General features: G+C 43.2%; 5 protein-coding genes and 1 pseudogene across 10 annotated transcripts; 3 read left to right on the top strand and 3 right to left on the bottom strand.

Annotated features, from left to right (window-relative positions):
• Positions 1-3,036: 3,036 nt before the first annotated feature.
• On the top strand, positions 3,037-12,583 carry LOC120639540 (fatty acid amide hydrolase-like). The gene is made up of 19 exons (XM_039915395.1): positions 3,037-3,504; positions 3,611-3,671; positions 4,400-4,590; positions 4,678-4,807; positions 4,948-5,025; positions 5,112-5,259; positions 7,712-7,824; positions 7,910-7,985; positions 8,281-8,352; positions 8,541-8,592; positions 8,917-8,997; positions 9,064-9,147; positions 9,468-9,571; positions 9,735-9,827; positions 10,015-10,083; positions 10,853-10,917; positions 11,428-11,489; positions 11,738-11,833; positions 12,193-12,583. The coding sequence occupies exons 1-19, from the start codon at positions 3,277-3,279 to the stop codon at positions 12,250-12,252; spliced, it is 1,863 nt and encodes a 620-aa protein (XP_039771329.1). The 5' UTR covers positions 3,037-3,276; the 3' UTR covers positions 12,253-12,583.
• Positions 12,584-15,605: 3,022 nt separating this feature from the next.
• Positions 15,606-20,192, top strand: LOC120639538. Of its 3 annotated transcripts, XM_039915394.1 has the most exons (6): positions 15,606-15,928; positions 16,558-16,736; positions 16,997-18,768; positions 18,884-18,924; positions 19,257-19,767; positions 19,850-20,192. In XM_039915394.1, exons 3-4 carry the CDS (start codon positions 16,999-17,001, stop codon positions 18,908-18,910), a joined length of 1,797 nt encoding a protein of 598 aa, XP_039771328.1. In that variant the 5' UTR covers positions 15,606-15,928; positions 16,558-16,736; positions 16,997-16,998; the 3' UTR covers positions 18,911-18,924; positions 19,257-19,767; positions 19,850-20,192. The 3 variants fall into 3 exon arrangements, with proteins under 3 accessions (XP_039771328.1, XP_039771326.1, XP_039771327.1); XM_039915392.1 differs by lacking the exon at positions 18,884-18,924; XM_039915393.1 differs by lacking the exons at positions 18,884-18,924; positions 19,850-20,192 and having other exon boundaries at positions 16,997-18,883; positions 19,257-19,547.
• A 4,878-nt stretch (positions 20,193-25,070) lies between these two features.
• Positions 25,071-28,985, top strand: LOC120639537. The gene is made up of 5 exons (XM_039915391.1): positions 25,071-25,424; positions 25,897-26,072; positions 28,082-28,265; positions 28,472-28,578; positions 28,678-28,985. The coding sequence occupies exons 1-5, from the start codon at positions 25,353-25,355 to the stop codon at positions 28,757-28,759; spliced, it is 621 nt and encodes a 206-aa protein (XP_039771325.1). The 5' UTR covers positions 25,071-25,352; the 3' UTR covers positions 28,760-28,985.
• Positions 28,986-29,058: 73 nt separating this feature from the next.
• Positions 29,059-36,899, bottom strand: LOC120639536 (annotated as a pseudogene).
• A 188-nt stretch (positions 36,900-37,087) lies between these two features.
• On the bottom strand, positions 37,088-41,253 carry LOC120639535 (phosphoglycerate mutase-like protein 1). 2 transcript variants are annotated; one of them, XM_039915389.1, is made up of 10 exons: positions 40,882-41,084; positions 40,452-40,523; positions 40,242-40,349; positions 39,644-39,723; positions 38,714-38,876; positions 38,446-38,520; positions 38,266-38,354; positions 37,850-37,969; positions 37,498-37,542; positions 37,088-37,402 (listed from the first exon to the last, which is right to left on the bottom strand). In XM_039915389.1, exons 2-10 carry the CDS (start codon positions 40,509-40,511, stop codon positions 37,273-37,275), a joined length of 870 nt encoding a protein of 289 aa, XP_039771323.1. In that variant the 5' UTR covers positions 40,512-40,523; positions 40,882-41,084; the 3' UTR covers positions 37,088-37,272. The 2 variants fall into 2 exon arrangements, with proteins under 2 accessions (XP_039771323.1, XP_039771324.1); XM_039915390.1 differs by lacking the exon at positions 40,452-40,523 and having other exon boundaries at positions 40,882-41,253.
• A 2,053-nt stretch (positions 41,254-43,306) lies between these two features.
• LOC120639534 (phosphoglycerate mutase-like protein 1) lies at positions 43,307-48,201 on the bottom strand. Of its 3 annotated transcripts, XM_039915385.1 has the most exons (10): positions 47,989-48,201; positions 47,565-47,626; positions 47,351-47,458; positions 46,464-46,543; positions 45,435-45,597; positions 45,162-45,236; positions 44,969-45,057; positions 44,283-44,402; positions 43,958-44,002; positions 43,307-43,843 (listed from the first exon to the last, which is right to left on the bottom strand). In XM_039915385.1, the coding sequence occupies exons 1-10, from the start codon at positions 48,182-48,184 to the stop codon at positions 43,729-43,731; spliced, it is 1,053 nt and encodes a 350-aa protein (XP_039771319.1). In that variant the 5' UTR covers positions 48,185-48,201; the 3' UTR covers positions 43,307-43,728. The 3 variants fall into 3 exon arrangements, with proteins under 3 accessions (XP_039771319.1, XP_039771321.1, XP_039771322.1); XM_039915387.1 differs by lacking the exons at positions 47,565-47,626; positions 47,989-48,201 and adding an exon at positions 46,642-46,869 and having other exon boundaries at positions 47,351-47,454; XM_039915388.1 differs by lacking the exons at positions 47,565-47,626; positions 47,989-48,201 and adding an exon at positions 46,651-46,869 and having other exon boundaries at positions 47,351-47,454.
• Positions 48,202-69,711: the final 21,510 nt, after the last annotated feature.

The following is a 69,711-nucleotide window of genomic DNA, read 5'->3' as shown; positions in this document are numbered from 1 at the left end:
AAGCCGAACACAGGGCATGTCGGCGGGTCGGGAACTATCGGGAGGATAGGGAGAGAAATTTGTGATTTTGCCATTCTCAGAAACGGGTTTCGCCAAAATGCCATTAAATTTTTGGGTTTGGCCACAATGCCATTATAATACGATGTCAAAACGTTGAAATGCCTTTTCCACACTTATCACATCATTTTTTTATTTTTCCACATTTTCTTTGGCTGAACCTACCCAAAATGCCCTTGCAGCATCGGTTACAACCCGGACAGATCGAACAGGATGAAAACGCTCGTTCTTTCTCTCCCTTTCCTCTTCATATTCTTCAGCAACGAGGCCCCTGCAAACTCGCCGGCGGAGGTCGGGTTCCCGGCGCGGCTCCTCCAAGGGAAGGTGTTGCCGCGCTGCTCCTGGCGGCGGGCCTCGCAGTGCTGTCCGCGGGCGGTGGGGCTAGCAGGGCAGGGCTCGCTGCGCGCGCCGAGCCAAAGGACCTCGAGAAGCTGCAGGTCATCACCGGGATCCTGCCGGCCATTGGGCCTCCTACCTGCTTGTGCTCCCGCCTTGATGCCGTCTCCCGCATTCGTGGCCGCGCCGCCGAACGCCGAACACCGCCGCCGCCGCGCCGCAGCTTCCTGGCGGCATTGTGGCCTCGCGTACGTCGACGTGGTGGCGCCGCCGTGCCTACGCCATGTCTGCACCCGAGGCCGGCAATGGTGAGCTCGGCCTGCCAAGAAATGCACAGTGGGCATGGTGGGAGACACGGGAGACTGAGGGGATAAGGCTGGCCGTATCAAGGGCAAAATGGTCCGTTTATGTGGTGAGAGAAGCGAGAAATTATGAAATGAATTGAAAAGGAGGGAAAAGGCATTGTAGCAGGAAGACACACTTTCATAATGGCATTATAGCGAAACCCAAAAGTTTGATGGCATTTTAGCGAAACCCATTTTTGATGATGGTAAAATCGCAAATTTCTCTGTTTAGCCAGTCCAGTCCCATCTTGAGTTTCTTCACTCCGCCTTTATCGCCAAAGGGCTTGAAAGAGCCGCCTCTAGAAAGCTGCACTATTGGGCAAACCTAGTTTGACACCTGATTCTTGAGCATAGGCTACCATGTCGTCATACAGCGCTAGATACTTCTGAGGATGGCTTTTGTATGGCTTTTGTGCTTTGTCATCTTTGTTGATGGAAAATTATATCATTCCTGGTTAGCCAAATCCCCCAATAAACTCCCGCATAGATGCAATTTCGAATCTCATATTTGCCCCCCACAGGGCCATTTTGAAAGTTGTATCCTCAAACGACTTAATATAGATGCAGAGATGACAATTCACATGATCCCAAATATTTCTGGCAGCTATACAATCAAAGAACAAATGGGGGATCGACTCATTTTCATTACAGAATTGGCAGTGCAGAGGTTTAAAGATATTTCTTTTGATCAGGTTGTAGTAGTCATCATATTATTATGAGAATAACAACTGAAGAAAGCCTTGGACCCAAGGAGGGATTTGGATTTTCCAAACCGAAGGAACAAACACAGGGCGTACCCAATAGAAATTAATCACCGCATATATGGATTGAGTAGTATAGATACCCTTACTGCCGTATTGCCAAACCAAAGCATCCCCTTCCGTCATTGTATTGGACACCTATCACTATTTCTTTGAGCTCATACCATCTTTCCATCATAGTTTCAGAAAGATTCTCTTAAACATTAGTCTAACCTCATCGCCATCCCAAACACTTGTCAGATTGACACCAATCTGATTGCAGATGCTATACATGTCTGCGAACTGGACTGCTAGGGGAGAGTTACCAAACTAGGTATCTTCCCAAACTCTGATTTTAGTTCCATCTCCCACCTTCCATCTATACCTAAATTTAAGAGCTTTAGCAGCCCAGAGGATCCAGTAATTAGAAAGCTAAGAATGGGGAAGACAAAAAAATGTTATGTGTGTTCCTCACATATTTCCTCTAAGATCCCAACACGACAAGGTTAAGGTTTTTGAGGTCAGGAACACCCAGACCACCATCTCCCTTTTTCATGCTCACTAAGTTCCAGTTGGCCAAATGTAATTTGTGATGCCCCTTGAAATTATTCCGAAGGCAATGGGCCATATGAGAGTTAATCCGATCAAGTGCCCACCTTGGGAACTTGAAAAAAGATGTGATGTAGATGGTAATACTAGCTAGACAGGTTTTAGTCAGAGCCAACCTACCTGCATAAGAGAGGAGTTTGCCCCTCCAACTAGCAATTCTTTTAATTATCTTGTCAAAATTTTTGGCCAAATTTTTAATAGACATAATTCTTTTAATAGACATAGTTGCAGACTAAAACTAAACAAAACAATAGTTTAAGTCCAAATTTTTGGCCATATATAGTTGATGGGGGTAACCGTTGACATGCCAAAAAATAGCTTAAGGGGTCATGCCACAACATACGCCAACTGGTCCAACTTACTTAAAACTTTCTCTGCCTCAGAACTCTAATGTAGAAAGTCTCATGCCAAGAAAACACCGGCACAGAGATAAAACTCGAATATACTAGAGAGAAATCAATAGATAGTACAAAAATAGCGTATTGTACTGACTTTAAAACTATATGATTGTCTATACTTATTACTAAAGTGAGTAAGATTTCCACATAAAATTTGGTTTGGTTTGTCTTATGTCATTGACATGTGGATCTTAGTCCATCTCATATGCGAGTTGGACTAGTTTTTTGTCAATCTGAATTCTAATTGAAACATGAATAAATTAATCAGAATTATAATCAAAATTCGAATAAATCGATCGGAATTCCGATCGGATTCTAGACAGCCAATATGTTGCAGGATCACAACATGGCCGGCATACATAGAAAGAGCACAAAGTCAACAATGCGTGGTTGGATTTAAAAATGTTGATTTCACAGGGTTTGAATCAGTTTCTGATCGCAGCGGTGGCCATCAATCTTGTGCAATTTTCTTATACAAATCTGGTGCGACTGAGTACGCCTCTCCTTCTAGAAGATGATGAAAGAAAAGCACGGGGAAGCGCGGTCTCACCGGCTCAACTGGTGCTCTTGTTCTGTCCAGCCTGACTGAATTTAATGAGGCTGTGCGGCTGTGCCCGCCATTGTCGTCGTCGTCTTCCTCCTCCTTCCTGCTTTGTCGACTCCGCCCACCAACGCATAAACCCGACCTGCCCACCCCTTCCTTCATTCTTCCTTCTGCTACTCTGCTCTTCTGACGGTCCGACCCCCGTCGTTCGAGGAAAATCCGGGGAGGGGAGGATTGGGTGATTGCACATGGGCGGATCGAGTTCCACGGGGCGGGGGAAGACGAAGGGCTCCTCCCCGCTCGCCATGACGCCGGTGGAGGAGGTGGACATCTCCGCCGTCCGGTACAAGCCGCCCACGCTGCAGGCGCCGCACCTCACCGGCTTCTCGCTCAGGGCCTTCGTCTGGCTCATGGAGTCGCCCCTCCTGGGCCCACTCATCACCTCCTTCCTCAAGTCGCAGAACAACATGCCGCAGGTCAACTTCTTCCTCCTTATCAGTTATCACCACCCCTCTTGGATGCTCCCTGCCTGGCTCCCATTCACCATTATTGCTAATCCTTCCTCTTTATGGGTTCCCGCAGACGCTGCAGCAGACGGTGATCCCCGAGCGCCCCATGTACTACCCGGAGTACCCACCGCAGGGTAGGATACCACCCTTCCCAATTCCATTCATTCATTCTTTGACAACGGCGTCAGTTCAGTGGTTGACTTAACCATCTTTTGTCCCACTGACATTGGCAATCTGCACTTTCTGAACATCTAAAACAGTACAGCATTTTAACTGACATAAACAGTCTGCTCGTCTACTTCTCTTTGCTTGACTTGAGAGGCTTAAAAGTTTAGAATGGCATCTTGAACATTCACTTAATCTCCTCAACTCACCTACCTGATGATTGATGTTGCACTATACATTTAGCTTTTTCTTCAAACAAAGCAAAGTTACAGATTTACACAAAGGAGAATATTACCCCAAATGGGAAATGTACCAGGCGGATTCCATCCTACTGGAATATATGGATATAGTACTAAACAAAGTTTACAGATTTACACAAAGGAAAACATTACCCAAAAAAAAGAACAATGTGACAGTGCATTAGCAGAATGAGAGATGTTATTAGCTTTTTTTTTTTGCTCTATGGAGAACCATGGCAAAAATCTGACATGGAAGTTCTACTCCAGGCTCTAAAAAAGGCTTTACTCCACTGAATTGTTTGTTCCAAGTAATCCAGATGATAACCCAAGTTCCCAGGTCTATTATTTGGATAAAAAAAGCTTTTACCACAATTCTGGGTTTCTATTCCTTCCTTCCTGGAATTGTCATATTACTTGTGTGTTGTTCATTTCTTGTGTACCCACTCCAAATTGTTCAGACACGGAGCCAGGAGTTGTGCTTGTGGGGGAAGATAGGCACCCAGTGGAAAGAGTCCACGAAGCACTGCAGTACCTCCCGTCGTATGATCCATCAGTGCGTTGGGCGACCGAGGAGAAGCTCCCTTTCCTTTACTGGAAGATCCGTGACTTCGCACATGCATACAGCTCAGGGATCACTACTCCATCAGTTGTAAGTAGTACACTGGCCAGAGTGTCTGCGTGCTTCTCTGGTTGTGCTCCTGCATCTCTGCTGTTTTGACTCTGATTGGTGACATAGGTTGCTGAGCATGTCATTGCGGGGGTGGAAGAGTGGAACAACAAGAAGCCTCCAATGCCAATGTTAATCTATTTTAATGCAGATGATCTCAGAAGGCAAGCTGAGGCATCCACAAAAAGATTTGAGCAAGGTTTGCCCCAACTTGACTATATTGATCCTCTTTATTAGTAGTGGGTCAATTCATGATAATACAGATGAATGTCTTCAATCAGAAATTCCATTGAAAATTCTCATCTACCTGGTTTTTGTGACATTGCTGCTCATGTCCAGGAAACCCGATGTCCATTTTGGATGGGATCTTTGTTGCCATTAAGGATGACATTGACTGTTTCCCTTATCCAACGAAGGGTTAGTTTAATTGACTGAAGCTACCATTTTTTGCTGTTTCACTGTTCAAGTGTGATAAAACACATTATGTTTTCTTTTGATTGCAGGCGCTACAACATTTTTTGACCAAATCCACACTGTGGAGAAAGATGCAGTCTGCGTTGCTCGGTTGCGAAAATGTGGAGTCATCTTTATCGGGAAAGCAAACATGCACGAGCTTGGTCTTGGTGTAACAGGAAACAATCCAAATTATGGGTATGATCAATAGTTGCACAACTACTGATTCTGTTAAAGTGTCCACACTTTTTGTAGTTGTTTTTCTATTTGAGTCAAAGGATATATAGTTTTTTTTGTCAACTCATACATGGATAAAATGAAACACCCTTGCCTTTCTAGACATTCAGAACACAAGAGAATTGTCAGATATCATTTACGTGATTTTCTTGCTTTTCCTAAACAACAACAACAACAACATAGCCTTTTTTTCCAAGCAAGTTGGGGTAGGCTAGAGATGAAACCCGAAAGAAATAAGTTCAAGATTCAGCCATATTGATAGCTAGTCTCCAAGCGCTCCTATCCAAAGCTATCTAAAAAAGGGCGTACCCAGTGTCGTAGGCTTCCCGCACTGTGCGGGGTCTGGGGAAGGGAAATATTCCAATCATTAAGGTCTCTCTTAACCGACTCATCCCACGTCAGTTTAGGTCTACCTCTACCCCTCTTTACATTATCAACCCGCTCAAGAACCCCATTATGCACCGGCGCCTCAGGAGGCCTTCATTGGACATGTCCAAACCATCTCAGCCGATGCTGGGTAAGTTTCTCCTCAATTGGTGCCACCCCGACCCTATCCCGAATAACTTCGTTCCGGACTCTATCCCTCCTTGTGTGCCCGCAAAACCACCGCAACATCCGCATCTCTGCTACACTCAGTTGCTGGACATGTCGCCTTTTTGTAGGCCAACATTCAGCACCGTATAACATCGCCGGACGAATTGCTGTCCTATAGAATTTGCCTTTTAACTTTTGTGGCACCCTCTTGTCACAAAGGATGCCAGAAGCTTGCCGCCATTTCAACCAGCCAGCTGAAATTCTATACCTAACATCTTCATCAATGTCGCCATCCTTTTGTAGCACCGATCCTAAATACCGAAAATTATCCTTCTGGACCACCACTTGCCCATCTAGACTAACGTCTCCTCCCTCATGCCTAGTCGCGCTGAAATCACACATCATGTACTCGGTCTTGGTCCTACTAAGTCTGAACTCTTTCGACTCTAACGTGCGTCTCCACAGCTCTAACTTCCTATTAACCCCTGCCCTACTCTCGTCAACTAGCACCACATCATCAGCAAAAAGCATACACCAAGGGATCTCACCTTGTATATCCCTTGTGACCTCATCCATCACTAAAGCAAATAAATAAGGGCTCAATGCGGACCCCTGGTGTAGGCCTATGTTAATAGGAAAGTCAGTGATGTTGCCATCACATGTCCGAACAAACGTCGTCGCATCCTTGTACATATCCTTAATGAGGGTAATGTACTTAGTTGGGACTTTGTGCTTCTCCAAGGCCCACCACATGACATTTCTCGGTACTTTGTCATATGCCTTCTCAAGGTCAATGAAGATCATGTGCAAGTCCTTCTGCTCCCTATATCTCTCCATCAATTGTCGTATTAAGAAAATCGCCTCCATGGTTGATCTTCCAGGCATGAACCCAAATTGGTTTTGGGTCACACTTGTCACTCTTCTTAGGCGATGCTCGATAACCCTCTCCCAAAGCTTCATCGTATGGCTCATCAGCTTAATTCCACGGTAGTTAGTACAACTTTGAACATCGCCCTTGTTTTTGAAGATAGGTACTAATATACTTCTCCTCCATTCTTCCGGCATCTTGTTTGACCGAAAAATGAGATTAAAAAGCTTAGTTAACCATACTATTGCTCTATCTCCTAGGCATCTCCACACCTCAATGGGGATACCATCAGGGCCCATCGCTTTACCTCCCTTCATCCTCTTCAAAGCCTCCCCGATCTCTACCTCCTGAATTCTCCTCACAAAACATCTGTTGGTGTCGTCAAAAGAGTCATCTAACTCAAGGGTAGGGCCCTCACTCTTCAAAGCTTTTCCTAAAGTTTGCTAAAATAAAGGTTTCCTAAAGAATCTGATTACAAAGCACTAACACTGGCACAAACTGCCAACCTAGTTCAGGAGGATGTCCACCTTTGCTGCATGGCACATCACAACAATCTGTAATTTACTAGCTGTTCTTCTTGCTGGACTCAGACTCATTATAGTCTGTACTTCCTCTATGATGCTTCTGCTGCTTTGCATAGTTTTTATCTTTTCCTTCCTCTCCTTTTAAACTGTAACCTGGTTCTGTAAATTGCTTCCTCCTTTTAATGCGAAGGCGGAGCATCTGCCATTTACTGTTTTTTTTTAAAAAAAAACTACTTTCTGGAAGCAAACTCCATTGACCTTGAGTAAAGGTTAGTTGAATCAGAATTCTGGAATGCACATACATATTATGATCTAGCGGTTCATCGATTAAATAACCTTACTCTTAAAGCCACAAAAGAAAAGTGGAACCCAGAATTTCCTTTTATCTCAATGATCTCATGATCAGATAATTTTTCATCTGGCTCGCTGTTTTTCTGTTACATATGTTTCTCACTTTATCTTCACTTTCTGTTAACTTCTCTTGCAGGACAGCAAGGAATCCACATTCTGTCGATAGATATACAGGTGGTTCTTCATCTGGTCCTGCTGCATTAGTCTCATCGGGGTTATGCTCAGTAGCAATTGGAACGGATGGTGGAGGTATGTACATGTAGAAATGTGATATTGATTGTCAGTAAATTCTTGTCAGTAATAGTCTTAGATTGCTACCTTATCTCTGCAACAGGTTCAGTTAGAATTCCATCCGCACTTTGTGGTATTGTTGGTTTCAAGACAACATATGGGCGGACCGATATGACTGGGTAATTAGAGAAGTTCCATTTCATTGAATATTTACCAGAGTTACCAGTCATATCTGTTATATACGGATTAGGCTTCCTTCCAAGATTACTAGAATAAGCTGCTCTAATCACAAGTTATCATCCACTGTGTTCTGAAGCTGCTTATGATTTTATGTTTAATGGTATTGTACTATTGTCCAACAATCAACCAAATCTGACAACGTAGTTGCCACATGCAGTTATCTTTAACTGAATTTCATTAGGAAATTCGAAATCGTGCAGTTTCTTGTTGTATAATTAGATATCTTGTTTGCAGGGTACTTTGTGACTCTGGGACTGTTGAAGTTGCTTCTCCTCTTACATCATCAGTCGAGGATGCTATGCTAGTGTAAGCAGCTTGGCATGCTATATGATATCATGAGATGCCCTGCATAAACTCGTTAAATTTAGTTATCTTGTTGATAAAGTTAAAGTTTTGTAACTGTTTTTTTTTTTTGGTGATATAAGGTATCATTAGGTGTCACTATCCTGATGATAATACTGGGTACCCGTTAACTGTGTTGTATGGCGTTTCAGGTATTTTGCAATAGCAGGCTCAAGACCCATGGATAAGCTTACCCTTAGACCAGTAAGATATTATGTCTTTATATTTCCTGCCTGTTAAAATAAATCTATTATGCCTTTCATGTCAATTGTATGCTGTCGGATTGTACCAGACAATCAGTCAGTATTAGGTAGTTTGCTTTGAAATGACAACAGACCGAAAAGCTTTGTTGTTTGTAGCTAATTTTAGATTCCCATGGTGTTTAATCATAGTACAGTGAAATGTTATACCTTCTCCATGTTTCCACAAAAAACGCACAAAGGTTTAACAAGATAACATTTGATGCTGAATTTAATGCATCTGTTCAAGCTCACAACTTGTGTGTTTCTGTTTCTTTCGTCTCTGCAGTCACCGCTGTGTGTCCCAAATTTGTTATCCCCTGACAACAGCAATATCCTGGGATCAGTTAAAATAGGGAAATATACAGAGGTACATATTTTCAATTCAAACATTATTTTGGTATTACCTATTCTAAAATGAAATTTACTTCTGCAGTGGTTTCATGATGTTTCTGACCGTGAGATATCGAGTACATGTGAAGATGCACTTAAACTTCTTTGTAACACTTTTGGATGTCAAGTAAGCCCATTTCTATCTCCACAACTGACGACAACAATGCATGATTTTAACATTTTTTACTAGTCGAATTGTCAATTTAAGCTACGATAGATCATTCTCCTTAAGATGAACAAACCCCTCTGACAATAGAAATATCAGTGCAGTGTAGTGATGTGGCTTTTGATGTATAAAAGTGAATTCTGTTTTTATTTCATTTGCACGTTGCAGTTCCTCACAAGTCACAACTGATTATTGAGCTGATCACGTGGTATCTATTATATATGCACGTTCAGATCTTCTTTGACATCTCAGCTAACTAGTCCTGATTTACATCTTTCAAGATAGAAGAGATAATATTACCAGAGCTTGAAGAGATGCGTACTGCCCATGTTGTCTCAATTGGCTCAGAATCGTTCTGTGACCTGAATCCTCATTACAAAGCAGGGTACCTATCTGTTTGATGGATACCATTTTTGCAATGTTATCCCAGAATTAACTGTTAGACATTTTCCTCCAAGGGAAAATAATTCTCAAAACTATTGACCCACAACAATTAAGTTATTATTAGAAGGGGTTATCCTAAGCAAAATATTTCTTCTCTCTTCCAGAAGGAGAACAGAATTTACGCTGGATACTCGAACAAGTTTGGCACTTTTTGGGTCATTCTCCTCAACTGATTATGTGGCTTCTCAATGCATAAGGTGATCTTATGAATTAATTTTGCTCTTTTCCCTTATCTTGATTTATGCAATTGAGTTTAAACTATAAAGTATCTGTTGTTGACCTACTATGGCAATAATGACTAAGGGCTCCAGTTTTGCTGTAATTTTTTTCTCCTATATTGTGCTAATCATGCGCTTAGTGTACCTTTTGATGGGGCTAATATAGGAGGAGGATAATGCACTATCACATGGAAGCTTTCAAGAAGGTTGATTTCATAGCAACTCCTACAACTGGGTAATAATGTTACTATTTTCACATGGCAAATCTAAACAGTTATATTTCTGTATATTAGTGGTTGAACCTGTGTAAGTTTGATCTTGCAGAGATAGAGTATAATGCAAAAGTGGTCTTTTGAGTTATATTTTATATGGAAGCAAATCGGTGTGGTACCAAAATGGTCAGATATGCAGTTGCTAACTTAAGTGAAGTGCATCATGCTAGACAATATCCCTTAGTTCATATTTGTCAATCCACAAATAGACAGGAATAAGGCCCTGTTTGGATCCTTCCCAATTAATGATTAGCTAGCTAATTGATGATAGTTTCTATTAGCTAACTAAATATTAGTAAGCTAACCATTAGCTGGGTGTGTTTGGATCATGCTACACCTATGTTTCTTGGCGCCAAATTCAGGGGAGAGAGGGGAGTGGATCAGGGGTAAAAAAGAGTCAAAGACTTTAAACACCATTAGCTAGGATTAGCTGGGTTCAATCAGCTAATGAAATATTTTACTAAAAATTAGCTGAGGGATAATTAACTACTTCATTAGCTGACCTGTTTGGATCCTTAATAGCTAATTTTAGCTAGCTAATCATTAGCTAGAGGACCCAAACAGGATCTAAGTGACATCTAATCTATAAGTGTCTATCTTTGTTCCCTAGAAAGATGGTGCACCTCAAAGTATACATGGTTATTTTACATGCAAGAAGCTTTATATACCTTGCCTCTAAGGAAGTGCATTCTCTATTTCTGTAAGAACTAAGCAACTGTGCTGTTTTTCCAGCATGACGGCACCAAAAATACCACCAAGTGCTCTGAAGTCAGGAGAATCTGATTACGTTGTGTCAGGTATACTATGAGCAGGATATTGTATTTTGGGCATCTTACTTAGCTTTTTGACATGTGAAAAAAGAAATTATGACATGTCTTTGTATTCTTCACAATCCATGCTATCATGCTGGACATAAGATATTTGTTGTTTGGCAGCTTGTGTCTGTTGCTGTTTTACACTGAAGCAAGCTGGTATAAAAGAGAAACCAAGATGGGTTCCACTATAGGGCTGTAGTTATTTACCACTTTTTTGCTTGCTCGATAAGCCATTTAGCTTGAAGTTTGAACAAAACAGAACTTGGGTGGTTCCATTAATTTCGTTGTGTAGAAGGAACCGTGCCTCTTATGCTGTGTCAGTACTGGGAAGCTTTGTTCACCATCTGTATTACTTCTGAGCAATTTTCTAAGAAAAGTATTTATGCCTGCTTTTCTTTTAGCTCGATATATACATACTTTGACGCTCAGTGTAAGTATGGTTTGTTCTGCTGTGATCAGATACAACTTCTCTAACACTTGCCTTTGTTGCAGCTTACCTGATGCGATTCATCATAGCTGGGAACCTTCTCGGTCTACCAGCAATAACTGTGCCTGTGAGTGGTATCAATGTTTCATAACTGAGTACACATTGGATCTTCTAGTTACCTCTTGTGGTCTACACTGGAGCCTGACCATAACATTACCACTGGATATTATATATGAAAACTTTTGGATTATTGATGCCTATATAATTGGCTATACATTTGGCATTTCAGAGCTTGTATAAGAAAATCGATTATTTTGGTTTAATATAGGTGAAATGCAGAAACGTTATACTTTGGCGTTGCTGTTGTCTTGTCAGGTTGGTCATGACAAGCAGGGCCTTCCTATAGGTTTGCAACTGATAGGTCGGCCATGGGGTGAGGCTAGCTTGCTGAGGGTGGCTTCTGCAGTGGAGGTACTGTGCTTGTGAATCATTTACTTTTGTTAGTTGTGGTTTCAGCAGGGAATCTGGTCATATAGTCATATTCACTAAGACAAAATTTATTTTCTGGCACTCATCTTTTAACATCTCTGTGATGAGCATGCACCACTCTGTATATTCTGGGTACTTAACTGATTACATAAAAAAGCTTATTTACAAGGTGGCTAGCACTTAGCATTGCAGTGTAAATAAAAGTAAGCCACGTAACTTTCTATTGAAAAGGAAACTTAATGGCAAGGAATAAATGCATATCTCACTCCTGAATATCTTGTTCTGCTTGTGGAATTCTGGGAAACCAAACATCTGAATGAAAATAATCCCGCTGCTTGCAGGAGCTGTGCCTGAAGAAACGGAACCGACCCTCCACATTTTATGACATTTTGAAGTCCTGAAATGCCATCGTATATAATTCCTCTGTTCATGACAGCGTGGGTGGTGAGGTGTCGCTGATCGTGACTGAGAAGAGTGTTACCACCTCGAGTTGTCTGTAATCAGCACGATGGGGACGGCTGCAGCCTGCAGACCATTCCTGCACAATGTGTAATAAGTCTGATGTAGAAAGAAATCAATTTGTAATTGTGACATATCGACATGGATGTGCACAAGGTGTGTGAGAAACAGTGTGAATGCTGTGCTGTCTGCTGATGTCCGTCCCTTTTTCTGCAAGCTACTCTTGAATCTCCATCCTCTATCATATCGCCAAGGAGGGGCATTTTCGGGACAGATGATGGGCATGTCTGAGCGAGAACCACTCCTATCCACCAACCTTTTTTTCGTACGGGCGCCCTCGCCACCGCCCCATTGTGCAGCTGGTGGTGGTGGTGGTGCCTCCACTTCCACCATTGATGGTCAGCAGACTATCAGCACGATTCCTAAAGGCTCACTGATTGATATATCGCTGTTGCGAAGTCAGAGATCAACATCTGCGTGCTGATGTTGCAGGATAAGGATATCTATAGACGTACTTGGCCATTTTGTTTATCCTTGCACAAGGTTTTTGTTCAATCCCAAATTTTATATAACCGTAGATGCTTGATCACTTTCCGTATCCTTCCATATACTTTGGGCGAATTCTTGAACATTTAGAGGGTGCTACCATGTGTTGGTAATGGTAGCACTCTATACGTTCATTGTTTTGGAGGCAGAACAAGCCGTCGCTCGGGTCGCTCCCGCACGGGCGGCCCCGAACCCTAGCCGCCGCGGCGAGGACGATGTTTGCTACTGCTTGTCTGAGGGCGTGCGTAAGGTGCGGTGTTGTCCGGGCGAAAGCCTTCACCGGCACTCTTGTCGGTTGTGGTGGCGGCATCCTTGGGGTGTCGTTCCCCCGTTGGGGGCACCACTATGGGGCACTGTGTCATGAGCCATGAGGTCTCGGGGTGAAAACCCGGTCCATTGCTGGACGAGCGACGGCGGCGCCAGCGGCGTCGCACCCTCGTTGGAGGCGCCGCTTATGGAGACTCGCCTCGGCTTGTGGTAGCGTGGGGGGTTGGATGGCCCGTGTGCAGCGGCAGTGGTGGTGCGCAAGGTCAATGTGTTGGCGGCAAGGTGCAGAGGACCCATGGGTGCTGGAGGTCTTGAGTTGACATGCATGGTGCAGTGGTGATCTCGGTGACGGCTAGGCGGAAGTGATGTTCTCTAAGCAGTTTTAGATATCTGAGTCCTTGGCAGAGGAGTGTGAGGCGGTGGGAGAGGCAAGGCCCCCCCACGCAGAGTGGCTGGGATCAGTGTGTTTCAATGGTGCCGTGACGGGATTTCTTCGCTAACGCTTCGCTGAGGCAGGGAGATCGACGATCGTGGGTGTGCAACTTGAGGAAGATAGCCCCGTGGTGGAGGAGTTCAGGTAGTTGCTTGGGCTTGCAGCGGGCCACAGTTTTTGGTGTGGCACAGCGTTGGTGATGACGGCGCAGCTCGACGGCTTGCTTTCAGCTCCTCTCCCAGGTGGTGGTGGTGTAGCGTTATGTTGTGTGCATTTGTTTGTGTGGTGTGTACGCTTCGGCGCGTTATGTGCGAATGCTTCTCCTTCTTATATGATATGGCAGTTCTCCTGCCCTTAATTTCAAAAAAAATATATGTTCATTGTTTTTGTGTGGACAAAGATAATCAATGAAGACTACTCATCCTCACTTTAACATCATCTTGTTGTGCGCATACAATTTTTTCTTAGACCTTGTTATAAATCACAATAGTCCCCTCCAATCCATTTGGTTGGCATTCTTGAGGTGAAAACTACTTTATTTTCCACTCAAATTCACGTGAATCATGATCAAAGTCATCTTTTTTTTTTCTCGAGCGTGCAAAGGAACTACCTATCACTATATTAAGAAGAAAGGGGTAAAGAGCCCCAAGGATCAAAGTTATACAAGCAAGCGAGGAAGAAGGCAGCTAGCTAGAGATGCTCTAAGGCCTTGTTTAGATGCGAAAAATTTTGTGCGTAAATTACTGTAGTACTTTCGTTTATATTTGGTAATTATTGTCCCGCCATGGGTTAAATAGGCTCAAAAGATTCGTCTCGCAAATTATAGTCAAACTGTGTAATTAGTTATTTTATTTAGCTATATTTAATATTTCATACATGTGTTTAAAGATTCAATGTGACGAGGAATCTAATAAGGTTTTAGAATTTTGAGTGCATCTAAACAAGATCTAAGCTTGCACAAAATTAAACTGTCAGGGTTGATCGAGGAACAAAAGTTAAAGTTTGGCGACAAAATGCTTGGCAGAGGGAGAACCACGTGAGGAATAGTCGTATAGTACGGGACAAAACTTTATGCAAAGTAAAATAAAAGTAAAAATGTTGGGATAATTTAATTTTATAAAAAATTGAAAAGGAGCGACGGCGTTCAGGTTGGCGTTGTGCGCGATCGAGCGGCTGCTGCCTCCACCTTTCCTGGCTCCGGGCTCTGTCTGCTTGCCTGTCTGCCCCAAGGTTAACCTAACCGGTGGGAACCGGTCCGGTTTGACCGGTTACCGGTCAAACCGGTCCGGTCCGGTTCCGGTTCCGGCCGGTACCCAACCGGTCAAAATTCAAATTTTAAATTTGAATTCAAAAAATGAAAAATTCCCAAAAAAATTCCTAAAAATACTTTAAGGTGTGATGAATCTAATGGTGTCAAATTTTCTCAAAAATTCATTCATTTAGTATAGTTTGTGGGAATTTAAAGTTAAATCAAAAAAGAAAAAGAAAAAAAATGGGCCGGCCCATGAAGGCCCACCGATCAAACCGGTCAAACCGGCCGGTAAACCGGTCAAACCGGTCGGTAAACCGGTAAAACCGGCCGGTAAACCGGTTGCACGGGAGCTTTTGAATTTCAAACCGGTCAAACCGACCGGTAAACCGGTAAAACCGGCCGGTAAACCGGTCAAACCGGCCGGTAAACCGGTCGGAACCGGTTGCACGGAAAAATTTGAATTTATTTGAATTTGGATTTGAATTCAACCGGTTTCCACCGGTTACCGGCCTAACCGGTCCGGTAAACCGGTACCGGAGGGCGGCGGTTACCGGTTTCCGGTTGGGATTAAAAACCCTGGTCTGCCCCCGCTCACCCTGCTAATAATTTCGGTTGAAATTGATTTAATGGATTGTGTTTTGATATAGATTGTGTTTGGATGGATTCAAATAGATTATATTAATTGATGGATTGGGATGTAGTGGGTTCTATGTAAATATGAATTGGAGTGGATTGGAATGCGCTGAAATTGATTCTTATGCAAAACAGTACATTATATATAAATGGCCCCCGCCTCGCTCGCCGCCGCCACACCCACGCTCCTTCGGGAGGTTCCTCCAACTGGCGACTGGTGAGTTCCTGCCGCCGCCGCTGCCGAGAAAAGTGGAGGGCAAGGGGATCGACGGAGTTGGAAGGAGTCCGGACCAGGGGAGCCGCGGCGCAAGTCTCGCTGTCGACGTACGTGGTTCCGCTACGCCGTACAACCCCCCAACCCGCTGCTCTCTGTCCGCGGCGGCGCATCGGGTGGGCTCCGGCGGTGCCCAGGCCGTCGAACGACCGAGCGTCCGAGCCCTCTCATCCGACGAGCTCAGTGGGCGCCCGATCGACCCCCTTCGACCAAGTGAGCGACCAAGAACTCATTCACTACCGATCGATCCCGCTTTGATCTGTTCGTGGGTGGATGGGGGTAAAATGGATCACCGCTGTGGCTGTGGATGCATTCATGTCGTGAATTGCGGATCAGTTTAGGCATAGAAACTGCACTGCCACTGATGATATATGCACTTGATTTGTTCATCAACACTTCCAACTCTACTGATATACATGTTTATTTGGTTTCCTCAGATGCACTGCCACTAATGCTGTAGATTGCAAACCAATTGATGCACGAAACTGGACTGATCCTGTGATTTTTTCATACTTACTAGACCAATTGAACTGGATATACTTTTTAGTTGATCAATGGAAGTTATTCTTGTCATGTTCAAGGCCACATGGTTGCTCTGAACGTCCATGCAAGAGTTTCATTTTTTTTTTGCATCGTCGTCATCATCATGTGCTAATTCAAGGAAATAATTAAACCATTCTTCATCAACCTTTCTCCAACTGTTTGAAGAAAATGGCTATTTTTCAGGCTGATCAGGCCATAGTCACTTAAGCTTCTCGCTTCCTTTTTCTCAGGGAGCAAGATGCCGAGATGAGATGTTGGATTCGTTCACAAATTAAGATGACTAGCTTGACTGTTTTCAGGTCTTAAAAGCCAATTATTTCCAAGAAAAAGAAGAGCTGACAGATGCGGTATGGAAGAACTTTTTCAAAGGCAAGCCTGCCTTCATGCATTGAAGCAAACAGGATAAAGCTATGGCCGTCCTCACAGCCGCAGCTGGAGGAACCCTCCTAATCATAAAGCTCGACAATTTAACTCCCAGGTAACCACCTATGTTCTTTTCTCCTTTACTGTTTTTTTTGGTTACCACTTCTCTGCTTTTATTGCCGGTTAGATTATGATTCCTCGAGCTCCTCCCAACTCATTTCTCATGCACTGGGGGCTATTGCCATCTACTGTTACCTGTCTTATTGACCACCTACTTAATTGACCAGCCTTGTTACACATTCAGTCCATTGCACATATCAAATATGTAAAGATCTAGTTGCTAATATTGTTGGGCTCTTTGACATGTTACTGTAGACATGATGAGGAGTGAAGTAATAGAAGCTGGAAGGCTAGTGAACCTGTGGAATGAATGGGGGATACAAATCCTAGTCCTTGTAAGCTTCTCGTTGCAAGTATTCCTCCTTGTCTTTGGAGGGATCCGCAGACGTAGCTCCTCCAGCATTCTGATGTTCTTCCTCTGGTCGGCATATCTGTTGGCCGACTCCACGGCAATATACACCCTGGGCCATCTATCAGTGGACAGCAGGTCAGATGAGCACGAGCTGGTAGCATTCTGGGCACCGTTCCTCCTGCTGCACCTCGGTGGCCCGGACAACATCACAGCATATGCGCTCGAAGATAACACGCTCTGGCTGCGCCACCTCCAAACTCTTGCTGTGCAGGTCCTAGGAGCCGCTTATGTAATATACGAGTACATCGCCCGCAGCGGGACCTTACTTCTGATGGCATCTATCTCCATGTTTATTGCTGGTCTTCTCAAATATGGTGAGAGGATATGGGCGCTCAAGTGTGGCAACATTAGCAGCATCCGCAACAGCATCAGCGCCCGAAAGTTCAAGACTAACCCTTATCAGCTATTAACTTTGGGTACCAGTGAAGAGGAATTACTGCTTGGAGCCCACTCCCAATTCGATATCTGCAAAGGTGTCTTCGCTGATATCATAATGGCACCCAGTCACTTGGCCCGTTCACAATCTAATTCTTCTAAACAAAGTTCTGTAATATCTTATTTGGGAGAGGATCTATACAAATTGGTCGAGATGGAGCTGACTCTGATGTATGACTTCCTCTACACCAAGGCGGCGGTAATCCACACATGGTATGGCTTCTGCATCCATTTCATTTCGCTGCTTGGCACAGCCACCACGTTTATGTTGTTTCAGCTCAGTATAAACAGTAGAGGAAATGGGTACAGCAGAGTGGATGTGATTATCAGTTATGTTTTACTGGTTGGGGCTTTGGTCCTGGAAATCATATCTGTGTGCAGGGCTCTGCTATCCACCTGGACATGTTCTTTATTGCACCGCAGGGGCAGGGGATGGGAGTGGCCTCTCCATGTTATCACTTCCCTTGGTCAGCGTGTCCACCCGGCAAGTAGGAGACTCTGGTCAGGCTCCATTGGTCAGTACAATTTGTTCCACTTGTGCACCCGCAACACGAATGAAATAGGGAGCAGACTAGCAATGAAATTAGGGCTCCAGGACTGGTGGAACAAGATGCACTTCTCGGGCACTTTCTCTCACAGTGACATTTTGTCAATACGAGATATCAAGAAATTGGTTTTGCAAGCACTGCAAGACAAGGAGCGTGCCCTGCAATACAAAAGTACTGATTCGAACTCAAGGGGCAGCTTTATACTTAAAAGTATGGAAGCCTATGACGACTTTGCTCGCTGGAGCGTCAACATCGACTTTGACGAGAGCATCCTTGTTTGGCACATTGCAACCGAGGTGTACATCCGGAAATCCAAGGCCAAACATGCAAAAGAGCTCATTGAGGCTACCGAGATACTGTCCGATTACATGATGTTCCTGTTGGTGGTAAAACCCAACATGCTGCCTGGCGCTGCACGGCACAACATACATCTCACCTCCTGTGAACAACTAGAAGGACAATGCCGTGCGTTCTTTGGTGATAAGGACAACCCAGTGGCGCCATCTCCCATAAGCTGGAACCCGTACTGTATGTTTAAAGAATTGTTCCACCATGATGGCCCTAATTGCTCCAGGATCCCACGGAGGGAGAAGCTTGCAGAGATGGCGTGGAGTTTCTCCCAATTTGCACTGGTATGGGCTGAGTGTGGGGCCTCAAGTTCATTCATATTTTGTTTGAAATCTATTTCTCCATTCTTGGAAAAAATGACCCAAGCTCTGCCTCACTGTTTGCAATTTCAATTTGCAGGTATACCTTCCATGCCAATTCAACTGAAACGCATTTTGTTGGTAAATATGTTCGATAATATAAAAGACCTTAAACAAGTTTCTATTTTCATACTTGCTGGCTTTACTAGCAGAACCAGCACATGCCTATATCCAGAGTTGCACCTAAAAGCTGTTCTATTTGAATTTCGTAATGTTCAGTTGAACTTTGTTTCCTGATTGTTTAACTACTATCCAATGAAATTGAAACGGGATCTTATGTTTTATTTTTTTAGACCTTAGTCTAAAAAAGTCAGAAACAAAGTTAAACTCACCATGCACCAATGCACTATGATAGCACACACATAGTTCATTCAATGTGCTCTGTTTTACCTAACCATCCTCCTCTGTCTCAGGGATCAGTAAGGGCACCAAATCCACATGGGGATTCCATCCGCGACAGTGCTAATATGTACGCAATCTTGCTCGCCAACGAGCTTCTGAGCATAGAGTTGCGCTGGCAAGGGCAGCGTGATCCTTTGGAACTGATCTTGGGGGTGTGGGTGGAGATGCTGTTGTATGCCGCGAACCATTGCAGCCAAGAGTCCCATGCCAGGCAGCTCAGCAACGGGTGTGAGTTCATTACCATCGTGTCGTTACTAGCACACCACTTCAAGTATTACTCAGGAGTCTCCAGAGGCACCGAAGACGGTGGTGGAAATAGCCCCACAGGCGGTTTAGATAAATTTGCATCATTTACACCTGAAACGGCCCCTCGTTCTTCAGGGAAAACTGAGAATTGACTACTTCAGTGAAACCATCATAGTTATCTGTAAATAAATATATTGAGTACTGGAATTCATTCATATAACAGCACCACATGCTGCAAGATCAACTTCCTCCCTGCATTCAAGTGTCTATTACAAGGTGAGTCTGGCGTGCTTATTCATGTGATGTGTTACTTCAATCGTTGTCTATGCTTACATGATCTTTTGATTTTCACTATCAGGATCGTGGTTGGCATTCATTCATAACCGCAAAGGGCGCAGGCTGGTGGAGCAATGCAAGTGTACGTAGTGCAGCATGTCAGGATCATGAGCGGCCATGGATCGATCCTCCTTTTTGTGGGCGTTGGTGGCCGGCATAGTGGTGAGGCAAGCCGCTAATGTGAAATCGGCAATTCTTATATATATTTTTTTACATAGCTGTTGTGTAACCATAAGAAATTACACAGTATCCGAACACTGTTTCCTGCTCATGCTGTTGTCTTTCTGACATGTATGCGATCACTGTTCATTCCGTTGCTGTGAGAACTGAGAACAAGGAAAGTTGCTATCTTTTTTCCAGCATTACACACCAATGACCAACTAAACATATCTCGGCAGTTGCGAGTGTCTGATTATGTTGTGGCAGGTAAAATTTAGCAGGGGTATTTTATATGAGGGCACGTGATGGTAATGGTAGGCAAGCTAGCAGAGCCAAAGAGCCTTGCTCTAAGATTGACTATTGTTCAAGGGAAGAAGACGTGTTTATAGCACTAATACCAGTAGTTTAGGTCCGCATTCCGTAAGGTACATAGCTTAATTTATTCAGACATCAGAGTAATAATAAGTGAAACGAACATGGCACCATTTATGTCATTTCGAGTGATTTTGGTGATCAAGTGACAACACAACACTTGGACTAATATAATTGTTAAGATAACTATTCTCAGGCTTTTAGGTTCAAGTGATGATAAAGAGAAAGAGAAGATAGGCGTAGCAAGGCCCGAAGGGCCGCCCCTATGGGGGTTCCGCTACCCGGTTAGCAGACGGGGGTCGAGGGGGAGCCGCCCCTCGCGGGTCTCAGGGCAGCGCCCTAAAAGCTCTTCGATTGGTAGCACCGGAAGAACCGACACATGAGCATCGGTGCATCCGATGATTGTCGGAAGAACCGACGCCATGGTATTTTGGTGCAGAAGGGAATCGAAGCAAAGTCAGCTTATAGGCACCGGATGAACCGATGGGTCAAAAAGGGGCATCGGTGCATTGGGCGTACTGTGTTCCAGAGACGATGCAAGTCGCGCAAGAGCCAAGTCTTCAGCACCGGTTGAACCGGTGAAGCATCGGTGCATACCATCGGTGTAATGACGTCAGCAGAAGAGTTGAGTGCTGTGAGTGACCGGTTTAACCGACGGCTAAGTATCGGTTCAACCGATGGTCACTGTGTCAGCTGTCAGGAGTTCAACGGCTACTTCGGGTTATGAGTGACCGGATGAACCGACGCTACCCCAGCCAGAGGCATCGGTTCATCCGATGATACGCAGATTTTCTGCTAACCGTTGGAGCAACGGCTACAAGACTTGGTGGCCTATATATATGCCTCACCCCGGCCATTTGAAGATTGCTGGAGTTGCTGGACATCCCACACACATCCAAGAACATCTCCAAGCCATACAAAAGCATCAAGATTATATCCTTAGCCCTTAGCACACTTTGAGAGTGTTGTGTAAAGGATTAGCTCTTAGTGAGTGAGTTTGCAAGGCTTCGAGCCTTTGTGCTGTGGTTCATTAGCGAACCAAAACAAGAGTTTGGTGCGCCGGCACCTTGGAGCGTGAAGCTCGCCGGCAACGTCATCGACCCTCTGACTTGGTGTGGAGCGGCGACGACATCCTTGTGCGGGGGACGTGGAGACCCCCATCCTTTGTGGAGAAGCTCTTTAGTGAAACCCGGGGCAAAGGTGACCGTGATTGTGTCCACGGAAGAGACTTGGTGGCCGAGTAGCAATACTCTTAGTGAGTGCTACAATAACGTGGATGTAGGTGTGCCTTTGTGGCTAACCGAACCACGAGATAAACACCCGCGTCAAGAGTTTGTTATCTCATATCCCGCTCTTTAAGCTTCCGCATTTCATAATAGCAATTTGTGTGCATTTATTTTCATAGAATAGTTTCTTGATAGGAAAGACTATAGGTTGCTAAACTCTTTTGGGATAGGGGTTTCACACTAGAACAACCTAGTTGCACATCTAGATAGCATGTTTTAGTTTAAGTTTTGTGCAAACTAGTTGGAGCCATAGGTCTAAGTTTTTAGAGTGCATAATTCACCCCCTCCCCCTCTTAGGGTAGAGCACCCGATCACTTTCAATAAGAAAAAGAGACATAGTAGTGACGCAAGAACCAAGGATGGCTAATGACTTTGATGTTAAGGTACGATGCAACGACTGAGCCAACGACTTGTTTACTCACATATGAAAATTTCTATCGTTGCCTGCTATTGCACCTAGTAGTTTTTATGTGGCGTAAGATTTTGAAGGACGTGGTTCCCCGTTCCCGTGGCTCAATTGTTCAAGCACAGAATAAATGTCAGTTAGTCTTTTTTCATTTAAGCCGGTTCATTTCGTTTGGATTTTACAAATTTGGTTCTCCCAAATCCCAAAATGGCAAACAAACAAAAGAGTCTGTGGAAGCTGAACAAGATTTACAAAATTTATTATCACAGGCGCTAGCGATTTATGGCATGAAAGCATGGGCGAGAGATAGACATTGCTGTCAACCATGGGACCCACTACACCAAACTGGGTTTGCCTTGGCGGCTGAATTGGAATCACCAAGAAATATGGTTTTTTTCTTGGTTGTACTAATAAACAACCAAAAAAATATATATTACTTGGCGGTTCGAAAAAACCTCCAAGGAAACATGCAATTTTCTTGGCAGTTCAGCTATGCCGCCAAGTAAACATGCAGTTTTCTTGACAGTTCAGCTAAACCGTCAAGTAAAGTTGCAATTTCCTTGGCCGTTTGGCTAGGCCGCCAAGTAAACATGCAATTTTCTTAACAGTTAGGCTAAGCCGCCAAGTAATATGTTTTTCTTGGCATATTTCCTTGGCAGTTTGGTGGCCAAGAAAATACTTGATGATACTTATTTTCGCTTATTAACCATTATAATACATGCTTGCTATATACTTTTTCACTTGTTGAGTACCTATATTGACTTAACATATATAATATGGTTATCTTAACTTAAACATATACGACATATAGTCTTGATGTCTTGTTAAGTTCACTAACTCATGTGGCACAAACTTGAGTAGTGAATAGAAATTCATTTGTTGGCATAACAATTATTAATATAACTTCATATTTTCTACTACTAGAGTAAATAAAAGGTTGTATTCAAATTTGAGGTGCATAAGAGTTCAAAATATTATGATGCATTCAAATCTCAAAATTTAACTTAAGTTAAAGGAACTATGTGAGGGATCTATCCTTTTCATGAATAATGTATACTTCAATTTTCATAAAATCCTTTGAAACTTTTATGTAAACTTTATACATCCATAAAATGATTTTTTGTAGAATTCTTTGAAACTTTTATGTAAACTTTTATGTAAAATTCTTTTTGCAGGAATCATTTTGATGACTTGGACAAGGAAGTTTGTTGCGGTTTGTATTGAGATGAGGGTAATTCTGAGTCTGTAGATAATTTTGGTAATTGATAGTGACTTGTGTATTTAGATGCATGGGTTTACTCGAGGATTATATCGTAGGGTAAATGAATTTGCAATGATCTTGGCGATAAGACATTTTATTGTTTTATCAATACATATTCTTCAAGAATGACATAAATTTGACTATATTTGTAATTTTTTTTGAATAATACGAGTGGTCAAACTTGATGTTAAAAAAGTCAAACGATCTATAATTTGAAACGGACGGAGTAGTTGCCATGCTTAGATCTTGTTTGGATACATATAGGCCCTGTTTGTTATAGCTATTCTGAGAATCAATTTTCTGAGAATCCAGCTGTTCTGAGAATGTGCTATCCTGAGAATCTGCTGGCAGAATAAGCTAAGAGTTTGGCAACCTGATTATTTGCTGATTGATTGTCTGCGCTAATTGTATAATGACATGTATGCCCCTGAGCCTGATAATACCTTGTTTGGTAGCTGAATTAGCATACAATGCAGTGATGGCATTAACCTTTTAACATTAGAGGATTAACTAAAATTTAATGAGTCATAATATATCATTCCCTAACCTATTACAATAATTTTATCTCCAAAGTAATAAAATACAAGTCAATGGACAATCATGCTATCAGAGCTGCAGCATTGGAATCACTGAAAGAACTCATCACCATCATCGGAGGATGCACTCCCATCGTCTGTGATACCCGTGCTCTCTTGTCCACCATTATCATCAACATAGTTATCAGAACGAGCATAATGTAAGGGGCTATGCCTTATAAAATTATGAAGAGCCATCATTGCAGACATTATTTTTGATTGCTTGATGGATAGGTAGGCAAGTCCAAGAGAATACGCCACTTCATCTTTAGAACACCAAAAGAATGCTCGATCACATTCCGTAGGGATGAATGTGCATGTTGAACACCTCTTTGAAGCCCACCGGTTGTCGACCATGTTGACATTCAGGTATATGGTATCTTTGATCCTTGTAAGTTGCTAAAAACCCTTCCTATTGTTAGGATACTCTAAATCAACCAGATTGTATTTTCCTTCTGTAGGATGTGGGAACTGTTGATTGTATTAGCAATTCCAAAATATTTAGGCTGTTCATTTGATGGGACTGTAACCCATATATGTGTTCCATCAGTTGCATCAATACAGTCCTTAAAATGGGGCCAAAATTTAGAATTTTCCCTGATCCTAGAATGACAAGTAGTAAAATGACGATCTTTCGGCCTTATAATGTCACCGGTTCATATGTATTAAGAAGAATTGAGGTGGAAATTTAATTTCATTTTCCTCTCCAATCCAATACATATTGAGAGGGAATGGGTTGATCCTAACAGAGCCTCAAGAAGATTTGTCGCTATAGTAGAGTACATTATCCAAGTATTTTTTTGATTTTTTTATAAGCGAAAATGAACCAAATCGAACAGCAGGCAATCTTACTTTATAAGATCATATTTTAAACCCACCAATCATTTTTAATCAAGGATAAATTAACTCCTACTCCCTCAATTTTAAATATACGATATTTAGGATGAGCAAAATGTGCGAGTGATAATCCTAGGTCATCACAACACAGGGGCTTTATGTAAAACATGTTTGTCGACACGAAAATCAGAAGAGCACCTCTAATCCTCTATCTTTTTTGAACGATATCTAATCCTCTATCTTGATCTGAGCCTTGCCCATCAGCCCTAAACAAAAAAAAAGATAAATCGGGAATGGTGGAAAAGGGCCCAACAACAAATTCCGACTGCATGGCCCCTTAGGGTAAACCCAGGAAGAGAAGAGGAAAAAAAAAACCCCCAAAAGATCCCAGCGTTCCCCTGCTGCACGACGCGGCCGCCGCCTGCGCCATCCCATTCTTCCTCTCTCCCCAGCTCCGGTCGCCCTCACCGCACCTCGCCTCCCCGTTGTTCCCTTGCGGGGCTCCTCTGGCTAGGAGACCTGGTGGCGCCAGCTTCCGCCGCCGTGCAGCCGGAAGGAAATCTCCCCGAGAAGGAGAGGGGATCAGTACAGGAGCAGCAGATAGGCAGCCGGGAGGAGGTTGGGGAAGGATGGTTTCGCTGTCAACGTGGTTCCGCTACGCCGCCCACAAGTTCGAGTACTCCATCTCCCTCACATGGAAGGTTCTAACTGATACATTCATCTCCCTCCCTCCCCATGCTTCCTCTCACTCCTCCGCCCTCGCTCTAGATCCATGCATGCTAGTACTAGTGTTTATCCTACCTTTCTCCCTAGTTACTTGCCCCCTATCTGCATTCCTGTCTGTTATTTGTCGATTCTGTTCGATTCATTTGCCGTTAACCGAAACACTACTACAAACTTCAATTTTGAGCCGTGGAGACGAACAGCTGGACCAACCATAGGAAATGGCTGTAACATTATGCATGATGTGCTTGCAGCAGCGTCAGTCCGACTTCATTCCTTCACAACTCCTACTTAGGTTTTATTATTGTCACCATGTTAATTGTACCCGTGGAACATCATTTTTTTTTTGTTTTTGTTTTTTGGGCCTTCATGTTTCAACATTTTCCAAAAAAAAAAGAAAGCTTCAACTCTATTCATATATTTATCTTCACTGCATCTGTATCCAAGCAGAAATATAATGTCGGCCAGATCAACAGTACAGAGCTAACGGATGCAATATGGAAAAACTTCTTCCAAGGCAAGCTCACCTTCACGCATTGGACCAAAGGGGGAGAAGCCATGGCTCCCATCGTATCTCCAACTGGAGGAGCCCTCCTTGTCAGAAAGCTCGCAAATTTAAGCCCCACGTAAGCACTTTCTTTCCCCCCGCTGCACTCTGCTAGCTGCGCCCCTCTTTTTGATGTTGCCAATCACTAACATGATATTCCTATCCAAGCATGTGCCCAGTGTTTATATTGTGGTTGAAAATAAATATATGCACCCTAGTTTAAAAGTTGACTAACAGGGAGTACTTTAGGTGACAGTTTACTAGTTGAATTCTTGGAAGTACCATTTCTTAAAGATGTACTCCTATACTTTTTCTTTACGATTCACCCCTATCAAAATTTTATTTCTTTCCCAACCCTCCTGACATCTAAATTGCAATGAACTAGCCCGCACTACATTAGAACTAGGGAAATCTGCAAGTATGTTTTTGCTTCAACTGTTGCGTTGTTGAAGCCAAACATTTTGTGAGATTTGCATTGGTACTGCTCAATGCTCGCCATTTGTGTGCACCTGCAACCAGGGTGACTTGATCTATATGATGTAGAACTTTGAATACAATAATCGTGATGCGGGTGCGTGCCCAATCTCCTTGTCTTAGGATCATGGAGATCACTTGATCCATGTAACTGGCAAGTTGGTGGCATGAACTGTCAAACACTTGTTTGGACAACCACCTGTGATAAAGGAATTCGCCCAAGTACACACTTGATCCACACTGAACCGGTCAAGGTTGATGAGCTGCTGCAATCACAAGAATGCAAAAGAACACAAGAGTTAGAGAATAACTCCCAATTCTTAAGGGGGCAACTGTGGCAAAGAAGAAGAGCACTTGGCTTCTCTGTTTTTCTAAATTAGGTTCCTGGTTAGGTTTTAGAAGAGCATCCATCCCTCCTAATTTGGTTGGTTGGGTTTACTTACACAAAAATATGCATAATTCTTTCTATACAGTTCCAAGTGAGTGCCCATCTATTGCATTTGAAAATAGACATGACAAGATTTCCATCCATATACAATACTCATCTTGGAAGCTTGTGAGTAATACAGAATTTGTCGTGCTGTTCATGGACAGAATCTGGGTGCCAGAATGTTGGTTGCAACGTGTTTATCTCTGTCTGTCTCATGGCTTAACCTTCCTTTGCTTGTATTTCAAACCTGATAACAGGCATATGCTACTTTTCTTTGTTCAGCAAAGAATGTTTGAGTGAAATTAGAGATGTTCTTATCAAATGAACTAATATTGTGTAAAAAAATTATAAAACTAACCCAGGAACCACTTAGTCTTTGTTTTTGTGTTTTGACACTTTTTTTGCACACATATATTTGCTATTTCTAGATACAGTAATAACTATTAAGAAACTTATATTAAGATACCAACTCATTGACAAACTATATTGCGCAGCATGGACAGATGCCCTTAGCCGCAGTTCTAATTGGGTTGATGTACCAGAAGCCTTTCACGAACCTGACCACAGTTCAACAATATGATTTTGAAATTTAACCGATATTTGCTAGTAATTACGTACATGAATTTTGTTGTTCTGTTAATGGCTGCAACTTGTGTGGTGAAGTTATTCATTGCTTCGAGCTATCGTGGAATTGGGGACCAGTGATTATGGTTTGTTGTAGATTTATCTAATGCCCAGGGTCCAAACCAGCTCAGGCCTAACCCTATAATAAACCATGCGTATAGCTAATATCATTTCCACATTTGCTAATCAACTCATGCAGTCAGTGCAAAATGATATACCGATGTTGCCACATTCCTTTCTGGTAATACTCTTTAAGAACAGCAATTAATCATGGTCCACCTGTTTGTATGAAGCAACATTGTTTTCCAAGTTTTGACAATGTGAAGTTTAGTTAATCTCAAGGTTTATGTACTGGACTAACCAATACCTGATACCTCCTTTTAAATCAACTGATGGATCTCATTGAATAACTATTATAAATTCTCAAGCATGAACATGAAGGAAGCCTGGTTCACTGGTTCATAAGGCTACTTCACCTGATAGCCGTAGACCATTTACAGCATCATATTTTCCTTGAAGCGTTTTTAATGGTCTTTTGTGCATCAAATTTATCTTCACAGGCAAGTCTTTGTTGGGGACGTCGTCTTGTTACAAGATCCAGAGAAATCTGATGATCTAATTATTCGACGGCTGGCTGCCCTAGAAGGCTATGAGATGGTCTCTAGTGATGAGAAGGATGAGCCATTTGTACTCGAGAAAGACCAATGCTGGGTCCTGGCAGACAACCAGGCCCTAAAGCCGAAGGTATGTATGTTATTTATGCTTGCAATAATAACATGTGTAATTCTGTTAGGTGGCGTTGCACCAAGATATACTCGATTTTGTTATGTAAACGTGAGATGTTACTATGCCCTCACTGAAGATTCTCATTGTGGTTTTGGCAAATAAGTGTACTGCATTTCAACAAAGGCCTCTTTGTTAAAGTTTTTTCATGATTGTTTTTGTGACAGGAAGCTAGAGATAGCCGCTTATTTGGACCTGTCCCTATGACTGACATCCTTGGCAGAGTGATATACTCTTTAAGAACAGCTGTTGATCATGGTCCAGTCGAGAACAGGTCTATTCCTACGCTATATTCAGCTCTGCTGCCTTTATTCTCATTCAATACCTGCACCCCGCATCAGCTAAATATTTGTTTCTACCATCTGTGCAACAGTGGCATTGCCATGAACCAGGATGCACCTGTACTGGCAGTGGAGCTTGATGTGGAAGAGATGGCAAAGAATAACAAGACGTAGATACTTGATGCTTTTGACATACTGCGCTATAACTTATTGTCGTTATGGATTTTGTTATTTACAATTTGTCGCTTCAAGTAGAACTTGCATTGGACTGTTTGTTCACGGTTTGCCTGTGGAGAAGTCAATAATTGTCTTAACAAATAATCCAGAGGTTGCTGGATCGTGATCTTTCCAATTTTGTGTTGGTAACGTTGTGTGACTGTAGTGTCTGAATTTGAGATTACGTGCTCAGTCTCCGGGTCGTGGCCTTTCAATTTTTTTATCATTAGCAAGGTGAAATCAAATTGACCTGATAAATTGCTACAGGATTTGTATGTGTGCATAAACGGATAAGCTGCTGCAAGAGTTTTGTAGCAAAGACAACTCCCCAAGAAAATTTTAAAATTGTACTGACACTGACTGTAATTATCAAATTAAAAGTGATAATTGCATCAAAAATGAATTTTCAAGTTGTGCACGATATACAATGTAGGCTATTGTTTTCAGCAGGAACCGATTGAAACGTAGGTTGGTACGTGATGGCACTTTCCGAAGCTGCCCTTTGCAATGAAGAACCGTGAAAATTCTTGCTTCTTATGATCAATCCAAGAAGATACCCGTGAGAATTCTTGCTTCTTGTGATCAATCCAAGAAGATGCCTGTGAGAATTCTTGCTTCTTGTGATGAATCCTGTCCTCTCCACATCTCTCACTCATCATCATACATCAAAATAGCATGTGTTTCTCACAATCCCCCAATTCCGTGCGTTACGTATTAAATTACATGCTATTGCCAAGCAAGTCAAGTCTGACTGGAATATTGCCTGGGTAGTTCAAACTGGGGGAGCCCAACCCAATCACACTGCAGAATGGAAAGATTGTTAACATTAGAAAAGAACTGATCGGTATCTGCAAAACAACTATTAGAGAAAACTAGAGCACGCCATACGTATACAAGGAGGCAGAGAACAGACCTCCTGTCAACAAGTATCATTGAGCGGAGCTACATAAGACCAAACGGAAGTTAGAAGCAGATACCTCTGATAAAGATCTGATAAAGATAAGCACGGTTTGTTTAACTTTCAACATTTTACGTTCTTAATAAGTGGTGAAGTATAACTGTATAAGTGAGAGGACCTTCTTTTCACGTAAGTTTAAGTGAATGCACCGGCCAGTTCAAAGTTGGAGGTCTCTGAGTTTTAATCCTAGAGAGCAAAAATAAATATAAATAAATATAGTTAGCTCTTAAGTTTACCGTTGAGACATGCAATTGCGATAGCTTGCACATAAGGAGGTGCTGAAGTGTAAATGAATTTTCCACCTCCCCATATGGTTAGGCGTTTGAGCTGAACTAGTCGGTGCATCAATTTAATAGCAAATATCATCACAACAGAAAAGTGAAGATGCTTATTCTTTTATATTGGACATATACACGAGGGGAGTGTTGAAATATAAATTAAAAGAATGTTGCTAGGTTGGAAATAGATTTCTTGACAGCTATGAGGCATGAAAGAAGTCAATACTGAGGCAGTTACCGCTTGCTCATTTCGTGTCTTATGGTTGGATGGCACTCCTTGCTGTACATGCGTAAGGTATCTTGTAATAGGACGCTATGGGTGACGATAGCTATCTCTTTCTCCTCTCGTCCATAACCTACAAGTAACTTCAAGAAAAAAAAGGCAAATGAATATAACCACACAAATGTAAAACTGGTATATTCGATGGACCATTTAATTAAATCACTTTCTAGGGCCATAACCAGCATTCAAAATGACTATTAATCGCAAAGAAACAAACTCTGGCAATCCATGGCTATACAAAAAAAGGAGTTACTAACTATAATGTCTAAGCAGTGATATGCTTCCATAATTTGTGTAAAAAGAATGAAAAGTACGCCATTATCAAAAGCCAATTATTATTTGCATAACACATGCAGCTGAAATATTGGTTATACAAGATGGATATTGATTTTCATAGTTGTACTCATGAAAAATATATTGATTGATCATAGAAAACAGAAGTTAATTACCAATCCATGAACTTCATACCCCTCGCTGCAACTGACTTATGTGCTTCTCTAACATCTTCATCATTCTCTATCTGCAGTGAAAGCGACTTTATATATACTACAATACACCACGATGTTAGTATATATACTACAATATTGAATTGGAGAGGTCCACAAATTGATTTGTCAATTGACAGCAAGATGATACTTTCCAGTGAAAAATCGATGGCAGGAAAGATTGTTCGATACTCTGCAATGCTCCTCCTCTTATCACAGGGATGCCCACCTTGCTTTTAACAAAATAATTAAAAAAGTGAAATACAGAAAGTAATTAAGGTATAGTAGGAATGACCAATGTGGTCAATCTAGTGAACAAAAATAATGTAAATGAGTCACGGAGTTGCGGCATATATCATTGCTTTGCAAAACCCATGTAACCACAACATCTTAATCAACTGACTGTTTATGTTTTACATGTATTCTTCAGGAAAAGGAAGTACCAAGCGCTCCCTGCAGTTCTCAACTGCAAGAAACGGTGGGCAGTTCAAACTTGAAATTGCCAGACGTTCACTTTGTCCAGCATTTTCCACCATTAACGGAGGTGCACCACCTCCACCAGTATAGCTTTCCCCACCAAAAACCCCCACTGCAGTCTGCATAGTTCTCATCCTATGGTATTCCTGTATAGATCAAGTAGAGTAAAAAAAGGGTGTATGGTAGAGGTGAAAGTCAATGGTTATTTTTTTTTCTCGAACACGCAGGAGAGCTGCGTATCTTTGTATTAATAAAAGAGTGAAAGATTGGTCCAATTACAAAGTACAAAGTCAATGGTTAATCTAGAACACCATTTCCAAACTAAAGAGGGGCTTAGGGTAATTATTTTTATACCAAGGGCTAAAGAGGAAGGTCATGTAATGGGCGTTGTCTTATCTCTAAGCTTGCCGGTGATGGTCTTTCATTTTAATGATCGCAACATCAATAAAGCTAAGAACATGAAGCTTTGCAATGTGCATTTGAGCAACTATCAAGCTTGAAAATAAAAATTCATAAAAACTTAAGCCATGTGTTGATATATCCCCAAGGCATTGCAATAAAGGCATGATTAATTAAGGCTGCATAAAATGGTTGAACCAAATAATAAACCCAAAGCACATAAGACGGACTTTAATAGACCCTTCCAAAATGCCACGCTGAGGTAAAAGGAGGAACAAGAGAAATACTCCAAAAATGTTAATGGAATATTATACCTTAGTAAAGGGGAACAAATAACCAGCTCAATCTTCTCTGCAAGCCCACAGTTTTTCACATGCTCTCGCAGATAGTCAACCTACACATTTAGGTAAATATTAATCATGGAGAACCAGAAACTCAACCAATGTAGAGAGCTACAAATTAAGACTTCGAAGTGGACAAGAGTTCAGTTGGCTATATTTTGGCTACAAATTTGGTGCAAAACCTTGGGACTTATAAGTTACTGAGAGCGATTTATGTGAGCATATGGGCACATTGCCAATGAGATGTTTGGCCATTTCTGATCTGATGGTTGATAGCAGCAGAGATTCATTGTTTCCGGATAAAAGAGGTGAGCAACTCCACCAGACCCTCTAAACAGCATCATATCTCAAATTTAGAGGGTTAATTAAAAAAAAATACACTCCGGCAGACTCTCTACTAGGTCCTCTATTTTGGGAAGGTCTACAAATCCCCTCCTCCACCCACCATTCCTATGGGTCTCTAGGAGCCCTCTATTCTATAAGTTAGAATTGAGGGTTATTGCTGGAGTTGAAGCAAATTTAGAAGCCCTAAAAATAAACACAACTTCCATTTAGCATTTAGAGGATCCAATTTAGAAACTATTGCTGGAGTTGCTTAACGTGATTCGAGGCAAAAAATCCCTTCCCTTATTTTTAATCGCCCCCACGAGCTACCTTATCTCTTCTTTCCATTTCATATCCTCTCATTATTTTGCTGGGTGCCAAGCTCCACCACATCTTGTAGAAAAGAGGGGGAGATGACTCTCCATCGTAGCTGTGGCTCTGTCTTCAGCCCATGCTGATCCAACGCGGCCTACATGGGTGTCTGATGTATAACACATGAAGGAAAAGCTTCGTTTTCTTCACCGCCACCACAAGGGTGGTGAGCCCACGCTGAGGGTTAGTGGCTAGTGCACCACCCCTCTAGCTTCAGCAAGGTGTTCGGCGTGCTCACACTCCATGTTACATGATACGTCTAGTGTCATTTCCATAGATATTGGTCCAAGAAAATTCTTTCATTTTTGTTCAAGAAGAAACTGTTCATGGGATTTGTATTGGGGATTTGAAATAGAAAAAAAATAGTGTGGTTATTGATTATTTTTGCGATGGGCTTGGTGTTTAGATGATTTCAGGTTGTCCATGGTGATTTGGGATATAAAAATGCTAGAAATCAATCTGGTCAGAAGCTACTTGCTAGGCAAAATGTTACAAATCAGTAAAAGGAGCTAGAAATAAATCTGGTCAAAAGCTATTTGTTAGAAAAAATGCCAGAAATCAATAAACATAGAAATGAATCTAAACAAGCTGTTACCTCCAACATCCTTAGACAGGTTCCATACAAGTTCATGGATCTTAAAGTGAGACGCACATACTTAATAATAAGAAAATAGAAAAACATATACCTTCTCTACACCATCGTCTACTTTAGCCGCATCCTTCATGCCTGCTGGAGCTCCCCTACCTGCTACCCACCAAGTTCATGGGACCAATAATGATTATGGTGCCATAGTAGACATGCCTACACGCTACGTGATCGAGATAGAGTTTGGATCGTACTTTGTAACCCAAATATGAGGGCACTACTGTTGTAAACGAGAGATGATTTTGGCGGCCGCTGTATCGGCGGTGAGGCTGTGGTGGCACTCGGATGGCAGTGGCAGCCATAGTTATACCCCGAGGATGTATGAACACATGGCTAAATCGCATTAAAAAAATCATGCCTCGATATCATTCTCATTTCATTTGATCTTATAATTCGATTTCACATTCTTGGGTTATTGCTTCCGCGCAATTATTCTAACAAGTGGTAACAGATAGAAACTTGAGAAGCCTTAAACATCTAGAGACTACATTGAGGAATGTGAGTACTCTATCCTGCTTGTGATGAGTGAATTGTCAACCGTGCGATGTCGTGCGCTTGGTCTTTGGATTGCAGGTACACGGGCGTCGAGTGTCGACGGGGAGCTGCCGTGGAGGTGCTGTGGCCGATGGACCGTGCGGTGGATGGCGGTGAAGGGCAGCCGGGACCGGAGCTCGGACCGGGTGGCAGCTGTGGCGTCCACTCCTGGATCGAGGGCGCAAGCAGCGACGGAAGACGGGTTTCTTGGTTTGCGCCACAAAACCAAGGAGGCGGACGACGGTTGAAGACGCCAAGTCGTGGAGGCACGGGCGTCGGTCTCGGGACTGACGGAGGCGACGGGCGTCGACGGCGTCTAGAGCCTCGCTGTGGGCGAGGAGGTGACGGGCGTCGGGCGGCGTCTAGGGCCATCAGAAGGCCGAGGCAGGAACAGCGTCTAGGGCCACGGCGTGGAGGCGGGAATCTTCCCGCGCGTGGAGTTTTGGCGGTTTTCTCAAAACCGGCCACCTACCCGGGTTTCGCGGACCCTCCAAAACCGCGGACCGGTACTTCGTCGACGTGGTGCCATCGCATCAAAGACTTCGAGTCGAAGAAAGGAGCTCCGCCGTCGATCGAGTCTGTATAGCGGGCTGCTGCAGACCCAACCGGTCTGACCGGTCCCCTGGACCGGTCTGGCCGCAGCAGCCGGGTATAAAAGCCCCCCCTTCTCCAGGTGGAGGGCTTTGAGTCTCTTGAGTCCTTTTTGGTTTTTCCTCCCCCCTTCCTCCTGCTCAGGTTAGGGCCAAGGTCTCCAATGCAAAGAGAGTTTAGATATAGCTTTTCTCTCCAATCTAGAGGGTGGATGATGGGTGGATGGCTCTAGCCTTTGTATAGGTGAATTCCTCTGAGATTAATGGATGAAATTTGTTTGAGATTCACTTGTGTGTGCTAAGCATCCCGTCCTCCCCTTCTCTCTTGCGTTTTGGGTTCAATTCTCCTCTTTTGGTGTGTTTCTTGTTTGGAAGAGAACAACCCTTGATTTCGTGGTTTGATGAATTCTTTGGAATGATTCCTATGCATATAGCCTAGTGCCAAACCCCATGGAATCATGGGTTCTCACGAATTGGCGATTTTGTGTTCTTGAGAAAACCCCAATCCTCTTTGATCTTTCCTCGATTTCTCTCGATCCGTGAATCTTTTGGGTGATATCTTTTGGGGATATGTTCACGGGGTAGTTACGAAGCTTTCCTCCAAGTTTGGTTGGATTTGGACTTCGTTTGCTCGAGATTCGTGGTTTGAAGGTTTGTTTGCGGGTTTTCTGGACGACACCGGTCAGACCGGTGGGCAAGACTGGTCAGACCGGTCAGTCTGGGTTTGAACTGCTCGACCGATCAGACCAGTCTGTGTGTGCTGCGCTGCGGTTTGAGAAGTTTCTTTCGCCTTTGCTTCCACGCTGCGACCTGGATCTTCTGCTTCGAGATAGCTTGTCCATAGCTATTCTCGCTGACCTAGGTTCGAGGGCTTGCGGTGATTTTGGGACATAGGCCGACGTTTCAAATTTCGAAGAAATTTTGATCGGCTCCCATTCACCCCCCCTCTGGTCGCCAGTTTCGGTCCCTCATACATTGTGATGGAGGAGCACAGTATATAAGAAGGGGCAATCCTCACATATCATGCTAGTTTTTTGAATTGAGTCACATCCAAGATCCTGAACTTAAGTGGATATGGAGTTGATGAGGTGCTGGCTGATAGGTATAGCTGGTCAGACTGGAATCTTCTGCGCTCCCTGACAAGACTTGTCCATATACACAAAGGAGGTTTTTCCCATAGAGTTGTCGTCGTCGTTGTAAGATGATGAGTTGGGCGCTTTTGCTAGAAGTTGCCGACATGTGTCTTTGCAAGACAATTTTGGTATGCCATTTTGCAGCCTCTCAACTTGGAAAGATTGACACCCAATAGGATTGGTGGAACAAAGCTGAGAGGAGGATCCAAAAACAGCATAAAAATGAACTCAATTCCCTCTGCATTCTAGGAGCTTGGACGCTATGGAAACATAGGAACACTTGTGTTTTTGATGGATCACCCCCAAATTTACAAGTGTCAATCCAAGCTTTCAAGGATGAGGCCCACCTGTAGCAGTTTGCTAGGGCTAAGGGGCTTACTACCCTATGCCTCAAGTTGGGAGGAACTTAAGCATAGGTTCCTGGGGTTTAGTGGTCTGGTTCTGCGTGTTTGTATTTTTTTTTGTAATAGCCTGCTTCTAGAACTTTGCATTACTCACTCTGGTCCAAGGTGAGGGTTTTTTTTTTTGTAATTGGCCCACTCTTTCTCTCTTAATATAAAGATACACAGCCCTCCTGCGTGTTCGAGAAAAAAAACTTTTGCATGAAGCATAAGTTTTAGTTTGACGCGCTACAGTGTTCAGCTTGTGTTAGTAAACGGCGCAGAGCTGATTAAGAGCAGTGCATTGTCGCGCTTCAAGATCGAAAAGTGGGAGGAACAGGGGGGAGGAACTTACTTGTCTCCAGCCTAAAGGAGTAATCGGAGCATCAAAGAAGGAGGGTGACGTGTAAGCACTGTGATCCTTCTCGCCTTCCACGTTGTGAACACCCTGGGCGTGCCTCACCTGCGAATTGAAACAAGCATTTTTTTTCCTTGCAAATCTGTGATGCAATGCCGGGAAATTAAAGTGAATTACCAGGTGTATGGTCTTGCAGCGGTGCAGAGGGTACATAGCAGTGCCGGCGCTGGACTTCATTCCTGACGACGATACAGGTGAAGGCATGGAAGCGTTAGGCAGAGAAGACATGGCGTTTTAGGAGGGAGACGTGATGGAGAGCTTTGCTTTGCTTTCTTGTCAATTCAGTCCTCGATCGTAGCAGACTAGCAGTAGCGAACGATGAGAGTGATGACTGATTCAGCAAACGGAGAGTAATAGATTTGTCAATGGTCTGATCTGATCTGACGAAGCAGATCATGGACGGCCTCCTCAAGTCAAAAGCAGCGCCTGGGTAACCGTTAACTCCATCTCCTCCATGTGTACCCGCACCGCCCCACTGCCCCAGTTGACTTCTGAAGGTCCCGTAGGAGCGAGTGACGAGGTAACTGATCAGGTCCACAAACCTGTTTGCATCTAATCTAATCTATACAGAAGCTTCACAGCAACAGGGAGGGACAGTAAGCAGCGTATTTAGTCTGGCTTGTTTAACATTACTCTCAATTATATCGATCCTCTTGAAAGAAAAGTATAAAAAAAATCTCATCACCAGAAGTGAAAAGAACATTTCATTTCAGTGAACTTCAGAGGAAACATACGTAATAACAAATGGTCAGTCCAATATGCAGGTGTTTAGCTTCCACTGAATGCAACTAGGGAGGTGTCAAGATGGGTTCACAAAAGAATCAAGGAATCAGGGTAAAACACGAAACGAGCCTCAGACAGGCTCAGTTCTCTCTTGAGCTTCCTCCTCAAGTTGCTTCTTGTCAGCGACATCGCTAGGCAGATCAACACCATCTGGGATCTTGCAAGGGTACTTGTAACTGGGGGAATCTGATCCAAGCATGCTGCATCACCGGAAATTTCATTATGATTCTTACAAAGTGTTTTTCTTTTTTGTGATTCTAAGTTGCAAGGAAACACACAAGGGTATAGAACTAACCTCCTATCAACCAGCACCAACGACCGGAGCTCACAATTTGCAAAGCTTCATAAAACCAATTGAAAGTCAGCAACTCATTCTCCTGATGGAGTTTAACGTGGTTTACATATTTTACTGTTTTGTGCAAGGACAATATGGCAGAGAGATTAAGAGTGAGTGAGAGGAAACAGAAAGGGAATTCATAATGCTTATCCTCTTGCACATATTATCATGTAACGTTGGGCAAGAGTTGTGAATGTAATAATATGATGTCAGTAGTTCATCTGCAATAAGTTTGAGAATGTTTCTGTGTTGATAATTCATTAATTGACAGCTACACGGAGGAAAAATAAAAATGTCAAAAGAAACTTACTACTTGCTCACTTCATGCCTTACAGTAGGATGACACTCTTTGCTGTACATACGTAAGGTATGCCACAACAAACCACTATGGGTGACAATGGCTATCTCTTTCTCCTCTCTTGTCCATAACCTGCAGGTATGCAATATCTTCAAAACAATGTAGACGAATCGAAGTGGTTTATACTCAATTCTATAACAAAATCAAAGGACGAACAAAGAAGTCAGATATTTGCCAGGAAATCGTTAATTTGGTTTGTGTCAAGACATATGACAAAGATGTTGAGCATGCAATTATCCACTACCACTTTAAGGAACAAGTTTCTTTAATGATATAGGCAGCCCGAATATAGGCCATACCAGGCGGCCAAAGTGTTTCAAGATCATATACGCAGAGAAAAGAGATGGATTGATCTCAGAAAAAAATACCAGTCGATAAACTTCCTGCCCCTCTCCCCTAGTGACTCAAAGGTTTCTCTGACATCCGGTACCCAAAGAACATCTTCATCATTCTCTATCTGTAAAGAAAGTGCATGCACATATCTTATGTTACACTGATGGAAAGTAACAGGTGCAAAATGGCTAACAAATACAATACAAGATACTTGCCAGTGAAAAGTCAATGGCAGGAAACAGAGTACGATACTCTGTTATGCTCCTCCTCTTGTCACAAGGATTGGCACCCTGCATTATAAAAAACAAGAAAAAATGGAAACATGAAGAAGGTATCATGGGAACAGCCAAAGTAGTCTTTTTAGTTAACAACAACCGATATAAATGAGGGATTATATAAACATTATTTTGCAAGATGTATATAACAAAAAATCTTGATCAAATGATTGTTCATGTTTTACATGTGTCCTTATAGGAAAAGTACCAAGCGCTCCCTGCAGGTCTCGACAGCAAGAAATGGTGGGCAGTTCAAATTTGAGATTGCCGGACGTCCATTGTCTGCAGCATTTTCCACCATTAGTGGAGGTGCACTTATTCCATTAGTATAATTCTCACCACCAAAAACACCCACTGCAGTCTGCATAGTCCTGCAAGATTATCTCAGGATTAAAGAGTGTGGTTCATTCTATAAATTACATACCACTGAAATTTACTTTGCCTCAGCACTGGAGTTCTGATAAAAATCTAGACTGACAGCTGGTTGAGCAACTATTGAGATGAAAAGGCATGATAAGGGTTTAAAGTAAACATGAGGCAATTCTTATCTGTACTGGATCAAAGAAACACGCCTTACACAAATGATTCAGCAACAATACACAGACCTGTTACATGAATGGTCCATGTACATATTTTATCATTGTGCACAAATGTCTTCATATTATGTTCATCATTTCCATTAACAAAAGTACAAAAAACAAAAAACAGTGATATTATGATTAAACCATTCCATGGAAGTCAAGCTTGTATACGAGACTGAACATATAAAATTCTTATAATTCTCCACCATGTTTTATAACAAAAAAAAATGCAGAGTTTTGACTGTAACCCCCAAATATTGAAAGTGGGGTTTAAACCAGGTTTTGGTGCTAATGACTGAATGTGTACAGCTCTACGGTAAAACTGACATACTCAACGTGCAACTACAACTGGCATAGATAGCAGAGAAGCAGTTCAAAAAAAAATGTGGATCTGTTATACCAAGTCTATCTCTTTTAAACAGAGCTGCAATTTATCCTAGTAGCTGTATTTTTCTTAGAAAGAAGAATAGCAATTTCAATGGGGAACAACACCATTTCTCAAAACATAAGGAAGCCAGACGCAGGGCACGAACAAAAAGGTTAATACACATCTGTACCTCAGTAAAGGGGAACAAATAACAAGCTCAATCTTTTCTGCAAGTCCACTTTTTTTCACATGCTCTCGTAGACAGTCGACCTATAATTTCATTTAGTAAATCTTAGTCATGGAATCTGGACCTGAAATGTCATATGGAAACAGCTGCCTTTGGTATATCGATAATGAAAAAAAAACTACAGGCCCAGAAACTCAACATATGTATTTGCACATCAAAACTTTTGAGTCAAACAGGACGTGAAATGGGCTCACAACCTCTGATTGAACACATGAATTCATATACTTAAGGGCAATCAATTTATCGAGACAAGGGCATTGTTGTTCCATTTTGTGACAAGGAGGGACCATGGTGGTGATTGCAGTCACCTTGATCTGTACATTTTTAGCAAATAAAAATACCACTTTTAACAGAACAGAGCATTTTGTACGCAACTTGATGTGTTTAGACCACCGGAAGCAAAATTTCAGGAAAGAAGCACCAAATATTTAGTAGGCCAAGATGTCTAGATTTTGTTATTGGAACCAATAATCACCCTAATCTAGAGCAGTGATCGCTGATATATTTCTGGGAAAAAAAAAGAGGAAGAGCAGAAAGTTACCTGGTTCCAGCCCAAAGGAGTGACGCAAGCATCAAAGAACTCTGGTTTCATGTAGGCACTGTGATCCTTGTCGCCTTCGACATTGTGAACACCCTGGGCATGCCTCACCTGAACGATGCATCAAATGGCTACGTGTAAATGTTGTTGGTTTTTAAAAAGAAGTTTTTCCTTTTATCATTTACAGGTCTGGATTTCAGTATTTAAGGGAACCAGGTGTATGGTTTTGCAGAGGTGCAGAGGGTAGATGGCAGTGCCAGCGCTGAGCTCCATTATTCCTGACTCCTGAAGCAATGCACATGATAGATGATCGTCCATGGAAGTTAATAACATTATTAACTGATTCAATAATTGTGTAACGCAATAATATAATGCCCCTTAATTCTCGGGGGGGAGGAAGGACTAGAACATGAAAGGTACATGAATCGAACCCGAGAACAGAGAAAGAGATGGGAAGAAACACGCGGCAGCAAACTGCAGGCAGCTAACAGATGGATGTAGCCTACGCACGCGTGTGTTATCTACTAACATCAAGGAGACGCGAATTCAGAGGCGGGGAACCGAAGAAGAAGAAGAAGAAGAAGAGCATGGTTGCGATCTAGTAGTAAGTTTCTGACGTTGATGGGCGGGCATGCGCGCGTACCTCGGTATGTATTAGCAGCAGGAGGAGGAGGATCGTCGGAGATCTGGTTGCGGCGGCCGTCGATGACCCTCCCTGAGGACGAAGGAGGGAGGAGGATGCGGAGCGGCGGAGGCAGCGAGCTGAGGTGGTGGTAACCGCCCGTGATACGGCGGCGGCTCACAGGTTTACTATTGGGTTGCCTTCCTCTCCTCTAGTGGGGTAGGGACACACGGTAAAATGGTAAAATTTGTTTACTCCTCGGTTAGTCGGTTGCTCTGTTGTCCTATTATCGGAAGAAGAGGAGCCACCACGTGGAGTGGAGAGTCTGCAAATGGAAATATGGAATGCTTGCTGGCTGCGACGACATGAGCATGACATGGTGGATGTTGGGACACGGCACGGCACTACTTCACTTGGTACTTGGGCCGTGTTTGGATGTCCTCTGGAAATTTTTTTAGTGTTTTGACTATTAATTAGAAGTATTAAATAAAATCTAATTATGAAATCATCTCCACAGCTATGGCACTGTAGCAGATACTGTAGTTAATGAGGCCTTTGACCGTACGATTGGAGGATGGTTAGGCGCGGTTACTGCAGCATCAATGTAGCCAATCATAATGGAACTTGGCTCATTAGATTCGTCTCGAAAAGTTACACTCATCCGTGAAAAAGTTTCGTAAATAAACTTCGTTTAATACTCCATGCATACGTTCGTCTTTTGTGAAAAAAATTTCAAGCTGTCAACCAAACACGGCCTTGGACAGGCTTCTGCATTTTTTTATGTACTTTTTAGTTTCTTTTTCCCAAACAAATAAGCATATGCGACAGCAATGTAATCAGTTTATAGATTAGTATAAACCAGCCGCGGTGACAGAGAAAAATCCATTTGCGAATTAAAGAAATAAAAAGAAAGTTCAATAAATTCTAGAACAGTAATCTTGCTCGCTTGTACTATTTTCGTTTCAAAATGTAGGTCATTTTGACTTTTTTAGATTTATAATATTTACTATGTATCTAAATATAACATATATTTAGATCCATAACAAAATATATAAATTTTAAAATATCAAAACAACCTACAATTTAAAACGGAGGGAGTACCCATCGTTACACACATGCGAGCACATGCACGCAGGCCATCTCATCACGCGGTCTCATATCTCGACGCATCAGCACCCCTCCCTCAAACCAAAATGTACCAAATTGTCCACTTGAGGATGCGCCCGTACTAAATCACTCAAATAATGAATACACTTGCATTGGGATCACAATTTGTTATCTCCTTCTAGAATAAATTAACATCTTAATGAGGATATATTTTTCTTACCTTAGAAAACGTGACAAAATCAGTACTTCCCTCTATTCGTAAATGTTTGTCACCATTGACTTCTGGCTTATATTCTGACGTGTGGCCACTTGTCTTATTCAAAATATTTTTTTCTTCTTCTTCTATTATCAAAGAAATGTACTTCAAGCATGGCTTATATTTTAATAATTTCCCTAAAATTTGAATAATAATACCAACGGACAAACACCATGCATGATGAGAAACTTAGCTAATGGTGACACATTCAGAAACCGACGAGTAGGAAGCAGGCAGCACCATGGATTGGGATGTGGATCGTTGGAGGCCAAGTTAAAGGGAAAGTAAAGTGTGACAAGGAGGGACAGAGAATAAAACTAAATGGGCTCTTTTTTTTTTGGAACAAAAAAACTAAATGGGCTCCCGCCAAATCCCAAACATATAAAAAAGGATACGAAGGCTCCGGTCAGCCAAAATATAATATTCTTATGCTAAACAGCTTAAGGCCAGAAACAGTTAGCCGTTGTTCTAAAGCAAGTGGCAGGTTTATATAATTATATATAAAAGAGTATTCCCTCCGTTCCAAATTATAAGACATTTCAACAATCTTGGAGAATCAAAATTTTTTATATTTGACCAAATTTATATAATAGAATAATATTATTTATTATATAAACTAAGTATCATTAGATTTTTTATTAGTTATATTTTCGTAGTACATCAATTTGATATCATAAATCTTTATATTTTTATCTATAATTTTAGTCAAATTTGAGATTGCTTCTACCCTCCAAGATTTTTGGGATGTCTTATAATTTAGAACGGAGGGAGTATTAATTAAAGTAACCTCGTCGTATAAGTTTTGCGGCCGGACAATGTTTCATCCGATGCCACGTGCAAGTTTTGTTCTGATGCGGCAAACAGCTTTATATGCCTGCTCCACGCATGTGTTCGAGGAAGCAACTGAAAAATATTGTTTATGTGACGTGTCATATTCCGTTGTTTTGAATCTTTCTGTAGCAGTCAGAACTCTATTTCAAACTCCAGTAGGTTATGGCACGTCATGACTCATGCTAGATCACAAGTAGCATGTTAATCATGCATCTGCCACATTTTTTCCCCACTTTGGTAACCACTGTAGCCTTTTTGTATATAACTGATGTGACAATATAATCAGTGAAAAATATAAAGAAGCTATAATCCGAAGCTCCTCCCAAATTTAAGATGAACAAGCCACACACATTTCTACTACCATCTACGAGAGAGCAGATGGGCAACCCTTGCTTGGGTTTTAACCAAGAACGAAGAACACAAGCAACCAGGAGAATTTTGTCATGTAGCGTAGGTATTATTGCTATGGATTTCAATACCCTGAATTTCAATATGGGCTGCGATAACAAACGTAATACGTAATACATTCCGTAATTCATGCTCAATTAACAACCGGCAAGTCCTACCTGTAGATACTGTTTAGCTTGTCTTCTTCAACTGCAGACTTGAATGGGGTCAGAATGAGTTGATAAAAGAATCAAAGCGGCAATGCTCAATATCCTCAGACGGGCTCATCAGTTCTTCTGAGCTTCCTCTACATGCTTCTTATCTGCAACGTCACTAGGCAGATCGAGTCCGGCTGGAATCTTGCCAGGGTAATTGAAACTTGAGGAATCCGACCCAAGCATGCTGTACGAAAAAAATATAATTACTGTTACAACAAATGCAAAAGGAATACTTGCAAAACAAGCACCAAACACAACTAGATTACGCTAAGTCCATGACTGAGGTGGCAAAACTCACCTCCTGTCAACCAACACCATCGACCGGAGCTCACAGTTTGCAAAGCTACATAAGACCAATTGAAAGTTAGCAACACATCCTTCTTGTAAACATAGACATGGTTAAACATTCTGAGCACATGGATCATCACAATGGGGAAGAAAAACAGGGAACTCAAAAGGTTACCCTATTGAAAATATTGTAGCATAAAAAGGAATAAGAGCTTGCGGATATACTAATCTGACGTGTCGTAATATATTGTGTAACTTTGAACAATGTCGCTGGCTTGCTAATGGAGTGGCTGACAATTACCAAGGAAAAAAGAAGTTAATGTCAAAACACTTACTGCTTGCCAACTTCGTCTCTTATGGTTGGATGACACTCCTTGCTGTACGTGCTCAAGGTATGATACAAGAAACCACTATGACTGACAATAGCTATCTCCTTCTCTTCCCTTGTCCATAACCTGCAAGTATGTTCAAAAGATGGGCAAATGAATCCAGGTATACCGACAAGGCAACAAGTCAGCTTATTAACCAAACTACAATGCCTTTATAGGCCCTGGCCCACATGAAACAGTTTCGAGCATCCATGCTTTACAGCCTTTCTAAATAACAAATGCTCAACCCTGTCAGTCTAATGATACATGAAAACAAGTAGAAGCAATAAGTCTACAGTATAGGGGAAGCAGGAGTATATTTACAGCAAGAAGTTAAATTTGGGCATTATGCACTCTGAACTCCTGTAAATTTTGTCAAAATCGCCAGATAAGTGTACACTTGGGAAAGAAGACATGCTCATTTCAGGCCCTAACTTGAGAGTGAAGATGAACAAAAATGATCCTTCCAAGAAAAAATAATTTGCCTTTGTGATTACGCTAAGCACCAAACACAACTAGATTACGCTAAGCGAGATACTATCAAATCATGCTAAACAGAACAAATTGCTTTGTGATTGTGGCCATATGAGATGGTATTTTCATGCAAATATAGTCATAGAAAGGCAATTACTGCTCTTAGAAAAGAGCGTTACCAGTCAAAGAACTTCATACCCCTCAGTGTGACAGACTCATTTGCTTCTCTAACATCTGGTTCCCAGAGAACATCTTCATCATTCTCTATCTGCAAATAAAGCAAGTACATATACACCATTGGAAGTTTAGAGCACCATCAGGAATGGAGATGTCCATGAAATGTCTCATTAATTAACAATAAGAGATACTTGCCAATGAAAAATCAATAGCAGGAAAGAGAGGCCGGTATTCTGTTATGCTCCTCCTCTTGTCACAGGGATGGACACCCTGATTTAACAAAAATCAAACAGAAGATAAAATATTAAGAAAGTGTATTGAAAAATTATAAATACATTACTAGTGTGAAGAAACTATACCAGGAATGGACAAACTAATTTACTAAGTTAACACAAACCACTTTGAACTACAAGATCACAAGAAAAAGATTGTTCATGCTTTTCATGTGTTCTTAAGCAGAGTAAGTACCAAGTGCTCTCTGCAGGTTTCAACTGCAAGAAATGGTGGGCAGTTCAAACTTGAAACCGCCGGGCGTCCACTGTGTCCAGCATTTTCAACCATTAGTGGTGGAGCACTTACACCATCAGTATAGTTTTCACCGCCAAAGACCCCCACTGCAGTTTGCATAGTCCTGTGAGATTCAGGTGAAATATAATGAGAAACACTTAGTAACTACCCAACACGCGCAACATAGCATAGTATATTATGCTGCAAAACAGGAGCTCTCATAACAAAATACTCCCTCCATCCCTACATAAGAAATTGAAGTTTCTAAAATGTGTCCTAAATATAAACATTTCTTCAAATTAAATATCAAGTCCTCCCTGCTCGGCGCTTGTAGATGAGAAAAGGAGAGTTGGGAGAAGATGAATCTTATTGCTTGATATTCCAGACACACGACCTTCATTAATGTAGGCCGATCCTTGCCCCTCAACCAAGCTCTTCACAAACTCTAGATAAACCGAATCCTTAACAACCAGAAATCCTCCACCGCGAGCAAACAGAACTAAGTAACTAACAACCAAATTAGGACTACTAATTACCCTGCTGCTTCTTATTCCTCCTGGAGTATGTCTTGCCAACATAACACGCACATATAATCTTACACAACCTTAGTCATTAGTGCTGGTGCTGCACAGATTAACCCCAAACGAGCCAAGTTGAAATTGCTCTTCTAGGTAAAACCATGTTTCTTTGTGCATTACTGATGCTGATTGTGTGCATCTGTTATTTCAGTAAGGAATCAATGATGGGCACAATACATAAAAATCAAAGAGTCCTAGAGGATACAAACAGATCAAATAAACCTTACAAATACCATGTTCAGTTCAAGCAAAAAAAATATAAACAAATTGGTCTCTTGTTTTAACCATATCTATTACTTATCCTAGAAGCTGAGATAAGAGATACCCAAAAGATAGTGACAGTAAAAAGCCTAGCAGTTACAGGACCCAGAACACTACAAGTGCACATAAATATATTAAGACGAGACTATACCTCAGTAAAGGGGAAGTAATAACCAGCTCGATCTTTTTTGCAAGTCCACTTTTCTTCACGTGCTCCCGCAGACCATCAACCTACAGCAATTGCAGATAAATTTAAAAACTCATGAATCTTGAAAATGTCATATGGAAACAATTATGTGAAGGCCCAGAAAGAAACTCAACTAACGTACAGAATTAACCATAAAACTTGGAATTTCACATCATAATCAGCTCAGCTCAACGGATCATGAAGCATTACAGATGGCTTTAGGAGTGAGAAAATGATGTTGCATTTTGGTGCAGATTGGGGAAGGGGACAAACAATATCAGAAGTTACTGTAAACAACATTTGCCCTCAGAAATTCCTTTTGCTGGTACCAGCAACCAATTCATGGCATCCAGGAGGTAATCTGCGGAGGCTTTGGCCATGGCAATTTAATATAAAAGTCAGCCAAGCATTACTGGAAGTTTTGATCATGAACATAAATATTTAATATGACTATGGCAATGTGTAACACTGAAGCTGTCAGGAATGCATTTTTCTGAATCAAGATGTCCATCCAAAGTCAGATTTCAGAGACATGGTGGCATATGGCATACCATATAGGAAGTGAAGATCTGTCATTGTAGAAGGTGAAACTAATTGAAAAAATACGATATCTTTAAAATCGAGGGGGGAAACCAGTAAAGCTTCAAGATATGGGGTACATTCATAATTTTCAACTTGAACTATCTCCACAGTTAATTATATTTTTTCATGAATGTGCTCTCTTTTATGTGTTGATAGTAAAAGAGATGGCATGCATAATACAACAGAATCGAGAAGAGCATGAGCAGTTAGTATTTCAGCAGTTGAGAGTTAACAGACTTGTGGTCGAAACCAAAGGTGCAGAAACTTACTTGGCTCCAGCCAAGAGGGGTGAGCTGCGCATCGAACAGGTCCTGTGACATGTAGGCATTGAAATCCTTCTCGCCGGCAACATTGTGAATGCCCTGGGCATGCCTGACCTGCAATTTTGCAAGCCGGTAGGGGTCATACTATGCTGGGTTGTCTCTTGCGATTTCTGTTCCGTGCTTGTGATGATTGAGTATGGGGGAAGGAAAAGTAGAGTACCAGGTAAATGGTTTTGCAGCGGTGCAGAGGGTAGAGGGCAGTGCCAGCGATGGGCTCCATTCCTGAGCGTTTATTCAGACAGACAGAGATTGGAATCAGTTGTAGCCAGTGTTGGTATTGGTACAGGACAAGTGAGGCATGGCCCTCCCTTAATCGTCAATACAGATGGCATGAACTGCTGTTCAACTGATTAATGCCCACGTGCGGCTCTAAAGAAAATTCGATTCGATCGGATTGGCCCGTACAGGAAGGCGATCGGAAGGAACCGCGGGTTGATCGCCATCCGTAGCGCGACTACTGCATCTGTGCAGGAAGGAGAGGATGGGTAGCGAGATAGAGATCTGCAGATCGCAATGGCGCCGGGGATCCGTTCCGTCCTAAACGGCACGCGATGAGAAGAGGGGAGGAGGGACGGACGGCGTACCTGAGGATGCGCAGCGAAGCGGAAGGGGCTTGCCGCGGCGGCCGGGAAGAAGGCAGACCCGGACCCGGACCCGGACCCTGGCGGAGGAGGAGGAGGCGGCGGCGGCTGGTGCTGGTGGGGAGGATGATTGGGTGGCAGCGGGAGAGGAGGAGATGATGGTGGCACTGTAGCTCGTAGTGCCGTAGACCATCGCCATTAGTATTAACTCGTGTCCACTAATTTAATTTACGGATTTGTTTATTTATTCACAACCACAACTTTGTCTCTCTCCACGTGCGGTGGCTGCCCACCCAACCCATAGACAGTCAACAGCACACCACGAATGAAACCAGCGCCTTCCGACTTGCGTCCCCACAAATGAATCGGAGTATAGTACTTACAACTCAGCTGTGGAACGAATATTCCACGGGATCCACTTCATGGATTCATAAATAGAAGCTGACAGATCCTTTAATTGATGCTTTCCAAACTAATGAAGAACGGAGCATAGGAAAGTTACGAAAATTTTCAACCAACGGCTCCAACCGAATATGAAATTTTATCCACCGTATCTCTCACACTAGACCTACCTATTAAGGTCGAAGGAGGTGGAAGAGGGGTACACCCATAGAATTTGTGAGCTAGAGTATGTTTATGCCCAAAACTTATTTACTTTTTCACCGCCGCCCGCACGTACCCGCCACGCATACCCTTACCACGCTTCCCCGCCTTGCACTAGCCTAGGCGACAACATGGCACCAGCCGCGGACGCCAGCGGCAGCGTCTCCCGGCGCACACACCTGGTGCCGGCGACGGCGGCCTCTGGGGCACTCATCATCTCTTGCACATACAATACCTTGGCGAAGTCGAGCCCATCGCAACCGCAATCCCACGCTGCGATGTCACCGCGCCCGCGGATCCTGAACGGGAACAGGGTGCGCACCGGTCCCGCATACAAGTACGACAACTGCTCTCGATCTCGCGTACGAGTACGACAACGTGGTCTTGCGGTTGAACTCCACGTCGCTAGGTTGGGCGCAAACGGTAGGTCCACAGCGGAGGCTGAGGACACCGTCGCCCCCACATCGTTGTTCATGGCTTTTCACTTTCCTCTGCCCCCCTCCCCCCTGCGCCCTTTCTCCAACCTCCCCTCCCCATTCTGCACCCTATCCATGGCCTCGGCAACCCACGAGCAGCGCCCGCGCTCGTCCCTCCACAAAACATCACGGCCTTCGACACCATTGAGGGCTGCGGTTCGCGACTTTGCGGAGCGCATGGTGCCTACATGCAACCGGCGACGCCTCTGCCGATTCCGATGCATCGGCGCCCCCGGTCCAATCTAGCATCACCATGAGCTTCACCATCGCGAGCCTTCACGTCGGGTCTGGAGGCGGGATCAAAGGTCCTCTATTGTCCCGATTGCCGGACCCAGGACTAAATGTCCCGGTTGGAAAACCGAGGCAACAAAGGATTCCCAACTGGTACAAATCAACTGTATGTAGTAGTGACCCATTTTGCTGGTCCTTGTTGGCTCCCCGCAGGTGCAGCGCAGCAGCCATGGAGCAGCTTGAAGCCGACCTCCGCCGGACCGATTCCGACCGGAACTGCACCTTGCCCGATAGGTGAGCACATCTGCAGGACCCCCTCATCCTGCTCTACCTTTCCCCCACCCCAATCTAGTCCCTAAGCCCCAGGAACTCCAGCAAGAATAGATGCCAGGAGCTTGACCACCATGGCTGGGAAGCTTTCTATGCTTTCAGGAAAACCCCCATGCAGAAGTTTGTAATGTTTGTAAATTGTTTCATGTCATTGGTTGGTGAGGACTGTGTTGGATGTTGTTTGATTGTATTGATGGGTAGTATTTTACCACAAATACGTCATGTTACAAGGTAAAGGCACATAATAGTTGCGCTGTTAATTTTGTTGTTCCTAGGGATTGTATTGTTGAAAGCTTTTAACCACTGATGGGCTGTGCCTTCTGTTTTGGCTCTAATTAGTTACATAATAATAGAAGTAGCTTGATGTCTTTCAAATTCCATATTTGTCTCTATGATTACTTTTATGGGAGATCAGCTGCAAATATGAAAACAAGATTAGGCTACATTTCTATATAAGGTGTTGCAATTATTATTTCCAATGTCCTATTACGATGATGAAATGAGTTTTATAACATTCATTTTGGATTTCCTATGTCCAAGTTTGAAAATGATAATCACAACACATCTTGACTTCAAGATTTCGAAGTCTTCGTGTTGAAGGGCACGCAAGCTGGTTTCAAATTCAGAAAATGTGTGTCGTGAAAATATTGTAGTTCCTAGTTTCTTTCCTGATATCAAACTTAATGTGAAGGATATTAAATTTCCTTTTTATTAATAAATTTAATATGTGTGGTGCTAAATTATGAGTTACTGACCAAAAAAGTGTTTATTAGATTTTTTTCAAAATAAGTTCTTGTGGTGCATACCATAAGTATAAATGTATTGTTTATTAGATTTTCCATTAACATTAATTATACTTTTTTAAAATATTTTTTTGAGATTACACAGTACAACTCAGACACTTACAACGCACGTATACTCACACCCCTATGAACACACGTACGCAAACCCTACCCCTATGAGCATCTTCGAAGACTGAGCCGGCGAATCTTTGATATTGACGAAGTCACCACAGGCGCCTCGCTGTCGACGGGAATGTCACCTACCACTGAATGCACAACGTCGTTAAATCGCAGAATATTCGCTCTCACGGGAAGTCGAACCTAGAACCTCAGATGTTATTGAAGCTCTTGTAACCACTAGGCTACATGCTCTTTCGCATATTTTTTTTAAATATATGCGTGGTGCATGTACATTTTAATTACTAATAGCTTAGTAAATATAGTGTGTTCTTCTCAAGATAAAGCTCGCCTGCCCTTACCAGGCACGATTAGCTATCACTTTGAGGTGATGATTCGAAACCAGATCCTCTGCAGGAGGATTCTACCTCCGAGGGACGTCCGAAGCTTTAGGACGTCGATCGCCTATCCAACGAACAGCACAAATCGTCCGTCTACTCAGACCATTCCGTCAGTTTTCCAGCGGCTGAGCCATTAACTCCTACCAAAATATCCCTCAAACCAGCGGCACTGTGTGGAGCCGGCCGTGGTAGCTGGCGGAGGCGGCGTAGCTAGCGCTGCCTGTGCGTGGGGAGCAGAACACGGCTGTCACAGCCCAGGAAAGAAAAAAGAAAAAAAGAATAGAAAATAAAAATTCCCTGCTGGGCCCCACTCGTCAGCCTCTTCTCTCCCTCTCCTCTGTTTTGCTCGGCGCCGCGCCGCGCGTCGCCGCCCCGGCTTCCGTGCCACGTGCCGCCCATCGTCGTGACCCGTGCCGCCTCTTCCCTCTTCCCTTGCCCCCCTCCTTATCCGCGCTCGACCGGCCTCTGCTCCCCGCCGCAAACCCTAGCTCCCGTTCCCCGAATCCCCATTGACGCCGCCCGCCCGAGCTCCGCGGCCGCCGTTGAATCGCTGTCTCCGGTGAGCCTCTCGCCGATTCCTTGCACGGGAAGCTTCTCCTCCCCCTCCTCCTCCGATTCCAGCGCTCACCCGACCTCCTCGTTCGCTGCGCAGGGCCGCCGCCGGTCGCCTCCGCCCGCAGCCGCCCATCCCCGTCGCGCCACCTCCACATCGCCGCTCCTGGTCTGCGCCGCCGCCGGTGAGCTTCGCCACCACCTAGGGCACGCCATGCGCCCTCGCCCCGAGCCCCTCCAGCCTCGCTCCGCCGCGCCGTCATTCGCCGGCGCCGCCGCGTCGCGCACGCGCGCGCGTGGGCGCGACCAGGCGCGGGGTCAAGGCAGGCCTTGGCCTTGACCCGGCCTGGTGGTGCCGCCCGGCCCCCTGGGCCCACCTGTCGGTGCCCGGGGTGGCTGCCCTCGGGTGTGCCTAGCTTTTAGCTAGGGTTTTATTAGGTTTAGTTTTCCTGCAAACTTGTAAAATCCCTAGAAATTCATGTAAAGCTCAAAAAATTATGAAACTTGTTTTGCTGGATTCCTCTAGCTGAGATCTACTTAGGAAAAATATTGTTTTGCATGTTACTCTGCTGTAGATTTATCTATAGATTTATCTTGCGAAAGTGAGTTTATTGCTTGGTTATTTGTGTACTGCTCGAAAAATGTCAAACCAAATTTTGTTAGACTCCTTGTGATGTGTAGTTTTCAGTGGTGCAACTTTTTCACTTGTTTCCTTGCTGTGTATCAAAGTTTTAGTTTGTTTCCCTATACTTTGTCTGAAAATGGTTTATTACAGAACTTTGTGCAGGAAAGTGATAAAATAGCAAAACCAGTTTTGTTAGCCTTGTGTTTCTTCTTAGTTTCCATGATAATTTTCTTGGATTTTTTTAGTTCAGTTTGTATGCCTTTCCCGATTTATCTTGCTTAGAGTAGCTGAAAATTGATCTATTTATGTTTACTTATAGGAAAATGATTTTCCTGCAAAACCAATTTTCATGAGTTCTTTGCTTTGTCCTCTACATGCTCAAATTATTTCATGATTTATTCTTTCTGTTTAGTTCATTCTTTAATTCTTGCATCGCATTCATGCATTTTAGTGACCGAACGGTCGGAGAACGAACCCGTGGAGCCCACCGAGTCCGTGGAGCCTGAACCCGGAGCTCCGTTCGTGGTCGAGTCGGAAGTTAACCCAGGCAAGCAGCTAAGCATATTCCTTGCACCTATTTAATTTGATTTAGCTTAACTATCTCACCGGGTAATGTTGGGTTATATATAATATCTATGTATTGCATTCTTGTACCAAATTTCCTGCATTACCCTTCCTTGATTTGTTATCCGTATTCTTGGCACTAGTTAATTAGTTAATTACTTAACCTGACTAGATGCTTAGCCCTGCTTAGGATACTTCTGTTGCTTGCTAGAAAGGAATGGTTTGGAGTATCACACTTACCTGTTTATCCTTGATCGCACTTGAGCTGGGGCAAGTAGAGTTTGGTAGTACCGAGATTCGAGCGGAATGGTAGGGCCTAGAGAATGAAGTCACATGGGCATAGTCCGCTTGGATCGATTAAGGACCGAGTGGATGCCATCGGCCTTGAGCACCTTTCCGTACTACCACATATCCAATATAATGGAACGGATGAGCCAATTACCTTCTTTGACTTGATCATTGGGGCTCGGTCCTAGATGCGTGGCCAAGGGCTATGCAGGGAGGTTTAGTGTGTCCCCGGGTGGAACTATGTGTAGGAAAGTTTAGAGAAGTCTCCGGTGGAACTAAATCTCCACGCGCAAGCTGGGCGTACCCTCAACGGTTGAGCCTTGTTGGGAACGGTTGACGTAAGTACCCCCTTGCTCGGCGTGATCGGTTGGGTGAGTCGCATGGTCCTCGCGTCGTGTGGGTAAAGTAGTACACCCTTGCAAGGTTATAATCAGTTCGAATTGTCGCGCTCTCGGATATGAGCAAGCTCTTGGTTCGCCGAATTCCTCTTAGAGAGTTTTGATATTGTTGGTTTTGGAATCATGTCTTGTCAATGATCTACTGGCAGTTATGTTACTCTCTTAATCAACTAAAAGTGTTTGGGTTGGGCAAGATTAATTAATTTTGATAGGTGATAGTGTAGAGAGCTAGTGCTTATGCAATAATTACTTAACCTTAAAACTTTTACTTGAGCCATTGCATGATCCTTGTATACGTAATCGCGTAAGTCTTGCGAGTACCTTTTGTACTCAGGTTGCTTTCTAAACCTAGTTGCAGGTGAGCCCGAAGTGGTGTTCGGCCATTTCTACCCCGCTGATCTAAACGCGGGGGAAGAATAGGTCGTGGTGGCTGTAATGATGTCCTTGAGCAAGGCGTCATTACCTTAGTAAGTCTTTATCGTAATTGAGCTTCGTGAGAGCATGTAAATGCAATAAACTTTATGCTTCTGTTTAATATGGCTTTCGTGAGCCCAAGGCTTGTAAGTGAAGTTTGAAACCCACATATGCTGAACTTGTAATATTAAGCTGTGAACTCTGATTGTATAAAACTGCTCTTTGTGGATTTTTAGCGATGTATTCGATTATAAACGGTATGTGCATATGCTGATTCTGGGCGTATGTTGGAGCACATACCGGGACTACCGGATTTGATATTATTTTGGATGAATGACGTGTCGGTTATTCGTGTCCCTAGATGTGGGATAACACGTGGCACGCTCTCTGGCAAGCACACGTTAACTCTCATCTGGGTGATAATGGCCGGCGGTTCGTTTAAAATAGTATCAAATTGGGCGGTTCTCACAACGGCGGCCCGCAGATGCGGCGCGGCCTGCTCGCCAGGAGCGCCCGCTGCAGCCAGCGGAGGCAACGCGGCCTCCGCTAGGGGAGTGGCCCACCGCGGCTGACGTAGGGGCCGGGGCACCACGGCACAGTCTCCACGAGAGGAGCAGCCGGGCGGAGGAGGCGCTGTTTGGGCGCGAGGAGAGTCACGCGGCAGCCGTCAGAGGTGGCGCGGCCGGCGGGCCCCTCCTGGCGCGCAGCATGTACTACGACGCTCCTTCTTCCTCCTTCGTCCATCTGCTGCGCCACGCTCGCCAGCCGCTGAGCCAGCGTCGCCTCATCGCGAAGCCGTCGAGGATGCAGCGGGACCCAATCTCTGCATGCGGCCGTCATCTCCGGCCCTCCACAGCAGCGGGAGCAGCTTGTCGGCGACCTCATTGCTGACGAGGTCGACGACGAAGGACAAACCTCCATAGGGAAAGCTGCTGAACTCGCGACTTGGGGGCAGGGCTATGCGGACAATGATTGACTGGGCGCAAGCAGCGGCGGATCCGGGGGGGGCCTCCAGCCCCCCAAGAGCCCCTAAATACACGTAAATTACTATAGCAAAATTTCAAATCACCATTAAATCTTCACACAAATCAACATCTCTATTGTTTCAGCCCCCTTGTCTCTCATCCTGCATCCGCCACTGGGCGCAAGCTTCCTACTCGTTGGATGTCGAAGCAACGGCGATGCGTAGTGGTATGTCCCTCAGAGGTAGAATCCTCTGCTGCAGAGGATCTAGTTCCGATGATTCGGCGAACCATCACCTGAAGAGTCCATGCACACTAAATAGACATCCCAATAAACTAAGTCTAAAAACAGTACTCCCTCAGAAGAAAATAGAATAACACATGCATGCATATGCATGTGAGTGGAGACAAATTGATGACCACATGCAAGGAAAGTTACTACTAAAAAATCTATAAATCTTAAACCTTGCGTCCAAATTAAATTCCGATTGCATGATTATCTTTTTTACGACAAGATCTTCGAAACAATACCACATTTGTCTATATTTGCACGATATTTTTTTAAAAATAGATTTTAATACTAAATAATTAATTTTAGTTATTGGAAACAAATATTTTGGAATAAATTCTCTCAATGCCATAGAAATTTTGATGTCTTCCCTCAGTGCAGTGCCATAGAATTTTTCATTTTTTTCCCTTAGTGCCATCTAACCTAGGAATTGTTCCCTTAGTGCCACATCCGTTAGGTAGTAGTTAAATGGGCATGGAAAAGACTCATTTGTGTTGGAATTTTGGGCTTGTCCCATATAAATAATCCTAATAAATCTCAGAGGCCCATTAGCGCTAAGAGGAGGTACATCATCTATTAGTCCCGTATTGCTAATGGACGAGAGTGTAGGGGGTTTGTCTCTCAATAAATACGGGCCACCTCCCTCATAAAAAAGTGCACCATAGATTGCTATATGTGGAGTCCCCTAGGTTTGGGAATTCATAAGAAGATCTAATCTGAGTTAGGGTTTTGCCTCCTCTCGCTGCTGCGCCGCCACCGTAGCCTTCTCCATCCCGACCATCGGCGTGCATCGGCGAACGGGAGAGCAGGTCTCCGAAACCTTTCACCTTTGAGATCCTGCACCGGGAGAGGGCGAATAAGGTTTTGGGAAGCGCCCGGCGCGACTGCTAAACGATCTTCGCCACGGCTCGCCCTCAGTCTAAGTCTGGTGCTGCGGCGTATCGTCGTCTTTGACGTCGTTTGCTGCACTCCATTCGCAGGACCGTCTTCGTCCCGTCAGCGTCGTTTGTCTTCCCGAAGGATAAAACTCAGTACGTATACTGCTGTTTAATCCAGTTCTTTATCATGTTTGCTGAGATGATCATGATCTGGTTGTGTCTTGCTACTAGTATGATAGAGTTGTTCATGCTAGATCTAGTCATGGTTATGATTTATTTATTTCGGAATTTAATCACGCAGTTGCCTAATTATTCAACAATTTGCCCCTCTAAAAGAATAGATTATGATTTGACTCTTTTCCCTTCTATAGCATTACAGTTCTTAACTTCTAGTAGAGCTTACCAAACCAATTTTCTGTTCCAGTTAATAATAGTTACACCTCCATCATGCCTTCAAAAGACATAGGGGGATGGAAAACCCTATGTGCTTATCTTACTGAATCGAACAAGAGAAACAATGACTATGCATTTTGGAAGATTGTTTCAATTGTTTAATTATTATTACTCATGGATCTTGAAAACCAATCTGAAAAAAGAATGCAAGAAGAACTCTATCGAAAACATGGAAAGAAGAAAAAGGAGTAAAAAACAGAGACAATGTATACCTATTTTTTTTTCTTTTGTGGTAAATATTTAATAAGAGCTAACATATGCAAGACAATATTTATCAATGATCTAAGTTGCCCTTTGATAATTTGTACAGTATTTATAAAGTATTGTTAAGCAGTGAAGATCAATAGACTAAACTGATTGTAGTGATACCGTTCTATTACACAGATCTTAATAGCTTGTATACACTTAATCAAGGAATGAAGAATGATCAATTATAAGTTCGTTTTTTTTAGCTTACAGTTAGTGTCGAACTTGATTTCTTTGAAGGATTCTCACGATTTTATTTGTGTGAGCAGGGATTGTATCTATGAAAAAGTGATTAATGTTAAGTTATATATCTATAACTGAAACTCTCATATCCTCCAACAATTGCATTAGCTGCTCTCAGATGTGTTGGCAACTCTATATCCTCTAGAAGATTGGAACTAAGTAACCAGGGCATAATTCGCTGAAGGTGGCCATTCCAACAGTATTGAATCTTCAAACGGAAAATAGCAAGCTGAGCTCGCACGCTTCTGCAACAGGCCAAATCCCTGTCGCGCGCACTAAATGATCATGATCAGTTTGCAGGCTTCCTAGCAACAAGCCCATTTGAGCATTATTGGCCCGAGGCACCCAGCCCAGCCGCTTGAATTGCGTTGATTTCTCACGGAGACCGTCATGGGCTTCAATGATTTTTTTGGATCTATTATGTTGGGCTTGAGAATTAAAGTGTTGTGTATAACAAAGTTTCGAATTTGTTCCCCTGCAAAATATGTAAGACGGCACCATGGATGCATACATGTATGCATGAGCCAAATTAGCAGCTACTACTTACAAGTACCTATACATACATAATTAAGAAGATGAATAGGTCGCTGAGTATATATAGTACGTGTTACTTGCAATAAAAGTGTGAAGAACTTGTCGAAGCGAAAGATTGTATCTGGTACAATTTGAGTTTCAGACGGCTTGGTGTTAATGCAAAGTCAAAAGAGAGATTAGGGTAGGTAGAGACAGCAGTTTTGTTTGTTTACGCTGCTACATGTTGTGTTGTCAATAATGTGGTTAGGCACGTATAGTACGGTCGGTGAAGACCGAATGAATGAATGAACCAGCAAGTAGAGACGATGCGTGCCCCTTTTCAGCACTGCCCCTCTTGTACGTACCATTATATAATCTTGCATATATGCAGAAGATTGCAGCTAGTAGGGATGGATTAATATAACTAGAAATCTGGCGCGGCTTTGCCGCACCCTTTGTTTATTGAATACAATTAAAATTTAAACATGTATGAGAATTATGAATTTATTATTTTATCTATGGCTGGAGCGGCTTTGCCGCACCCTTTGTTTATTGAATAGAATTTGAATTAAACATGTATGAGGACTACAAATTCATTGTTTTATCTATAGCCGTAGAGCATATTGTGTGAGCATAGAGAAAACCTTTGCACTAAAGGTCAAATATATATGGCCATGTGTTGAAACTCTATTGTTATAAAGATATCAGGAGTTCATCTAAATTTCAAGACATATATACGCGTGGTACATGTATCAGAATTTAAATATGCTATGGACTCACCTGAACCTACCAGGAATGAAAAGTGGAAACAACATCATAGTAACTCTTATCTTAACAATAATGGATTGAGAAGCATGTGTGTTTATCTACAATGAAATTAACGTTGATTCTTCATTGGACAGAAAAACTAAGAGTATATGTGAATAAACGGTAATCCCACTTAAAAGTATATCTGGTATTAAATTACTCACTCCTTCCACTTTTATAAGGCATAATCTAACATAGCATGGTCTTCTAAATAACACTTTGACCATTGATATATTATATATTATGTCATTTATGGTTATAAATTTATAATCATGGTAAAGTATATTTGATTACGAATCCAATCATATGAAGTTTACATTATAAAAATAAAAAATAATAGTTAAATTGTTGGTCAAAGGTAGCAAAGTTAATTTGAATCTTGATATACATGTGTGCCTTATAAAAATGGAAGGAAGGAGTAGCATTAAGTCGGGCATGTACAACAGTTTAGACAGCTGCTATCTGTTTGAGACATACAGACAACTTTACAATGAGTTGTCTATTTTGTTGTCCGTGTGATATTTAATGCCTTCTCTAATTGGTGTTATTTTGCCTAAGAGTACGAGCCAGAGCAGTAGACGAAAGAGTAGACAATAACACCCTCTTTTCTCATGTAATGATAGCCATGTCAGCTTATTTTGCCAATGTATTCTCCCACATACTGCTGCTATCTAACTCTTGTACGCCCTCTTCGATGTTGGTTGCGGACCGTGACCTTGCTCCGACGAGTAATGCGCTCAGATTAATGATGCCTAAGGGTGGTAATGGGCCATGGCCCTAGTGGCCTCTTCACAGCCCATTAAGGCCCTTAAATTTTTTAGCTCAAAATTGTATAAGATTGGAGCCCAGCCCTTTTAGAGCCCGACCCTTAGATTTTCTAGTTCAAAATTTTGAGCCCTTTACCACCCCTAGGTGCCGCATGATAGCTTGGGTGTGTGTTGAAGGATCCGGAACGTGGGAAACCAATCCTTGCGCTAGTTTGTGTCCGGCCTCCGGCTCATACTGCGGCCGCCCGATTAAGCAATACGGTAATCCAACGGTTAATATTTATTGTAGACGTGGCCTCACGGCTGCTTGATTTTGGCAGAATAGCAGGGTCAGCTTTGGTCTTTTAAAGATTAAACAGTCATATGTGGATGAGGATGGCGTATTAGGCCCATGGATCGGAGTTAGAGCCGCAAGCTTTTCCTTTCTGTAAACTACTGTAAAGCAGTACAGTGATAGTGTTAATTGTTTAATTAGAAGCAATAACTAATAGCTGCAGGCCTGTAGTACACTAGAAGCAAGCAAGCAATCACCTGCAGGTACGGCCCTTAGCTTGTGATGGATCATTGAGCGAGGAATAATCTATCCTAGTCATCCTAGCTAACTGTAGCAGTCGAGTTGAGTGACACTACTATGAAAAGCATTTGTTGGGGCGGATAAAAACGTATTTTTGGGGGCGGATAGCGCACCCGTTGCTAGTTCTGACTGCTAAAAATGCCTATTTGCAGGGGCGGGTAGCGAAACCGCCTCTAAAAATAGGTTTCTTGGGGCGGGCCACGCCCAACCGCCTCTGAAAATGAATTTTCAGGGGTGGGTCACGCCGTTGCCCGCCCCCTGAAAATGCATTTCCAGGGGCGGGTGACCCCACGACCCGCCCCTGAAAATATATTTCCAGGGGCGAGTTGGGGGGTCGCCCGCCCCTGAAATTCTATTTTCAGGGTTGGGGCACCACCTCACCTGCCCCTAAAAAGTTTTGCCCACCCACGTACATTCGATTTTGAAACTTTCGATAACATTTCCCATGTTTTTTTTTGCAATTTGCATTCCTGTCGATTTTGATCATTAAAGTATCGATAATAGTTGGCGAAAGAGACTTGGAATATGTTCGGTAACTAAAAATTCTTACACATACAAAATTTTATCATATGAAAAGCAAACACCATTACAATACATCATTGAAGTGTATATTGAATAAATGTTTTTCAATAATCCTCCCTAGGACCGCTACTAGTGGCTGCACGGTGCTGTTGGTTGTTCCATTCACGAAGCCCAATGTATTTGTCATCCGTTGCGAAATCTTGTGCTTCGTGAAAAAATTTGCCCTTCACGTTGACCACTTCATGCAAAATGAAACGGGACAAATTGTTGACTACATTTAAAAGTTGTTTCTCATGGAGATAATCATCGTCGCACATTGTGAATCTGCAGTTATTGAATTCATTGTAAAATTAAGCAAGTGCTGGTTACAGTAAAAACAGAGTAGACATGCATATATCTATAATAAAGAGAGTAGCCCCTTACACGTTCGGGTCCGTAGTATATCTCCCTTGCACCCTTAGATGCTGGCACATGTAGTACCCACAGTACACGGAGCCTACGGGTTGCTTGTGGCACGGGAACCTTGTGCGCAGATTCATTTCATCTGGTTTGTCAGCGGGATAGACTCCTCCTTTATGAATGTAGTACTTGTAAGCCCTGTTTAAAATGAAAAAAATTGAAAGTTAATATATATATAGTTCTCTAAAGAATTAAGCATGACATGCTTAGGGAAGATAAGAAATTCACTCACAATTGTAGTATATCTAAGAATTCTTGATATCTCTTGGTTGACCAATCCAACGAGTCCAATACGAGAATTCTTCCGAGCTTTGGTTGTAGTTGGAACACAATCCAGTGATTTCTGAACAAAAAAATATTACGTATATTTTGGAGGCATGGATCGGAGCAATGATTTATTATGAAATGGTTAATATTAGACTTACTGGATGTGGTATGGCACAAATATGACATCCATGTCTTTCCATCAGGACATCATAAGCGATATGTAGGACGCAACATTTGTGAAGGTCTCTTGATGAAATCTTTTTCATTCCTTTTGTTTTGCATTCTTTGTTTCAAAAGACTTTAGGTGGTCATCATCATCCTTCATCCATTTTGGTGATGCGTGCTTGGCCTCGCAAATCGCTGCGGGGTCAAGATATGGGACCTTCTTATTTAAAATAATTCCATCATAAGTTTGCATCCTGTAGAATATAATGGATGACAATTATATATTTAAGCATATAATATAATACTTTATGCCATAATATAAAATGAACTAGTATCATGGGCACTTATATGCACCAGAGTCGAACCATTTCAATACTAAGTTCTTTGAGGCGGAACATTTGCTGGATGTCTTCAAAATCTATCGTGATATCAAAGATTTCAGGCCCCTTAGTTCCGAATACATCCGGATGGTGCGGGGCATATATGGTTCTGAGTCCAAGTCTACATGCCCTCTTGTACCAATTATGAAGCCTTCTCATAAAAGGAGGACAATCTGCTAGTGCCCAGCCCGGTAGCAAGTCTTTTTCGTACTCAAATTTTATAGGAGCATCGTCCAAGTCTTGAATTTCATCAACCCCAATTGACTTTTGGAAGTCGGTGTCAGTAGGGGGCGTAGAAAAGCCTGACCGTCTGCTGACACTAGAATTTTGTGGATTATCCTTGGACTTAGCCTTCTTAACACTTTCATCAGACTTCTTGTTTGCGGCGGGTCATCTATTCACAATTTCTGACCCTTCCTTGTCCTTTTGGTAAGGCCGTAGCATTCGAGGTAGCACTGATCGTGTCATCGAAGCCGGGGCCGGTGGAGTATGCTCTCGTGATCGGGTTGTTGGCGGAGCCCGTGCTAATACCGGGCCCTGTGGGGATGGCTCCCGTGGTGCTGGTGGTGATATGGGAGCCTGTGGGGATGGCTCTCGTGGTAGTGGTGATATGGGGGCCTGTGGGGATGGCTGTCGTGGTGTTGGTGATGACGGATCTTGCTCTCGTGGTGATGTTCGTGGTGGTGGTGATGTTCGAGGTGGTTTTTGTAGTGGTGGTGATGGCTCTCGTGATACTAGAGCCACTGGTGATGGTGGAGCCTGAGGTGACAATACCTCTCATGAAAATGGAGTAGCTGGCGATGCCTCTCGTGGTTGTGGTGATGGCAGGGCCTGAGTAGCCAAAGGTACTTGACCAACCAATAAGATATCTCGTTTATGCTATAGAATGGTGGTACCGACACATTCTCCAAGGCAACTCTTTTCATCTGGAGTGGGAAAATCTATCTCGTTATCCTCATAGCTTGATTTTAAGAGTTGCTCTACTTGTACGCATGCATATCCGATGGGGATCGGTTTTCCCTTGAATAAACCCCTAGCCGGATGCACCTGAGCCGTGGCTACTTCCTTTGTCTTTCCAACTCAGCCAACAGGATAGAGCGACAAGCAGGGAGTAGTACTCATTATGGTATCCACCAGGTATTGCTGAGCTGTAGTCGAGGCGACACTACTCTGTGCACTTGCCGAACTCGCTTGGCCAAGTACCGGAGAGGGCATGACCACCATTTGTTGAAGCCCCACCTCTTGTGACACTGGGAACATTAGTCACCCTGACTGCTGCTGCTCCGCAACTATTGCATAAAATAAATCCTTGAACCTTGCTTCCATTGCATTCTCTGCAGCAGCAACAATTTCTTCTTTATATCGGCCATGGCTCCTGTACCTAGTCTGGTCCTTCTCGAACCCATCCTTGATGCTCAACTTAGAGGACATACCTCTAACACGGCCTCCATGCTCTTTGGACCCAATGGCCGTACTGAGCACATCTTTCTCCCTATTGGCTTTGAACTGACCTTTTTTCTGAAGCTCAGCAAGTTGTAACATTCTTTCTGCCACTGCTTCGGTCTCGGGTCGATTAAATTTTGGTATCCCTTCAACTATCTTTGGCTTCCTTGCTTCAAGCCACTGCCATCCACGGTCGTCCAATCCTTCATAAGGGTCAGGCTGGCCGGCGGCTATTGCCACCTCTCTTTCACGCCACCAGCCATCGATCTTCCTTTGGTACCCACCTGGTCCAAGACGGACTTTATGTATGTTGCTCTTTGCTAGTTCAATTTGCTTCTGGCTTAGGGCTAGAGCTTCTTCAGTGGTCTTCTGTCGAACAAACTCTTCCCATTGTGCTGGTGTGATGTCCCCGTAATCCACAAATGGCGTTCGACCCTTCTTGACATACCGTGTATTCAGTTCGCGCTTCCACCGGCGGAAAGTTTCACCCAGCATCTTCAGAGCATAATGCTTTACTTGTTCTCTAGTTCCTCTGGGCACAATAAATGTTCTGCTCAACAATTGCCACATCGCTTCTTTTCTCCCCTTAGGAACTAGGGGCCAACTAGGGATTGTCGGATCCAAAACCATCTTTGGTCTTATTATTGCACCGATAGCATTCAGAAACATTGGTACAATTTGTGGAGGATCTATGAGCTCTCCTGCCGGGCTAATTGCATTAATAGTAAATTGTCCTTCGGGGTATTGGTTTCTTCCTTGCTGACTCATTTTCCTTTTGTTTTGTACAATGGACGTTGTACTTGCAGGATCGGGTCCTGAGCTTTCATTGTCTTCCTCCGTGGGGCTTGGGGGTCCGCGTCGGCGCTTACCCCGGCCAGTCAATGCCTACATGGATAATACGATTCATCAAGTCCTAATGCGCAATCTATGAAAACGTATGGAATGCTTCGTTGTAATTAATTGTGTATTCATTACCTGATGTTGTTCTGGTTCGTAATCCGAATCAAGCGCATCCTGTGAACGACTTTCTCTTTGCGGAAATGGGTGTGGATCGAGCGGATCCTGCCACCTGCCGTCCATCGAAGCCCCTTGTCCAACCCTAGGGCCATGCTTGTCCCCACTTTCAGACTCGTCCGTCACGAATTGGACATCGACGTCGGCTTGGGTCTCCAACTCCATCTGGGATGCGATTTGTTGAAGCTCGTCTTGCAATTCGGCATCCCTTCGTGGGGAAGATGACGACAAAGGATCCATCTACGACTTCTACACGGATTATGAACAATTCACATTTAATATACTCTTATTTGGAATATTAATGCTGCAATTGTTGCTATGAATATACACTCTTGGAATATACACTCTTTCTATGAATAAATAATGGAGACACTAATTCATGTACTCACATTCACATTCTATTTTCTAATTAACTAATACTACAAAATAAATTAGAAATATACATTCTATATATACAACATTACAGGGTCTCGAGAACTATATAAAATGCTACATTCAATACTACAAAATAAATAAAAATATACATTCAATTTACATTCAATATATAGAATGGAGACATTGCGAACTCTTTCATGAACAATCCCACATTTCAATTACAATTATTTGCAAACCAAATATACATCATTTGCAAACTAAGTATATATGAAATACTTGCTAACTAACTAAATATATTAGACATCATTTGAATAAGAAACATACATTGCAAATAAAAATTAGAAAATAATTCTAACCCTAACCCTAACCCTAACCCGGGGGCGGAGGCGGAGGCGGGTCCGGCGCGGTGGCGGCAGATCCAGGGCGCCGCAGCGGCCAGGGCGGAGGAGCGGCAGTCTAGTGCGGGTCGGTGGCGCGGGCGCGGAGCGGCCGCGGCGGCGGAGGTGGCGAGGTCGAAATTTTGGCAGCCTGACGGCATCTGTTCGAACTCGCGCCCAGGAAACTGAAATTTCTTTCCAAGTGTTGGTATATATAGGAAGCCGATTTGTAGGGACGGGTGGGGGGCCGGCCCGCCCCTAAAACTACATTTGTAGGGGCGGGTCGGTCCCCCGACTGCCCCTACAAATCGTTTTCACACTTTCGCAGAAAATTCTTTTAATTGAGAGAAATCAAAAAACAGTTGAAAAAATTATGAAAATTTTATCATAGTCATATTTTGATATGTGTAACATAGGAAAAATATCAAAATCACATTGCAATGAATATAATGAATAAAATTCATGACACTATAATGTAGTCATGTGTCCCACTACTATCTCATGTCACTTAAGACTAACTTTGTGTTTTGAACACTCCTTAACACAAAATATGTTGAATTATATTTTTAATATTATTCAGCAGTTCTATAGGTCATAAATTGTTTATGGTGCAAATTTCACATATTTTTGAATTGTTTTGCAACTCTACTTGAATTTAACGAATTTTCGGGAGAATTTTGAAAAATATTTGTAGGGGCAGACCGGCTCCCCACCCGCCCCTACAAATGTATTTGTAGGGGCCGGCCGGCCCCCCACCCGCCCCTACAAATATTTTTCTACAATTTTGCAGAAAATTCGTTTAATTCAGAGAAATAGAAAAACAGTTGAAAAAATTCTGAAAATTTTACCATAGCCATATTGTGATATGTGTAACATAGGAAAAATATCAAAATCACAATGTAATGACTATAATGAATAAAATTATCAAAACCACAATATATCACATTGCAAAATTAATAGAACTCATATTTAGAATTCAGAATACATCTTTGCATAACATTTCAGAATACATTAATTCAGGATGTATTTAAGCCGTAACAATTCTCGATTCACCATCTTTGCGTGCCCATGGCTTTTCATCTTTTCTGATTCCTGCTTCTATAATTTTCATCTTTTGTGGTAGGTTTGTGAAGAGGTTCATTTGCTCATACTGATTATACTCTTCCACATCTTCGATACCCTCAACTCCTATGATATCTTGTTTTCCAGGAACGACGACGTGTTTTGTCTTCTTTGTAGGATCAGCTACATACAGTACCTGTGCGACCTGTGAAGCAAGTACCCATTGGTCATCTTTATAACCAATATTGTTGAGTTCTACAATCGTGAGTCCATATGCGTCCACCTCAACACCTTTCGGATGTTTTGACCCAACGACACCGAAAGACTGGGATTTGTTTATTGGAACCATAGTGTACTTCCCATATATCTTCTATGACACCAAAATATGTTGTATTTTCACCTGTTCTCTCGTCTAAGGCTGCAATACGAACACCACTGTTCTGGGACACGGTCTTCTTGTCCTTGGCGGCAGTATAGAATAGATATCCATTAATATCACAACCTTGCCATGATGTGACCTGGGTAGATGGATCCACTGCCAATCTTTTGATTAATTGTTCCTCCACGGTCTCCCCATCTGGTAGACGCAGGTCCTTCAACCATGCAGTCAGTCGACGCTTGTGCTCTCTCATGATCCAATCAACCGAGCGACTGTTACTTTCTGCCCGAATCATGCTCAAGTGTTCATTGACTAAAAGCGTCATTATCGTGAGGTGTTGCAATATGCTATAATGTGCTTGTTGCACACCTTTGAAATCTTTGTCGATGAAGATTTTCCTCCCAACCGTGCCCACACCTTCCAACCTCCCCAAAAAATGTGGAATTGGCAAACCAAGGCACACGTTATCCTTTAGGTAACCTAGGCAAGACTCGATGACTTCCTCGGTACTGTATCCCTCTATCATGGACCCCTCAGGATGAGTATGATTCAATATGTAACAGTTGAGGATGGACATAAAATGCTCATATGTCCACATTTCATGAAGGTAGAGTGGACCAAGTGCCCGTATCTGGTCGACCATGTGAATCATTAGGTGTTCGATTATGTCAAAAAACCCCGGAGGGAAGCACATCTCTAGCTGCGCCATAGTTTCCCCAATGAATTCTTTGAGATCCTGCAACTCATCTTCATCTATCACCTTTTGTGAAATCCCATTGAAGAAGTAACATAACCGAGTGATTACCATCCTTACATATACTGGCTTGATCGCTCTGATTGCAATCGCGAGGAACAACGTAAGCAATGTTGATGGTCACTAACGACCCATTTTAACCTTCAACTATTGTGCAAAAGTTGAGCATCAGAAAGAATAAATGTTAGCAAAGGATGATTGTTTGACGAATTCCACAGATGCTGGTCTGAGAATGTGTGCAGGTGAATTTGGGCCAAAACTGCATGTAACAAGCATATTATACAAGGCATAAATTCCTAGGCCAAGCACAAGCAAGCCCAAAGGCCAAAAGGGCCCACTTGGCAGCTGCACATGAGAGAGAGAAGCAGCCCATAAGCAAGGCGACACATCATCAATCCGAGACAACACCTTCTCGACGAATCAGACGCGTTCACGAGGATCCAAGGGCCCACCAGAGCTACCAAACTGACTTAAGACAGGCCCTTACCCATATACGTGACATGGGGGCCCACCTATCAGCCACCTGACCGAAGACCGGGCCAAACGGACCCAGCCCACGGTCGGCCGACCTCCAGGTCGCCCGACCCAGTAGTGGCGGCCCACGAGCCCCACCACCTCTCAGATGACACATGGCGAGGTGCTATTGGTCCTCCATGGCAGTTTGGGTTGGTTCTCGGGCGAATGGCTGGTGGCTCCCCCTATATATATGAGGGGAGGGGGCTCAAATGAACACACACACCACACCATCTCTTCTCTTGAGTCCTCACTTGAGGTGTAGAGCTATCTCAGAGAGTTTTAGGAGTAGAGGTACTCAGGAGGGGCGCCGGTAACGGCCCTCTTCTCCAATTTGTACCTCTACACGAGAGTGAGGAGGAGTCGGGGGATGTACCGGGCTTGTCGGTGCTCTTCTCCGCTTGTACCTCGACGGATGCTTATTCGGTTGTAAGTGTTCGAGACTTTCTTTGTTTATTTAGAATTAGAGTTTAGATCACAAGTTATCATCTCTGCTTTTATATTAGTTGATGTGTATGCTTAGCCAGTATCATTTGACTCTAGAGTGGGCTCCGGATAGAAAAGGATAACCCTGATCGCCTCTAGAGTTAGTAGGGAAAGGCGTAGTCGTGGTGTCTAGGCTGGACTATACCACTCAGTTGTCCGATAGTCTCACGGTTTGTAGAGGTAGCCGGCAGGTGGTGACAGCCCTGTTCGAGCCCTAGTAATCCTCCATGTTCAGATATCGGATATAGCACCATTATTGGAGCTACCGGCTTGTTTAAGCCGGTCGATACCTTTAGCTCGAAGTATAACGGCGACGTGATCTCTTCTTCTAAACATAGATTCTAGATCTTAGAAAGTCCTCTCTTTCCTATCCTCCTACACTAGTGTGTGTGTCCTTGGACTGTCTGAACCCGTAGATAGTGTACTCACGTTCCTCAGTGGAAACGATACCCTGGAATACTCTTGGGTGAAAGCTACAGCGGTATCCATGCGCTTGCGGATTTTATTCGTGACGTTACAAAGTACCAACAAGCTTTCTGGTGCCGTTGCCGGAGAACGGCAGCTATATTATCTGCGGACTCAATCATCCTCGTATCTTTTTCTTTTTCTTTCCTTCGACCTTTACCCCCGCTACCCATGGAGCAGCTATCCTTTCCACAGCTCTCTACCCCAATGGGCGAGTTCTCTGAGCCATCACCATCTTCCTCATCTAACCTTGAACTCGACCCTGGCTTTATAGCCATGGTTCGGAAGCGACCCTTCTCGGGAGAAATTCATGAAGATCCCTATGACCATTTGCAAGAATTCGAGGATCTATGTTCGGGTCTTTTAATCCTAGGCATGACACAAGAAGCCTTGCGGTGGAAATTGTTCCCCTTCTCTCTTATAGAGAGGGTGGAGCAATGGTACACCCGCACGATAGGAAATATGAGCGGTGATTGGGAGGAGCTTCGAGATGACTTTTGTTACTCATTCTCCCTCACCGAATGCATAGACTCCCTACCGACCGACATCCTCGATTTTGAGCAATTAGAGAAGGAGTCCATAGGTGCAGCATGGGCTAGATTATCACACCTTTTTGGCATCTATCCCAGACATATCTATACACGACGAAGTATCGTTGAACGTTTTCTACTCGGGTTTAGACATGGAAACTGCCCTAGAGCTTGACATCGCCAGCGGAGGATGGTTCGCACACACAACTCCGGAAGAAGGAAGAGACATCCTAGACAGTTTCCTAGAAGACTCTCTCTTCACTGCCGACCATAGTGAACCCTGCCGGGAGGAATCCGCGTCGAGCCATGGGAGTCTCTCAACAACCGAATCTGAGCCTTCATCTTCCACATCCCAATATTCGTTTGTTGAGCCCTCTCCCGAACCATGAACACCGAAGGAAGAAGAAATTCAACCTTCGGAGTTCTCTACCCGATTCGAGGATGATCCTTCGGAAAACATCCAAAATACCTCGAATCATCTTAGGCACAAGGACCCTATGAAATCGATGTGTCTTTATGAGACCCTCGATATAATTTCCCACCATACACCCACAATTGATTGGTCAAAAGAGGCAAAGCGTGCTTCCGAAGCGATTCGGATTAGCCCAACCTCTGCAACCATCACTTGTTCTATGAAGGAAAAAATCGTAGAAGCTCTTCATGACCCTGCTGCTGAGGTTTGCATCTTACCCCAGTACCTTTTGGATACTCTTGTGGGTAACAAGCCTCTAACCCCGACTGACAAGTACTTTAAAAGTCCATCCGGACTGTTCTTTGAATGTCGGGGGATTGCAAGGGATGTGCCTATCACCATAGGAAAAATCAAGGTGCATGTAGATTTTTATATCTACGATATCCTCGATTTTGATCTTCTCCTAGGCCTCCCGCTAGAAAAACTTCTGGCAACTCATGGGAGCCTAGATGAAAAGCTTAGAGAAACCGGCTCGGCCGTTGCTACTCCTCACCTAGAAAATCTTCTGGCCAATCCTCTTCCTGAGCAAAACCCGCTCGAGGAGATGATG

The sequence above is a fragment of the Panicum virgatum genome, chromosome 7K, assembly GCF_016808335.1.
Source record: "Panicum virgatum strain AP13 chromosome 7K, P.virgatum_v5, whole genome shotgun sequence".
Lineage (NCBI taxonomy): Eukaryota > Viridiplantae > Streptophyta > Magnoliopsida > Poales > Poaceae > Panicum > Panicum virgatum.
This window is presented reverse-complemented; position numbering and strand designations above follow the sequence as displayed.

What these genes read in the sequence shown, in the direction of transcription:
- LOC120639540 (XM_039915395.1), top strand. Translation starts at nt 3,277, where the DNA reads ATGGGCGGATCGAGTTCCACGGGGCGGGGGAAGACGAAGGGCTCCTCC. An exon ending in AATTGGAACGGATGGTGGAG is followed by an intron (nt 7,825 to 7,909) that starts GTATGTACATGT and finishes TCTCTGCAACAG; the next exon opens with GTTCAGTTAGAATTCCATCC. An exon ending in GGGTGGCTTCTGCAGTGGAG is followed by an intron (nt 11,834 to 12,192) that starts GTACTGTGCTTG and finishes CGCTGCTTGCAG; the next exon opens with GAGCTGTGCCTGAAGAAACG.
- LOC120639538 (XM_039915392.1), top strand. Translation starts at nt 16,999, where the DNA reads ATGATGAGGAGTGAAGTAATAGAAGCTGGAAGGCTAGTGAACCTGTGG. An exon ending in GTTTCTCCCAATTTGCACTG is followed by an intron (nt 18,769 to 19,256) that starts GTATGGGCTGAG and finishes CCTCTGTCTCAG; the next exon opens with GGATCAGTAAGGGCACCAAA.
- LOC120639537 (XM_039915391.1), top strand. Translation starts at nt 25,353, where the DNA reads ATGGTTTCGCTGTCAACGTGGTTCCGCTACGCCGCCCACAAGTTCGAG. An exon ending in CCATCTCCCTCACATGGAAG is followed by an intron (nt 25,425 to 25,896) that starts GTTCTAACTGAT and finishes GTATCCAAGCAG; the next exon opens with AAATATAATGTCGGCCAGAT. An exon ending in CATGGTCCAGTCGAGAACAG is followed by an intron (nt 28,579 to 28,677) that starts GTCTATTCCTAC and finishes TCTGTGCAACAG; the next exon opens with TGGCATTGCCATGAACCAGG.
- LOC120639535 (XM_039915389.1), bottom strand. Translation starts at nt 40,511, where the DNA reads ATGGAGCTCAGCGCTGGCACTGCCATCTACCCTCTGCACCTCTGCAAA. An exon ending in CTCCTTTGGGCTGGAACCAG is followed by an intron (nt 39,724 to 40,241) that starts GTAACTTTCTGC and finishes ATGAAATTATAG; the next exon opens with GTCGACTGTCTACGAGAGCA. An exon ending in AGACCTGCAGGGAGCGCTTG is followed by an intron (nt 38,521 to 38,713) that starts GTACTTTTCCTA and finishes TTTATAATGCAG; the next exon opens with GGTGCCAATCCTTGTGACAA.
- LOC120639534 (XM_039915385.1), bottom strand. Translation starts at nt 48,184, where the DNA reads ATGGCGATGGTCTACGGCACTACGAGCTACAGTGCCACCATCATCTCC. An exon ending in GCTGCAAAACCATTTACCTG is followed by an intron (nt 47,459 to 47,564) that starts GTACTCTACTTT and finishes GCAAAATTGCAG; the next exon opens with GTCAGGCATGCCCAGGGCAT. An exon ending in ATGGTGTTGGTTGACAGGAG is followed by an intron (nt 43,844 to 43,957) that starts GTGAGTTTTGCC and finishes TTTTTCGTACAG; the next exon opens with CATGCTTGGGTCGGATTCCT.